The sequence below is a fragment of the Coffea arabica genome, chromosome 2c, assembly GCF_036785885.1.
Source record: "Coffea arabica cultivar ET-39 chromosome 2c, Coffea Arabica ET-39 HiFi, whole genome shotgun sequence".
In the NCBI taxonomy this organism is placed as follows: Eukaryota; Viridiplantae; Streptophyta; class Magnoliopsida; order Gentianales; family Rubiaceae; genus Coffea; species Coffea arabica.
In genome coordinates this window covers 28,881,191-28,942,710 of record NC_092312.1, presented here as the reverse complement: position 1 = coordinate 28,942,710, position 61,520 = coordinate 28,881,191, and the positions used below count along the sequence as shown (strand labels likewise).

The 61,520-nt window shown below is 31.9% G+C and overlaps 1 protein-coding gene and 2 non-coding genes across 3 annotated transcripts; 2 read left to right on the top strand and 1 right to left on the bottom strand.

The window, feature by feature from the left end:
* The first annotated feature begins 4,610 nt into the window (after positions 1-4,610).
* TRNAG-UCC (transfer RNA glycine (anticodon UCC)) lies at positions 4,611-4,682 on the top strand. Its single transcript has one exon. It is a non-coding gene; the product is annotated as a tRNA-Gly (tRNA).
* A 119-nt stretch (positions 4,683-4,801) lies between these two features.
* On the top strand, positions 4,802-4,873 carry TRNAG-UCC (transfer RNA glycine (anticodon UCC)). The gene has a single exon. It is a non-coding gene; the product is annotated as a tRNA-Gly (tRNA).
* A 12,658-nt stretch (positions 4,874-17,531) lies between these two features.
* On the bottom strand, positions 17,532-22,244 carry LOC113727133 (uncharacterized). The gene is made up of 5 exons (XM_027251138.2): positions 21,837-22,244; positions 21,677-21,754; positions 20,318-20,417; positions 18,574-18,716; positions 17,532-17,840 (listed from the first exon to the last, which is right to left on the bottom strand). The coding sequence occupies exons 1-5, from the start codon at positions 22,134-22,136 to the stop codon at positions 17,631-17,633; spliced, it is 831 nt and encodes a 276-aa protein (XP_027106939.1). The 5' UTR covers positions 22,137-22,244; the 3' UTR covers positions 17,532-17,630.
* Positions 22,245-61,520: the final 39,276 nt, after the last annotated feature.

Here is a 61,520-nt window from a genome sequence, read left to right as displayed (position 1 = left end):
TCAAATATTCAACATTATTTTGAATCTCTTCAGGAGTTCCAATCAAATTTAGATCATCAACATATACAGCAATTATCACAAAATTTGATCCATTTTTCTTAATAAAAACATATGGACATATTGGATCATTGGTATAACCTTCTTTTGTCAGACATTCATTGAGACGGTTATACCACATACGTTCAGATTGTTTGAACTCATACAGAGACCTTTGTAATTTAATAGAATAAATAATTTTAGGATTTGATTTGCATGCTTCAGGCATGTTGAATTTTTCAAGGATTCTCATATAAATATCATTTTCAAGATTTTCATATAAATATGCAGTAACGACGTCCATTAGACGCATATCTAATTTTTCATGTACTGCAAAACTCACAAGATATCTAAATGTAATAGCATCCACTACAGGTGAATACGTTTCATCATAATCAAATCCAGACCTTTGTAAAAATTCTTGGGCTACAAGTCTTGCTTTATACCTCATAATTTCTTTTTTCTCACAAATACCCATTTATATTCTACTGGCTTTACACCTTCAGGTGTTTGGACTACAGGTCCAAAAACTTTTCTTGTAGCCAGTGAGTCCAATTCAGATTGAATTGCATCTATCCATTTTTCCAATTATTTCTATACCGACATTCATCAACCGATCTAGATTCATGATCCTCATCAATTTCTATAATATCAAGTGCTACATTTTATTAGGCTCCAATTAAATTTTTTTTATGATTTCATTCTCTTCAGAAGTTGGCTCTTCAGGAGCAACCTCTTCAAGAGGTTGAATTTTGTCATGACATTTAATCTCCGGAGATATTTGAAATCAATTTATACCTTATTTAGGTAGGTCGGCCTTAAATTTATTTGTAGCACTTGTACATGTCCTTCAGGGACATCAATTTTAATCAAGGTATTTCTTGCAGGAATAGTTGATTTAATAACTCTTCTGGAGTCGATAATATATCTGACAACTGTTTTGCAATTTTCTGCAAATGAATAATTTCTTGAACTTCCAGTTCACGTTATTTTGTATGAGGATCGAGGAAATCCAATTTTTTAGGTGATTTCCTTTCGGTTGATTTCTTCCTCCCCCTAATGTCGGGAATCGTAACTCATCAGAATAAATAAATTATTTAATAGATCACTCATCAAATATTTTACGATATTTAATCGTAAAAAGTGATTCATACCCAACATAAATTCTAAATTTCTTTTGGAGCCATATATAATATAAAGGGGGTATGTATAAATACTTGTCGGCTCTCAAATATTCTCACTTTTGTCAAATCATATATCCATTCGGATCAGTAAACTTCTGATTTACTGCAATTGATGATTATAAATCAAAATGAGAATGAAGACAACTATATCGATAACCATTTCTCTCTCGAATGGTTATTATAATATAATTAACCTTTATCTCATTTGATTTCTAAACATAATCTTTATTATTGTTTCATTTAATGTCTCAATTTGATATCCATTTCAACGGATATTCAAATTCAATAAATTCTTCGAGACATGGTAAAAAGTAGTGATTTATTTATCATAAACTTTTCTCCTACGGGGAGAAATATAATAGTGGCTCTTCTGGAGTTTTCAATCACTTAAGCACTAACACTAATTGTGTTTGTCTCTTTTGTTGAAAAATAGTGTATATAGTAACACTTATTAATGAGACACATATCATTATCACCATAATTCTTATGGGACAAATATCATCACTATAATCCTTTGATCCCAAATGTTTAACATTTATTTCTTCTTCGGGAAGAAAAACTAATTAAATCAATCATCATACACCTTCAGGGTGTTTAAAGAAATTGGCCATGTGAAAATGCTATTATAATTTTGATTCGTAAAATGTACTTCGGGACATTTATCTTTAGGACCTTTATTTTCGTGTCCTTATCATTATTATCACATTTCAAGTGGTAACTTTTTCTCTTGTCATGGTAAAATATATATTTACCAAAATCATAATCATGGTAACAACCATAACTAATAAATTGAAATTTAATCGCATTCACTTCTGGGAATGGACTAGAACTAGCATGCAATAAATACAGAATACTTCTCAAATTTCTCTTAATATTGCTACTACAGGAGCATATTCGAGAAACCAATTGTGGAGAATATCATTTTCAATATATCTTATGAGTAAAATTTTCTCGACACAATTTCAACTGAGAAATAATTCTGAAAATTGCAGAATTATGTTCTTGTAGCCATAGGTAAATTTATCATACCAGGTTTTTGAAATAATGACTATTTTCTGGTGGCCAAATATTTTCGTTAAAGAATGACCATCTTCAGGTGATCGAATCTTTTTCTTTAAATATTTCAAAGGACAAGTAGATCCTCAAATATAATTGATTTTCTATAATAGCATCTCCAAAACTCAATGCATCAGAATATAAGTATTTATAACGAATAATTCTAAATGTAAATAAGTAGAATTAAAAGAAAAAATATTACCTCAAAGATGTCAAACAATATATATTTGTGTTTAGTGATTGCTCAGCAATAAGCACTTGTATTTTTTCGATCATTCAAATATTAGTCATAAGAAATTGAAATAAATTTATGTGTCAAAAATTTACCTCAATAAGTAGACAGAAGTTGCCGAAAAAATACGGGCAGAATCTCGTGTTTCACTTTTACTCAAGGTAGAGGCTCTGTTTTCACCTTTTCCTCAAAAGTAGAGACTCGTGCTGATAACGTGTTATAAAACTAATAAAATGAAATACTACAATAGGAATTGAAGAAGGAGTAGAGAAAAGGAGAATGATATCCTTATATTTCAACAAGATACAAAAGTCCTCTCAAAGGGTTTCAATGTACCTCTATATATAGGTACTACAAGATTAAAGGTACATAAATCCTATTAAACATCCACTACTACAATAATATGAAAAAACCTATGAAACGGTTTCTCCACTACATGAATAGATTTATGAATTGTAACTTCTATACATAATGTAATCATAAATCATGGATTAATCCTCTTGGGAATACAAAGGGACATCCATACTTTTAATTGTTTCATAACAATTGTCACGTAGTACTCCAGTTTTAGCCTTATATATTGTGTAGATAATTTTTTTCTTTTTCAGTACATGAGAGGTGTAACATTAATTGTATTTTTGTTGTTGACCAAAAATTAAAACAAAGTGGTCCATATTTCATTTCTGGTTGTTTTGCTTACAGACACACGCATCATATATTTCAAAAACGCATCGATTATTTTAGCCACTTAAATTAAGGTCCATTTTTTTTTTTTATGAAGTACCTCAAATTTTGGAAACTAAGGTCCCTTTTCTCGAAGTCGTCGATCGAGCAATAATTAGAGCATAATGTAAAGTTATAAACAAGTAGCTTAGTTAGGAAAGATTTCACAAACTTTTACTAGATCAAATAATGCAAATTTTGTTATCATTGGTGATTGTACTCTTAGGATGAGCTTTATGAATTGAGAAATTAAATTATCAGGAAAATGGATTAGAATGAAGTTTAGCAAATAAGGAGGGTAAAAAAAAAAGACAAATTATTTTAACCACAAATAATTACCTGATAAAAGAGAGATCGATATAATTTCATAGCCTCTACAACTATTTCGAATTATGGTGACGTTTTGGTCTCCAAGCATAGCCAAAGGCCAAGCGGACAATCACCGCCGCCAACTCGATCACTACGACCATTCCACCGCATTGCAAGCGGCCTAAAGAATGGTTGAAAAGGCCAGATCATGTGGCGGCTGGGTATCGTAAGCTTCTCTAGGAGTCCTTCCTTAGCAGAATTTTCCGACCCAGTGGTTTGCAAACTCAATTTACTAATTATCTAATAAATACAACGATTTCTTTACAAACTCAACTTACAAGTTGAATTTTTTCGTGTTTGAGTAACAATTAAAATTTTTTTTATCAGATCGCAACATCTAACCTAACTTGGGAAGAGACCCAACGGGATCCAGAGAAATCGAAGGAAACTGAATCACTATCGGACTAAATGGGTGCACTACGCATCTGTATAAATTTAGAAGAAATTACATATAGTGACACATTGATGGGAAGCAAATTCAAACCTTGGTGGTGATCAACTGTCCAAAGATTTAAAGTCTTAAAGTTTCTAATGGTGGCAACTACCCCACAAAAACTTAAAGTTTTTGATTGTGTGACCAACTGTCCAAAGGGCCCTTGGTTGAGTAACAGTTAGTTAATTAAGGTAAATTTTGTCACTAGTCTTGTTAATGTCGTGCTTAAAGTTTGCCTATTTATTAGTAATGCTTTTTTGCCTATAATTTTCTTAGAAATAGATTGATTTGTTTACTAAAGAAAGAGTGGAAATGGTTACAAGTTGACAAGTTCAATTTTGTTTTGAATGAGAGTCAATTGATTATGTGTAATTTGTCACTGGTCAACATCGTAGTACTTAATTTTACTTTTTAGCTCGTATTACCATTTCCTCGTTAAAATAATATGACTTCCGGAAGAACAAAATTTTTACGTTTTTGATTGCTCGCAATTGGACTATTGGCTGGATAACTTAGTTGCTTTTTGCTACCAAAATATTAAAAATGTAGAATATTGTGTCACACTAAGCAACAACCAGCGTTTGTAGTCCAACGGTTAGGATAATTGCCTTCCAAGCAATAGACCCGGGTTCGACTCCCGGCAAACGCATTCTACTGTTTTGTGTAAGCAACAACCAGCGTTTGTAGTCCAACGGTTAGGATAATTGCAATAGACCCGGGTTCGACTCCCGGCAAATGCATTCTACTGTTTTGTGTAAGCAACAACCAGCGTTTGTAGTCCAACGGTTAGGATAATTGCCTTCCAAGCAATAGACCCGGGTTCAACTCCCGGCAAACGCATTCTACTGTTTTGTGTAAGTTCCAAAAGGCCAGTCAACTGTGCCCCTACTCTTCTTCTTCTTCTTCTTTTTTTTTTTTTTTTTTTTTTTTTTTTTTATATTGGGTTAAGTAACATAGTATGAACTCTCACTTATATTTACTATGAGGACAAGCTGGTGCAAGTGGAGACACAATGGCACACCAACAAGTGTGTGTTTGTGTTCTGCTGGATACAAATTGGCATATTTCTTTCTTTGTTCTATAATTCTTCCTCTGGACCCCGTTTAGGAATAAGGGGGAGGTAAATAGACAAAATTTGGATCCACAGGTGTGTTGAACTTATACTTTATCTGAGTAGTTTAGTAGCAGCAAATTACTTCAGCGGCTGCTTCCTCATGTAATTTTAGTGGTTATTAATGTAGAGTTGGTGTATTGCCTGTAATACCGCAGGGAAGTCTAAAGAGCCTCTTAGTTTTACTATAGGTTCAGCCAAAGGAATCCTCTACCTGCATACAGAATTGTGCCCTACTTGGTAATAAACTTTTGGTATAATGGGCTTAAAGCACGGAAACAGATATAATGCAGTTAACGATTTAAAGGTTGCGGTGTTAACTAATTATATACATATGAATGTACTATGCAGTGAATATCTAAATACACTTATCTCTAACCATTGTTGCCAAGCACAAGTTGATCTTTTCTTGTGTCTTTGATTTCTTCTTGTCTACTCTAATAAAACAAAATATGTAGAAGAAGGAAAAGTAGAAGGAGAATTTAGAATACGGATCTTCTCATCTATGCCTAACCCAAAAGTGTATAATTAATTGAACACCACAGACTATTTATATGTTAGGCTAGGGACTCTTATTAGCAAATACAAAAATTCTTAAGGTTTCCTTTCATTAAGGAAATCTTGCCAAAATTCATAACTGAAAATAACATTTTCTAACTAATTGATTGATTTGATTGATGAACTGATTAAATAAGATATCAATCAATCATTAACAAATGGGAGATACTAATTAATTATTGATAAAATGTCAATCAATTAATTGGGATATCAATCACCAATCAGTATCTAATGTGAGATGCTACTTAATTATTGACAAAATGTCAATCTATTAATTATGATATCAATCACTTTAGAATCAATCATATGGGTCATAATTGTTTCAAAAGGAGGCAAGTTTTATATTCTTTCACTTGACCCACATGAAATAGTCAAATAATTTATGAGTGGCTAACTACTTAAAAATGGCCATAAACCATGTTTGTCACTCACCAAGTTCAACAGCTATGTAACAGTTGCTTAATTGGAAAATAATAATACACGAATCATAGCGGTTATACTTTCATGGCAAACACTTCCTTTCATGTAATCAACAAGTTGAGTGATTAAAGATATCAATAATTAATCAATGTAATCAAAGATATCATTGTAATTAAAGATATCTTCCATGCAATCAAAGATATCAATCAATCATGAACAAATAAGAGATACTAATTAATTATTAATAAAATGTCAATCAATTAATCAGAATATTAATCATCAATCATTATCTAATGGGAGAAGCTAATTAATTATTGACAAAATGTCAATCAATTAATTATGATATCAATCACTTTAAAATCCGTTACGTTGGTTATAATTGTTTCAAAAAAAGACAAGTCTTACATTTTCCCACTTGACCCACATAAAATAGTCAGATAACTTATGAGTCACTAATTACTTAAAAATGGTCATAAACCTTGTTTGGTACTCACCAAGTTCAATAGCTATGTAACAGTTGCTTAATTAGAAAATAATAATACATGAATCATGGCGGTTATACTTTCATGGAAAACACTTCCTTCTATGTATTACAATGTATTATACTTCCTAATCAATTGGTTTAAAAGAACTTTATGAATAACTTCATATAAGTTGTTTATGGTCCAACTTTATGGATCACATGAGCCTTACTCTATACATGAACAATAATGTGCACAAAATCAAGTAAACATAAGTATCTCAAGTGTCTAGACAATAACAATAGTTTGAAAATAATAGCAAAATAATAAATGAACTATTGAGTTCCATGTGAGTTATTTGATCATTAACAACTCAATCGGCAACTTTTAATTGTTTGGTCAACAATAATAATTTCTTGCTGTATACTTAACAACTACCTTTTACTTTCTAAATAACTATTGAATACCTTGTGTCGACTTGCTTATCTTGACTCCCACTCTTTCATGTATACATATATAGTCAAATTGAATATCTATAGTGGCCAAAACACGATATCGACAAACTTTATGTCAAACAGTATAACTTCATAGCATCCTTGATGAATTTATATTCATTCCAATGCACGATGTGAACATTATGCAATTGTTCACTATTATTACTTAAAAGTAATCAAAGAACTCTTGCATGAAAATCTTAAAATAGATTAACTATCTTTTACATTCTATTTTGTGAATATCAATGATAGAAGGGTTTCACAAATATCATGATTGAGAAAAACTCTCATAGTATTACTCCTACTAACCTTAATGTATATTAATTTATTAGAAAAATTTTTCTAAGATCAAATGAAGAATAAATTAATATACTATTGAGGAGCAACAATTTGATTTAAATTGCATTCTCTACAAATGTATTATGGTGACACATGTGTACACCTAATTATCAAAAGTCGCGTTAAGAACATTTGCTTTCATATTTATCTAATGTAAGTCTAATAGTGAATTACTAGTGCCATAATTATTCTAAATAAAATCTCTCAAAATTTGGTAGAGATTTTGTGATAATTTGAATATGGAGATTTCTCCATTTGTACCTTATGAAAACATTACACAATTCATCCTTAAACTCTTGTAGGTATACAACATAGAAACTAGAGAATTTCAATTCTCTAGAGAGAACATTTTACGTCCCACTATCTCAAAGATAACTCAATCAGTAGGTTCAAAGTGGATTTATTTTTATGTGTTTATTTGACAAGGAGCTTTTCAATTGATTTCTTATCTAAAATAATTAAATAATTATTTTTGGAAAAAGCTATTAATTTCCCATATGCAAAGAAATCAAATATGAATCCTTACCTTTTCAAAACTCCTTCTAGCGTCAAAACACTCCCACTTCATGTTCTTAAGAAATTTAATCTCCAGTTTTAATAATTCTTGAAGAGTAAAAGAATCTAAATTTCTTGGAGTAAGATAACCTTGTTTTCTTTGTACAACTTCTTTATGTGTAGATTGATTACCCTCACAAAATTGCATATAATATTTTAAACTTGATTTCCATCCATACCATAATCAAAAACAACATTGGAGGAAATTGTTTAAGTATATAATTCAGTTTTAAAGGCATTACTCACTAGATATAAAAATTGCCAATATGCTATATCTTCAAGCATCTCATTATTTCCTTAAGGTACACCATTTGGATCATCGTTATTAAACCCGGCCCGGCCCGGCGGTTCGACCGGTCAACCCAGCGAACCAGCCACTAAACCGGGCCGGTTCTTCAATTGGATCGTTTCTGCATATGAACCGTTGACTTTTCAACGGACCGGCGGTTCAACCGGATTAAACTGAAAACCCGGCCGATTTTGTGGACAGACCGGGTTTGAGGAAAAAATGTTTGTCTAAGCCTTTGCTTGGATTCGAACTTCAGACCTTCGGTATTGTTTGTGCGTAACTCACCACCAGGCCACTTTGTCACTTGTTCATTAATGGCCATTCTTATGCTATATGAATGTTTTGTTAATTTCATCTTTATTTTTTTAAACTCTCCAAAACAAATGTATTTGGAATCTTTTAATAAAACTTATGACCCTTATATTCTATAAATTATAAAATAGATTTCAAAAATAACATATTACATAATTTGTTTTAAAGACAAATATTGTTTTTTAAATATTTTTTTGCATTTAAAATTTGTAAATAACCTAGATAATTACAATAAACATCTACACTTGAAGTTTAGTGGATTACTAATTAAATTTATGTTTTGCTGATTCTTATATGAATTAAATATTCTATAGCAAATTAAATTAAATGAATATTTGTTATGACATTATTTATTACAATTTATCTCATATATCCTATATCAAAATTTATAAAATATAATATTTAAATATATGTAGTGACCCACTGGTTCAACCACTCACCCACCGGTTGAACCAGTGACCCGTTGACCCACCTCCTTCGCCGGTCTCCTCTCCGGGCCGAGTTTAATAACTATGATTTGGATGTAACCAATCAAGCATTGCTTTTACTCACTAGCAATGTTTCCTAATTAATGAGTACAAATAGGATAGCCCTCTTTTTTTGTGCCTTCATTTTATTATCTATCTTTCAAATTTCAAATTTCCTTTCTCGTTTGGACACTTGCAAAGGTATCAAATATTAATCCTTTATCAAATAAGAAAGGAACTTTATATTTGATGAATGGTTATCTAATAATGAGATAAATATCTCTCACTTATCAAAAAGATAGAAAATAATTTACAAAATTATAGTGTTATAATGAAACTCTTATGGCGTCCATAATGGTTAAGTAGTCTGCTTTACTTATGCAGTCTACTTGAAATATTATAGTCAATAAATCTAAACTCTTTAAATATTTATGATTTATTAACTCTTTATTTCCTTATAGAGATATATCTCAATCTCTTATACCAAAATTTAAGGAGTTTTTCCAGTGATAACATGCTGCCAATATAATCATTGTGATCAAGTGCAGTATATTGCTCAATTCAAATGATGGCACTGAAAACTTTAGAATTAATAATTTCAATATTTTCAAAATCTACTACTGGATAATGAGATTCATAATCATACCTAATAGTAATTAATTTGAAAAAAGAAATTCTAAAGTAATAAGAAAATAATGTTTTAGAAAAACGAATTTTTTTGAAATGAGCAATAATACATCACTTATCTTTATGTGAACATTTTTTAGTTAATATAAAGAAACTTTTGTTCACTTTTCATATAATCAGAAACTTATTATACTAGCAACGTAAATTGACAGACATTAACCAATTCACTAAATATATCACAATTTATAACACCAAATATAAATTGACAGACTTTTGAGTTACTTTTTCTTAAGGTAAAGTATCAAATATCATTCTCTTACAAACAATATTGGTATTTATTGTTGTTTGACTTAATGAGAACAAAATTACCTTTCTTTGCATTTCTTCTTTCATGAAGGTTAAGTTTCTCTTATTTCTTAACCTCTTTATCCTTTCTTAATACACATGGTTAAAACAAGTAATTAACCATATGTCTTTATATGTATTATAAAAATTGGAATGGTTATGAAATTCTTTATGAAAGAATCAAGAATGAAATGCTGCAGAAATAACTCAATCTCAATTTGATGGGACTTTAATTAATGATATAGCAAAATTCTCAACTCTAAGAAACAAGCTAAAATACAATTCAATATTTAAGTGTCACAAAAGAAAGTCTTCTAATGGTGCTAGTTAAAACTTGCAACAATTTCTTTATGGCTATCATGCAAAATTTAACTATAAATAATTACAGTTTGAATCATAGTTATTAAACTCGGCCCGGAGAGGAGACCGGCGAAGGAGGTGGATCAATGGGTCACTGGTTCAACCGGTAGGTGAGTGGTTGAACCAGTGGGTCACTACATATATTTAAATATTATATTTTATAAATTTTGACATAGGATATATGAGATAAATTGTAATAAATAATGTCATAACAAATATTCATTTAATTTAATTTGCTATAGAATATTTAATTCATATAAGAATCAGCAAAACATAAATTTAATTAGTAATCCACCAAACTTCAAGTGTAGATGTTTATTGTAATTATCTAGGTTATTTACAAATTTTAAATGCAAAAAAATATTTAAAAAACAATATTTGTCTTTAAAATAAATTATGTAATATGTTATTTTTGAAATCTATTTTATAATTTATAGAATATAAGGGTCATAAGTTTTATTAAAAGATTCCAAATACATTTGTTTTGGAGAGTTTAAAAAAATAAAGATGAAATTAACAAAACATTCATATAGCATAAGAATGGCCATTAATGAACAAGTGACAAAGTGGCCTGGTGGTGAGCTACGCACAAACAATACCGAAGGTCTGAAGTTCAAATCCAAGCAAAGGCTTAGACAAACATTTTTTCCTCAAACCCGGTCTGTCCACAAAACCGGCCGGGTTTCCGGTTTAATCCGGTTGAACTACCGGTCCGTTGAAAAATCAACGGTTCATATGCAGAAACGATCCAATTGAAGAACCGGCCCGGTTTAGTGGCTGGTTCGCCGGGTTGACCGGTCGAACCGCCGGGCCGGGCCGGGTTTAATAACTATGGTTTGAATCCTATTTTATATGAATATGAGACAAAATGAGCAAACTATTAAATTGCTCCAAATTCTCATGCTCAACCTTTATATTAGCAAATATATCCATATTAAGAGAATGGTTTATTCATTCTTATGAAGTGCTAATTTAAAGCTTGCACCCAAAACAAAGAAGAATGAATTTAAAAAATCAAGCTAATAAGAACCATAAAATCATTGGAATGAAACACCAAATTAACAATCAAGAATTATATCATAAAAATGTTGTGAAGCGTGTTCCTTGATTTTGAATCAACCTTATGTCAATTCAAATAGTAAATTCAAACCATCCTATGGGCAAAGGTTGGAAAATGCATAGAATTTACTTTCCTTAATCATAAGACTATTAATGTAAAACAATAAATTGAAGAAATAATTCATACCTATGGGTATAGAAATATCTCTTAATTTACTATCTAATTTACCATCTTATGTCAACTAATCTCACCAAAAAAATTATCTCCCTATGGGGCTAGATAACTGATAAGTTGTATTTTGCGTGTTTTAAGCGTGTTTTATTATTTGATTTTGGTGTGTTTTATTTAATTTTATAGCTAATGAACTAAGTTTTTAGTGAAAATATGTATTTTATGATTTAAGTGTCAAAAAATTACATTTCTATGGATTTTAATGGTGAAAACTTTATATTTTTGTAGGTTCAATGATTCAATCATCAATTGGAATGACTTGAGAAGATGTTTGAATGATTGTTAATGAATTGAAGTGATTTAAAAAAGACATGAAGTGCTAAGTGTTCAAAAGAGACAATGAAATCAAGAATAAAAGGAAGAGATTTTTTTAGTTTTGACACCTTGTGATACTTCGGCTATATGTTGAGATACACATATTGAATTGAGATGATTCTTAAACTATTTTGAAATTAAAAGATAGATCTATATTTCTCGTGAGGATCTCAAAGTCCAGTTCAGTTGTTTTCATTGTCAAAATGTCAAAATATAGAAGTGCAATTTTGTTGTCGAAAGCTGAAATATGAGATTGACCAGTCAAGGGTATTTTGGCCATATATCTGTCCACAAAGCTCCAAATTAGATGATTCTAGAGACATTGGATAAGTTAAAGGGATATAACTTCCATATTTCGTACAAGAGTTAGTTCAACTTCCATCATCAAGAAAATATCAGTTGAATTTGGACAAAAAATAGAGCAAAGAGAGGACTTGACCAGACGAGCAAACCTGCAAAAGAGCAAAACATGGGTACAATACGTGACCTTAGGTTGCATTTTCGAGGTGATGTATTCTTAAATTTTGGCTGCAACTTGTGCTCTATTCGCACAAGTTTTTTGACCATTTTTCTACAAGAATTCTAGTTGTATCTAAGCAAGTAAGTATAGAATCTTGTAGAAACAACCTTTGGGAGTTTCAAGAGTTAAAAATGCCAACTAAAAACAACTCTTCTTGATCTTAAATCTCTCTATAAATAGCAACCTTGGAGGACATTTTTCACAACTTTGGAAAGCGCCGTTTGGATTAGTTGTTTTTGGGGGTGTTTTTAAAAAATCTTATTGTAGTAGAGTTTTTATAGTATATTTTGGGATATTTTTAGAAAATATTTTGGAATATTTGAGAGTAGAAGAGTTTTTAGAATATATTTTGGGATATTTTTTAAATATTAAAAAAAATTAGACTACTTTTTATAGTACTTTTTAAAAATTTTAATAGTATTTGAAAAACTCAGCAATCCAAACAGCAATTTTTCTTTCTTGTACTTATAACTAGATTTGGATGAAGATTTGAGAAGCAAAGATGGAGAGTTTGAAACTTGTGTAACAAGGTTGACTTCTCTCCTAGCACTTTCTCTTTTGTATTTGATTTTATGTTTAGTTATAATACAAGTTTGATATTTGTTTTTATATTTTGTTAAAGTTTATGTCTAGAGTTATGAATGAACTTTTCATATCTTGTTAGTAATATTTACTTGGTTATTTGATGATATTATTTTGAACAAATTATTTATCACTTTTGCTTTCCTGATCATGATTAACCAACCATTAATTGTGATAATATTAAGGTGTTAAGTTTGCAAATGAAAATTGGAATTCAACACTAGTTCAAGGAAGTGATAAATCCAGGGAGTATACTCACGAGAGTAGAGGTGCACCTATGTAGATTTAGTGACTTGTTTCATGTAATTTCATAGAAAAAATGAACTTGTAGTTAATTTCATAACTACAAGAGTAGGTATGGTTTAGTTACAAGTATAATTGATTTACTACGAGAGTAGGTTGCACATATATTAGGAAATTACGTCATAATTAGTCAAAATAATAGCATTCACTTAACCGGTAATGTCATTTGTAAGAGTAGTAAGGAATTCCATACCTCTAGGAGTTTTATATTATTATTTGTATTACTTTTATCTCATGTTTATAGTGTAAATTTAATTTCTTACATTTGTGATAGTCTAAATAATAAAGAAATTTGAAAATTATCGGTAATTGACAATCTTTCCTGTAGGTTCAACCTTTAATACCCTATATTTAATCACAACTTGTATACTTGCAAAAAATCATGTGTAGGGTTATTAGGATTTATAATTGTAAAACTTGATTGTAGATGACTTAATTGTTATATATATATCTAACGCTTGTCAATAATTATTTTAATGAATTAATTGTAACTTGATATAGATGGCATTTTTTTTAAATTTCTTTAATCACTCAACAAAATGTGAAAAAGAAATACAAAATTTCTCCAAACACTAATATACTTAAAATGTTGTGGTTACTTCTAAGTATACGGTGTTATAAGAAAAATTGTCAACTAGTTAATATGCTGACTAAAATTCATAATTTCAATCACCAAACTGTATATGATGAAAAGTTTTTCTCATCAAATATTTGGGATGCTGTGACTACTCCTAAATATATAATGTAAAAGTGAAATTCTTAGCATGACATCTTGTTATTTGTCAATAGTCAAAAACTTTATGTTGACTGAATTTCATTGAATTTTCCTTTCCTTTAATAATCACTTAATCTTATGTGATTAATGTTCTTTACACCATATATTTGAGATGTTGTGGCTACTCCCAAATATATGATGCAAGAAAACTTCAAATGAATATTCATAGAAAATAAGTAGCCAACTTGTTGACTAGAAATCCTTGATTTTAATCACTGAACTATATGTGATCAAAATTGTAGTATACCAATGTTTGAGATGCTATGGCTACTCTCAAACATAAAGTGTGTTAGGCTTTATGAAAATACCAAAATTGTCAAAAAAAATTGTGTTTTGACAAAAGAATTTCTTAATTTTCCTTTTTTTATATTCATTTTTAACCACCAATCTTTTTGTGATTAAAATACTTCATGCATCAAATAATTGAGATGCAAGACAAACTTTATAAAGGAAATTCTCTGAAATTCAAATATAATCAACCATACTAATGTTGACATCGTAATATGAGATAAATGAACGTAAGTATAGTGCACAAAAATACAACATAATTCCAAATAATAATAGAAACACAGAGGCAAACTCATATTATATTGAAATCATACCTTTAGATATTTATCTCATAATAAGGTAGCAAAGATTCAATAAGCCAGTAGATCCATTCATATAAAGTCAACCAATTATCTTACATAGATTAATATGATATTAATCTTTTGATTGATGAATATAATAACTCTTTATATGTTTTTCGAATTGTTATATTGTATTGATAACAACAATCAATACATATAACCTTTACAATCACAAATATGAAAGTCCAAGAAACATTCAAATTATTTGTAGTCATACTAGATTATTAGAGAAAATTTGGATGAATTGTATAATCAAATAAGGTATCATATGAATGATACATATCATGGGATTAGTCATTAAATCTCAATTATTGAGAAAATGAAACCATAAATCCCATGACAAATTAAATTTGATTCGTTCAAACTTGATATGAATTTCTAAAACTTTTACCAGATTGTCAAAAGGCCATGAAGTTATAAGCTGAACAACCTGGTTAAATATTCACTCTGATACCACATGTTAACTAATTATATACATATGAATGTACTCTGCAGCGAAAAACTAAATACACTTACCTCTAACCATTGTTGTCAAGCATAAGTTGATCTTTTCTTGTGCCTTTGACTCTTTCTTGTCTATTCTAATAAAACAAAATATGTAAAAGAAGGAAAAGTAGAAGGAGAATTTAGAGTAAGGATGTTCTAACTTATGCCTAACCCAAAAATATACAATTGATGAAATACCATAGACTATTTATAGGTTAGGTTACGGACCCTTACTAGCAAATGCAAAATCCCTAGGGTTTCCTTCCATCAAGGAAATCTTGCCAAAATTCATAATTGAAAATAATATTTTCTAACTAATTGATTGATTTGATTGATCAACTGATTGAATAAAATATCAATCAATCATTAACAAATGAGAGGTACTAATTAATTATTGACAAAATGTTAATCAATTAATCATGATATCAATCACCAATCATTATCTAATGGAAGATGCTAATTAATTATTGATAAAATATCAATCAATTAATTATGATATCAATCACTTTAGAATGAATCACGTGGATTATAATTGCCTCAAAAGGAGGCAAGTCTTGCATGCGGATCAACATCTTTGGATTCACACACACTTCAGGTAACTTTGTGGCACATTCTAGTTGAAAATCGGGAGACAGAGGAACTCTGATTTTAGCAATGGCCAATTAGCCATGAATGGTCAGACTAGTCATGGTTGTTGGCCTTTTTTCTGAAGCCAGTAATATCTAAATGATACCCCTGGATGCAGGATATTGGAATACCGTATTGTCCTTCCACTTTTGGTTATGTTTCTCCATTTCCAGCAGCCAAAAGATTGCCTTCAGGAATAGCATCAACAACACTGTCAGCACCGATCCCCACAATCACATCTTTTGCTATCAACCATCAGAATCCATCATGTTCTTCAGCTCACCAATTTCAGATTTGTTGCCAGGTTCAGAAATAAGTTGTCAATTTCCAAAATGTTCAACCCTGAGCCCATGTCATTTCTATGTCATCCAAATTCTGAACACTCGGACTTCCAGAACATCCAGGATAATCTCACAATCTGTTTCGTTGCTTAGGTCATGTTTCAGAATAATTTGTTCTATAAGTGGTTATGGTAGTTTGTCCAGAATAATGATTCCCCTTTTCCGCCAGAGTTCATTCGTAGCTGCCCATTGATGCAGTTCTTTAAAGCCACGACGTCGGAAAGCTGACAGCAAACAAGTAGCACATCTGCTGCTTTGCCTGCTCCTCCCAGCAGTGAAATGAACTTGCGCTCCGGCTGCAGAAGTCTTCAGTTCCATCGTTCATGCATTTCTTGGAAGGGCAGCTTGAAAGTTTGAGACCCTAGTTCAGGAATTTAGTCTTGGCACCTCAAACCACCCACCAATTAACAACAAATGGATAGATTCGCAGGCTGTAAGTGCAATGGGGAGGTTGTTTGAACTCTGCAGTTTCCCTTTCATTTCTGTGGTAATATTAGATGTTACGTAACCATCTGTTTCTTTTTTTTTTTGGGTTACAGAGGCTACCTAACAGTCAAAATGGGAACACATTAACTTTCTAATCTTGCTTTGACATAAAGTTATCAAACCTAGATGAGAATAAAGAAGCAAGTCATCACATATGTGAGCCACAAAACCTTTAGGCTTGCCTATTTATCAATGCACTCAAGTGTCAGAAACTAGTCATTCACCTGTTCGTTTGCAAACAGAAGTTATTCTTATCCTTTCGACTAGCGCAGAGGTTGTTGGAACTTTATATTTTAACTGACTTTGCTTAATCGGTTAAGCCATCTTGCATATGGGCTTTCTCATCTTCCATTATGTTGGTCCAGTTACTAATACTTCAACTACTTCTTTGTGTTGTTTGGGAGAGGCTGGATTGAGGTAGCGCAATATGGCTAGGAGCAACGCTAGCAAATTGATAAAGATTTTAAAAAATGTGACAACAAAATGAAATATGTACAAGAAGTGATGGACTAGATAGCTGCAGCACCCAAAGACGAAAAGCAAAAATTCTAGGACCTCACACTTATGGGGAAAAAAGGGATTTCTTCAGCTCGATAGATTTATACGAGGAAGCAGAATGGACTCTTCACAAATTGGCTATTACATGTAGAAAATAGCGTGCACTGCTGACCCTATATGACCTCAAGAATCATCAGTAAAGTTAACTTCTTCTAAATGACAAAGAATTCCATCCCCGAAGAAATGTACAGCTGATATGCAAAGCTAAAAATAGAAGTTATCAAGCTTATGAAGAAAGAATGTGGGATGCAGGCAAGTAAATTATGCTCATTTATAAACATATTATACATGGTTTACAAATTACATAGCAGCGTCCATCGGACAAGAAGCTGTTTATCTCCAACTTCTACTCTGATTTGTGCAAATTATGGAGTATATACAACGAAGCTGAAGACAAAAAAATACTTACAGAATAGCTCAATAGATCCATGCCAGTTACTATTGTTACCATCTTGCTTCTTTCAAACATCTTCACTAAAAGAATCATGACAATTACATGTCCTACTTTAGTCTTTAACTCGTCAAGCGAACTAATTTTCATCCATTTTGGTCTCTCCTGGAAACGATGAAACCTGTCTATTAGCAAAGAAACTCTTGATGCATAGACACATCACAATGTGAAAAGCAACTCATGTGTGCAAATATATGATTAAAGTTGATTATTTTGATCAGTTCCACCAAACTCGAACTTCTTTTCCTTTTTAAAATGCAACTGAAAAGAAGAAACAAGTGTCGTTGACTACTAGAATCACATTTCTTGTTGTTCATCTATAATAGAATAGTTGAGAGGCCACTCCATTTAAATAAATCCAATATCAGAAAAACTATTTACTTCTAGATTATAACTCATTAGCAATCATTTTTTTTAAACTAACTTAACCAAACTCCTTCGACATTTATTCTACTTTTGCGTCAGTATCAATTTGCAAGGAAAAGGAAAACTAAATGAAGAAGAATAGTTTAGCGACCAAAGATACCATCTAAAAAACTTCAAACTTTAAAAACCAAATCAAAGTTTGAAAAACAAAAACTCAAAGTTTGCACAAAAGCGTCTTTTGATTTTAATTAATAAAATGTTTAACACTGTACAAAAGGCCAATTTGCCGTCCAAAAAAAAAAAAGAGGTATAAATGTACAGTGTGTGAAAAACTAATCTCTTGGAATATAATTACTGCACGAAAAGAGGAAACTTAACTGGGAAAAAAAAAAAAAAGAAAAGCCAGTGCAAAGAAGACATGGAAGAAGTCATACAAACAGGAGAAGTAAGCAAGTAAACAAAATGATGCTACCTTCAGTGCAAACATCCCAAACAAGGAAGAACCCTTAAGGGCACGATCAGAAGCAGGAGATACATTAGGATCCACATTAGAGATGAACAATCCATACAAGCCCATCCCAAAAATTAACATTACAGTTCCAGCTAGATATACATCTGCAAAAACATGAGTAAACATCACCAAGAGCTGGATGCAGCAAAAATAATGAAAAAATAAGCAAGTTAGGCTTCTTTGAGAAGGAGAGGTGGATGCCGTCAAGAGATGAATTCCTGAACATCTGATGCTGGTTCATTAACAGGAGAAAGCTTTATGTTGATTGCTAATTACTACATTGCAAGTGCATTAGCTACAATTGGACAAAAAGTTACAACTTCTTCACCTAATGTGCCTACTTCCTTGAATGATATGCTTACTGAATGGGGGAAAGGACCTGGCAGCAACTAATGATACATCAGCAGAAAGAAAATTCATTTACACTCAAATTCAAGAGATCTTTCAGAATAATAATGAATCTGGAGCCCAAGAAACAGTGTATGTAGAGGCAAGATCTAAGAACAATGAGAAAAATGCAGATACTTTTCAAACAATGCAATTCTACTTCAATCTCTTTAAGAATATTCCAAAGTCTGGGCTCTGGGTTCTTTTCTGAGCTCTTAGAGAGCAGTAAGCAAGGGTTTACCTCTATCCATGGGAAAATAATGGAAGTGAGGCAGGTATAAAGCTGAGGTAAAATGGTTTTGCCTTCCAGACACTAAAGATTAGTGCTGAGACACAAATCTCCATGACTAGAGATGATAAAGGGGAAAAGTAGTGTAACATTAAGTGGGAAATTGAAATTTCCAATTACTGGACCATCAGGCAAAGTGTTTCCAATGGCGATCCAAAGCATGTCAGTTATGGTATGTGCCTGGTGTTCATTAAGTCAATCTGGCAGAAACACACGAGAAAGCCCCATCTTGCTTTCTCTCTCTCTTTTCTTTTTTTGGGAATAGTAGTTTCTGCTATCATCACCAGTACCAATAAGGATAAATTGGAAGTTATATAGACTAAGAGAAGACAACCACTTGTGCCTCCCAAAAAACTTCACAAGATCTTCAAATAGAAAAAAAAAAAAAAAAGAATCTAAAAGATGATGGGAGACCATTATGAGCAAACAAATAGAATATTACACCTTCCTATCTGCATTTATTATTTTAACGAGTACAATTAGAGGAGAGTAGAAATGTGTAAGAGTTCCAAGGTAAAAGTCAAGCTGTCAATTATGGTCATCTGTTACTTAATTCGGATTCTACAGTATAAAATTACAATGGTGGGGTTAACCATTTTTTGTTGTTGTAAATGGAGAAAAATCTTTTTTTGATCTTTGTCATACAGGGAAGGTTGAAAAGGGGCACAGAGAACATGGGCAGTCAGAATTTTTTTAATCCTTGATCTAAAATGCGGAAAGCAACTTTTGACAATGGGTACAGTGGATCTAACAAACACTTGTTACATAAATTAGATTGTTCATGATATATTATTAAAGAAATTACTATTTACAGACAAGCAAAATGAAAATTAGGATGTTGACTTTGGGATCACAACGTACTTCATCACAATAGTTGTGCAAGGCTTTTCATGAAAATGAGGAAACAACAATTTACGAAGGTATTAAGTCTCATCTAGAGATCCAGGAAAAATGCTGTGGAAAAGTAAAATGCAGAGTCTGTTGTTAACTAAGACTGCAGATTCTGAAGCAAGATACTTTGTAACTTACCAATTGCTTCAACTAGTCGTAGAACCATGTTTCCAGTATGAATTCCTTTGACGCAGCTTGTCCAATAAACTTTGTATGCTTCAAAGATGTAAATGCAACCCTGGAAAGATGTTAAACAGTCAGTGGAATGGACAATCTACAGTCCACAAAGACAAAAAATCCTATTGCATTATGGAGATTTTGTGAAGTCTAATTTATGTCTTATGACATGAGACAGTATTTTGGGTTAAAAACACACCAAATTGTTCAGATTCAACAATCAACTAATATGTTTGCTATTCTGAAAGAGGTTTAAATGTAATATCAGACTAAGTATTGACAGTACATGAGAAATGGAAACCTTTGCATTAGCCAAAAGTATAAACAATATGAAATGTTATTCCTTTGAGTTTGAGACCTGCCTCATATTTTTAGGCAATAATCAAGTTTCCTGTATTAGCTCTTCAGGATAAAAATGAACGTCAAACTTCTTTCTTCCTTGTGTCACTCTGATACAAGAGTCTCAGATATGATCTCATATTCACTAAATGCTTGCATCAAATTTACTTGAAAATTTGAGACTTAAGTGTGGATTACGGAAGTGCCATCTATTATGTTGTTATCGACATTTTTACCCTGACAAATTACGAGCATGCTGCAATGGGAACTCATGTTGAGAAAAAAGACAAGTTCCAATTCTGATGTTAAAAGATAAAGAAGTTCAGAAATCAAGCTTACAAATTCCACCTATGCAGTATAGGCATATGAAGGAAACCCATCCCACAAGAAGATTAGCGATGTTTCAACACAACTTACAGCTTAGAAATGAAAGGGAAAAAAATGGGTCTCCTGATATACTCTACCAATCCTCGAACACATTGATCAGATATGTAAGGAAGCTATTTTTCTATACCATATTAGCTGGTTCATTAGTAAATCATACTCTGCTCTTAAAAACTCACAATTTCTTACCTTCCACTGTCAGACAAATAAAATAAAAGCCAATCAATAATTTACGTTAGAACTGCTAGAAAGACCCAAAACAGTATAAACTCTGCCGTTTTGCCATATATTAAGTCCAAAACTAACCGATCAACATGTTTAGCACAAAACCTCTTGACTTACCACTTTGATCTCCAAAGAGCAGTATCAAGATATGCAATCTCAAAATCACGAGATTATGAAAATGTTGAACAACTTTCATGTTATATTGACATACTACCATGAACTTCAACATTTTCAAAGACAGTAAAATTGTTCAAAACACAACAGAAACTACTACTACAATTCCAGACCAAGTCTCGACTGTAAATACATCATTATACAATTATACCAAACTTGAAATGAGAAAAACGACAAAGTATATGTTGGGGAAATTACATTAAGAAAGCAGAGCATAGAACCTGCTAGAGAACCTCCAACAGCTAAAAGTGCCAAAAAGCGAAAGTCGAATATTGCCTGCATAGAAAGCAGCAGTTATTCTCAAAAATTAAAGAGAAAGGGTATTATGAACTGAAAAATGTTTTCTTTTTTATGTTACCCTTTCAATGTTTGATTCAGTGGACTCAAAAAATCTCACAACCGGGCCTCCGTTTGTGTTTGCCAAAGCATAGTCAAACCCCTTTTCTGAACTGGTTGCCTTTGCAGACTCCACTTTAATCTGGGCTGCTGCTGCGGCTGATGATGATGATGATGATTCATGATGAGAAGAAGATGAGCTTTGCAAAGAAGCAAGTGGAGAAAAGGGGAGGCGTTTTCTGTAAATTCTTGGACATTGAAGGGTTGTTCTGCAGAGGGAAAGAGAAGAAGAAGTTACTGGGATTGCAGTCAAGAGAGCCATAGTTGCAGAGGGAGGGAGGAATGATGTCAGTTTGGAGGGACTGAGCTGAGAAGGGAGATGTGAAAGTAGAGAGCGTTCCTCGAAAAACGATTTTTGGTGCTTTTGGACCCGCCTATTTTGTCCATTATAACACGAAGGTGAACCTGGTGCGGCCCCACTTACAGACTTATGGCCTACTTCTCCCAAGTTGGATACGGGGCACCTCCCAACTGGATTGGTCTACATGTCACTCCGCACTTGAGATTCTCGGTGACATATTTTGAGTGCCAATCTAATGCCACCTTTAATATTGCGTCAAGTGTCCTGTTATTATTTGCACTGTTTCAGATGACCAAGAATTACTATGACACTTGGCGTAATATTAGATGTGACATTGAATTGGCACTCAAAATATGTCACCGAGGATCCCAAGTGCTCACTCCGAACCAATGATTTAAAACACACAGCGATGAGATAAGGGTTGCAAATGAATCGAATCGAGTCAAGTTTTGATCTAATTGATTCGAGTTTTGACATAATTTTATCAAACTCAAACTCAAATTCGAATTCGACGAGCTGACAATTTTGAAACTTGAACTCGAGCTTGATTCGATTTGAGCCGAGCTAGAAAAATAAAAATAATTATTTTATTTTTTAAAAAATAAATAAAATAATATTTTTTTATTAATAAAAATGATATATATGTAATTTTACTATTAAAATAAAAAATAATATATATATATATACACACACACACTCAAACTCACGAGTTGAACTTAATATTTTGAACTCGAGCTCAACTCGGCCAGCTCGAGCTCGACTCGAACTCGATCAATATCGAGTACGAGTCGAGCTTAACTCAAGCCACTCACGAGCCGCTCGCGAGTGATTTGATTCGTTTGTAACCTTACTGGTGACTGACTCGGCTGAGCCATCGGTTCCGATTCAACAGGGCGGTTCACCGGTTTACTTTTTTTTATTATTTTAAAAATTAAAAAATCTAAAAATCCTTCCCCCCATTGTTAGTGATGACTTCTCTTACTTCACCATTATCGCCTAAATAAAGGATTCAAAAACATGTTTGTACACATAAATTTAAAAGTATTCTTTTCCCAAAAATCAAGAGACTCTTCAATCCCCTAAAAATATTTTCTTGCTAGCATGACAAAATAGAAAAAATATTTGATAGACTGAATTTTTTCAAACAAAAAAAGAGAGGAAAAAATCAAACAAACAAACAAAAATTTGCAAGCCAAGAAAGAAGCTTTCCTGATTGTAAACAACCATTAAAAAAGAGGTAATTCAAATATTTGGAAGCATTTATAGAAGTTTGTGCTTAATATTTGGAAGCAACCATTACCAACTGCTGGTAGCGAAAAACTTTTTATTCTTCATGATGCAAACGGTTGATTCACCAATAGCATATTGTTAACAGTGGAAAGAAAAATTCAAAAGAAATGAGAAAAAAAAAAAGAAATTCAACATATAGCCACAAGACAGAAAAGAAAAAGTTCAAAAGATTGAACTAAAAATGGTGGATGAAAACACCAACATATTAAATTAAAGAGTGGAACTAAGAAGAGGGTGACAAAGGAAAAAAAAAGGAGAGAGTGGAGATTGAAGATTAGAAAGAAGAGAAAGTGGAGTAAAGATGAAATTTGTAACAGAGAGACCATGAAAATCATGATATGATTATGTGAAAATTGGAATTGAGAAGAGAAATTAGGAAAGATTGAAGTGGCGGCTAATTTTTAGCATTAATATTTGTAGGATTATTCAGTAATAACATCTGAAGAAAATTTTTGGCATGATAAATTGTCAACCAAATCTGGGTGCATTGGATAGTTGTTGAACATTCATGGCAAAGGTCCCAGGTTTGCACAGTCCCAAAATGGCTGGTTCATGGTTCGTGCGGTTTTTAGCGGTTCACACAATTGGAATAGTTTATATCACTTTTGAAGTACTATCCGGCTTTTGTGCTAAGACCAGACTGGTGACATAGTGCGTTTGTGGTTCAATCAGTCGAGCTGGTCAGTTCAATCCGGTTCTGGAAACATTTCTCCCAACTAGGTTAATAGATCCCTGAGACAAGAAATGATCTTCAACTTTTCTCCATATCTATCGTTTCTCTTCGTTCTTCAAAATCCTTAGCTTTATTTTCAAAATTCAAACGTTTTGTGGGAGGGAGTTGAAGGGGGTTCAGGCAAGATAAATTGCATAAATATGATATTTTCTTGAAACTTTGCTTAATTTTTGGAGAATACCAATTAGAAAGAGTAACAGAGATTGAAACTTTTGAAAGGTGATGAAGAAACAATGAGGATGTAGATCAAGATCTTTCTAGTGAATATTCGCATAGACCATGCATTGATTACTAATCTAACTTTTGCTTGTGCCTTTTTAGCACTAATAATTGGAAGATCATGATAGAAGGTGCATGGAAGGGACGGATTTTTTGTGAAGAGTCGATGATCGAAGAGCTGAAAAAACTTTTGTTTTGACCTCCATGGAGTTCTATATTTGGATGATTTTTATTGGATTTGACTTTGCTAATCTGTTGGATTGTTGGTGGTTGAGATTCTTTCAAGTGAAATGTAATATTTAGTTTTATTTCTTGTGGATAATTAGAACGAATCTGAAGAATGAAACTTCTTTCTTGCTTCAACATCTGTTTTTGCATTTTCTATTTTGGGAGAGCAAGGGCTATTAACACTATTATTCTCTAACCCTTTTTAGAGAGTTGACAAAGCAAGTCCTCGTTAACAAAGCAAAAAAAAAAAAAAAAGAGAAGCTTACCATTTTCCAAAAGCAAAAAAAAAATGACATGGATATTTAAGAACCACACGGTTCACAAGTGGGGCCATGAACCAGTTTTACCCAAGTTTTTGCCCATAAAATTGGTGGTAGCTATTGAAATTAGGTAATTTCAAACTAGGGTTACCTAAACCTAGAGGTGGCAAATCAACCCACTTAACTAGATTTACCCATACCCGCCCATGAATAGATGGGTATGGATATCTTAAATTTTTGTATATGAGTATAAATGGATTACCCAATAATACCCATTTATTAAATGGGTATTATTGGGTAACCCATCAAACCCAATTAACCCATTTAAAATTCTCTTCCCCCCAAGTCTCTTCTTTTCCCCTACCTTTTTTTTTTCAAATTTTTCATTTTGTCATGATGTTAACATTATTATTTGTTGGTTTTATCTTATTATTTTATTTTTTCTTAGTTTGTTAACTTGCTCATTTTTTAGCATTACCAATTTATGATAAATTTTAGCCTATTTTCTTATCTTTATAAAATGAAATTTTAAATTTATATATGAAAAAAAGTTAGGGGTTCAAAATTTTTGGATTAAGTTTTATATTAATTTTTATAGTACTTAATTCAAATTTTTATATTCGTATTATTCAATTATTAAATAATAGGTAATTTTGTGACATAGACTATAAATGAAAAAAATTGGTAATTAAGTTTATTGAACATTATAAGTAAATATTTAAAACTAATGATGGGTACAAAGAGTGGTATAAATTGATAACTTAGTTTGCAAAAATGAATTTAAATGAGTTTGCAAAAAATTAAAATAAATGAGTTATAAATGGGTAATTGGGTTACCCAATTCATTTTTTGACTTACCCATTTATACCCATCTAATTAAATGGGTATAAATGAGTTGACTCACTTATACTCATTACCCATTTTACCCAACCCAAACCCGCCCAAGTCACCCATTTTGACACCTCTACCTAAACCTTTCTTAATACATACTTGTTGACACATGGTCAATGCTGATAGGAGATAACAAATAATGTAACTTAGATTGGAAATGGTGAAGTTAGGGCATGTCAAATCTTTTATATAACTTCATATAGATTTTGTAGCTTTTTTTTAGAACAACTACAACTAGTTTTTGATAAGAGTTTTTTTCACAACAATGAGATCATGTGTCAAATTTTGATCAATTTTTTTGAATTACTTATTTATAATTAGATTTTATAAAATTTGAAGCAACCAAAAGAAAATCGTAATATAGTAATAAGATTTCCGTTTGAGGCCAAAAAAAAGATTGAGGGTATACAATTCCAGTGGTTATTCTAAGATATGATTAATGATAGGAATCCATTTATTTAAACCTAGGTGGATAAAATTAATTATGACACTTAATTTTCAACAAGTGTCATAATTTGTTTGTTGTGCTCTTGCATATTGCAGTCTTTATTCCTATATTTCTTATTTTTTGTCTCTATGTGAATACATATATTTTTAACATGCAATTGAGACCAGTGATTATGAAAATCTTAGATTCTTAAAAATAGTCTACCCTGCAAAGGTCTTTGATTTTGATATTGTGTATAGTTAACTCATAGGAATCATTTTTTTCTTCCATAATTACACCTGGCGCATAATTTCCAATCAAGCAAATTGATAATTTTTCCCACAAAAAATCAACAATTTATAAAAAAAAAATACTATAGATAAATTACTATACAATCAAGTGTAGTCGGCACAAAATTTTGCTTTGTTTTTTTTTTTTTTTTTACCTTCTTTCCTTTTTTCCCTAAATTTGGCGATAGTTAACATGAATAGGGCAACCCATTAAGGGGTTATTCAGGGAAGGAAAGAGTGGAGAGGTAGAGGTAGGAAAGAAGAGAATATTAAGTGGTACAGAAAAAAGAGAGAGGGTTGTAGAAAGGGGTAGTGGGAAAAGAGAGGAGATTGGAAGGGAGATGGGAGGAGGGAATGGAAGAAGGAGGGCAATGTGGGAGAAAGGGATAAAGGAATAAAGAAATTCAGAGGATGAAAATTTTATTACAAAAAAATTGCAAGTCTCTCTATATTTCCTTACATTTTTTACCTTTAATTTGTTTGAATTTTTAATAATATCTTTAATTAAGTCCAGGAAATTAAAAAGGACAAACATATCTTCTCGTGCATGCCACGTGTGCTTCCTTCCATAAGTTCAAACCATTGAAAATAATGGAAGTCTTTAAACTTTATATATTATTTTGTTGCCAACTTATTTGAGATGAATTATAATGGAGGTGATAAAATTTTAGGTTGGCTGTATTTGTATCCTTTCAACATGCAAAGACTTTAGATAATGTGATGATTTAATGCATGCTTTCACTTTTTGGTGTTTACATCTATATTATGTGACTTACTAGTGTGACATTTGAGTATTTATAGTGATATCTATGTCGCTATACGGCTAATTTTGTTGTTTGATCCTATATTTTTGTTCCACGTGGATAGTTTTGAATGAAATCCATGTCCTTTTTTTATCATAAATATTTTACTATAACTAAATGATATTTAGTTGTGGTTCTTAGGATCGTCATCTAAATAGTTCTAGATTTATTTATTTGATTGAAACATGTGTTTTATATCATATCTTTTTTCTCTCAATAAACAAATTGTAGTGATAAACTATTCACCTTTTTTTTATCTAGATTTTTGAATGTCTTAAATAAAACATAAGGTGCAAGTCTTTTATACTAAAAGTTAGGTGTAATCAAACATTTATGAGCTAAGATGATACATCAAGATTCAAATTTAGAGCTTCACAGTATAAAACTAAATGCAAAAAAAAAAAAAATTAGAGTATTGCATAAACTCTTGCAAAATCAAAATTATGTGTAATGTTAGCACATTTAAGTGATCCAATCTATGTACAATGGATGATAATTTCAAAATAGGATGCTACTTTATTTACAAGAAGTTAATAACAATATAGGCCAACTACATATCGAATTTGTGAGGTTGTTTCTCTTTTGGTGTTTTTGAGCTAATATTTTGGCTTGTGATTTGTTTGTTATTATTATTTTTCTATGGATGCCGTGAAAATATTGAAAAGGGTCAGGTTTAGTATCTAGTAAAATGATATGTCCCTCTTTTCCTCTTCTCTCTCACCAAATGTCACTCAGACATACTCACCTCGCACACCATATGCACACATTTATCAATATTACATAGTTTTGTTTACATCTAATGAATTTTAGAAGGAAAACATTAAATTTTCATGATTTAAGTATTTGGAAGCATATATAGAAGTTTGTGCTTAATGTTTGGAAGCAACCATTACCAATTGCTGGTAGCCCAAAACTTCCTACTCTTCATGATGCAAACAGTTGATTCACCAATAGCATATTGGAAATAGTGGAAAGAAAAATTCAAAAGAAAAGACAAAAAAAAAAGAAATTTAACAAATAAACACAAGTTAGAAAAGAAAGAGTTCAAAAGATTAAACTAAAAAATGGAGGAAGAAATCACCAATACATTAAATTAAAGAGGGTGACAAAGGTTAAAAAAGTAAAGGAGAAAGTGGAGATTGAAGATTAGAAAGAAGGGAGAGTGGATAAAGATGAAAGTTTGTAATGGAGAGGCCATGAAAATTGAGATATGATGAAGTGAAAATTGGAGTTGAGAAGAAAAGTAAGAAAGATGGAAGTGGCGACTAATGTTTAGGGTTAATATTTGTAGGATTATTTAGTAATAATGTCCAAAGAAAATTTTTGGCAAGATAAGTTGTCAACCAAAGTTTGGTTTGTTGGCCAGTTGTTGAACATTCATAACAACGGTCCCAAATTTAATTCTTGGCACTTTGGAACTTCCAAAAAAGAATTTTCTTTTTCACTTACTCTATTGTATAGAGACTTAAAAAACCGCCGGTTCATGGGTTGTGCGGCTTTTAACAATTTGCTTCACATGACTAGAATGGTATATGGCGGTTTTGAAGTACTATCTAGCTTTTGTGCTCGATCAAATTAGTGACATAATTGGTTCGCAGTTCAACCGGTCAAATCGGACAATTTGATCTAGTTTTGAAAACATTGCTTCCAACTAGGTTAACAAATCCCAGACACAAGAAATGATCTCCAACTTTTCTCCAAATCTAACATTTCTCTTCCTTCTTCATAATCCTTAACTTTATTTTCCAAATTCAAACTTCATAATCCTTAGTTTCACAATCCTTAATTTTGTGGCTTTTTTTTTTTTGGATAACAACCACAACTAGTTTTCGATAAGGGGGGTTTTTTCACAACAATAAGATCACATGTCAAATTTTGATCAATTTTTTTAGAATTACTTATTTGTAATCATATTTTATAAAATTTGAAACAACCAAAAGAAGACCGTAATATTCTAGTAAGATTTCCATTGGAGGCACAAAAAAAAAAGATTGGGGGTCTACAATTACAATGATTATTCTAAGATATGATTAACGATAGGAATTCATTTATTTAAACTTAGGTGGATAAAATTTATTGTGAGACATAATTTTGAACAAGGGTCATAATTTGTTTGTTGTGTTCTTGCATGTTGTAGTCTTTATTGCTACATTTCTTATTTTTGTCTCTACGCATGGACATAAAATTTTATCGTGCAATTGAGACGAGTGATTTTGGAAATCTTGGATTCTTAAAAATTGTCTACCCTGCAAAGACCTTGATTTTGATATTGTACACAGTTAACTCACTGGAATCATTTTTTCTTCCATAATCATACCTTGCTCATAATTTCCAATCAAGAAAATTGATAGTTTTCTCACACAAAATGAACAATTTATAAAAAAATAAACTATAGATAAATTACCATACAATCTAGTGCAGCCAACCCAAAATTTTGATATGTACCAGAATCTTGAATGAAGATATCCAACTTTATATTTGCAAACAGACAAATGTCCTGGGTGTACCTAATATTACATCATGATTTATATTGTTTACAATTATGAAATTATGTTTAATACAATATTCATTATTACATATTGAACCTTTTGTAAATTTATATTTTACTTCTAAATCTTGTCCATTTGCTGCCATTAGTTTTTCTTTTGTTCTTTCACAATATTTAGTGGGAATTATTCCTTCCTTAATACAACTTGTATCAGCTCCACTATCTATAAGAGCTACAAATGTTTCTTTGAAATCTTCTACTGTAATAGTTACTAATGCAAACCATTTTTGAAAAGTCATTCTTTCTATAATATTTATATATTGGTCTTCTTTTACTGGGTTTTCTGCAATTGATATTTCGTCTGTTTTGGTATTAGAGGTTGAAGGTTGATTATTATTTATTAATGTTAATTTTGATTCTATTTCTAAATCTTTTAATTTTAATTCTATTATTTCTTGTTGTAATTGTTTTACTTGAATTTTAAGATTATTAATTTCTGATTGAAGATCTTTAGTAGTTTCTTTCTTCATTACATTTATATTTGGATATTTATCTATTAATTTTGAAATGCTAAAAGGTTCTATTATCTTTGGCATTTTATCTTCTTGAATAATTAAACTTTTTAATCTTTCCAAATATTCTTTTTTAGCTATTGGATCGTCAATTTTTTCTATTATATCTAGTAAAAATTCTTTATCTTCTTTTTTAGTTATTACATTGATATATTTTGGAGTACAATTACAATCTTCTTCACTGTCTGAACTGGAAATATCATCTAAATAATCATCTTCTATATTTTGTTCTTTTTCATTTATTAATAAATTTATTAATTTATTTTTTATCTCTTCTTTGTTTACACAAATTTCATTTATTTTTTCTTTTAGTTTACATTTATTTGCTTTATGTCCTATTCTTCCACATTTATAACAAACAATTTTCTTTTTAATAAATTTCTTTGTTTTAGTTGGTTCATTTTCCTTAGGCTTTTTATATTTCATTTTCTTAGAATATTTTTTAATTTTCTTCTTATAGGCTGATGGTGATTTAATTCTTTTGATTCCAAAGGCATCACAAAATGATCCTACTTCTTTGGTTTTAGATCCATATTTTATTTGTAATCTTAATTCTGAACATAATATTAATCCTTCTTTTTTCACAAAAGCAAATAGTTGTCCAAAAGTAATATTTTCGAATGAAATGACATCTGTTCCCATTTCTTTTTGTAAATTATCCATTATTCTTTGTGAAAATAAGCTTGGTAATCCAGTTATGAATCTTTCTTTCCAGAATGAAGCATTACAATCTGGTCTTCTTAATACATTTGTTAAAAACATATCTTTATACCATCTAAAATCTGATAAGGTTGGACATCTTAAATTTGTTAAGAATGTTTTATTTGAATTTAATTCCTCTTTTGGATTTCCTATAAAATACATGACTATTGTTACTATTAGAAATTCTGCAGCATCTGATTGTATTTGAATATTTCCTTGATCATCTTCTATTTCTTGAGTATGATCTAGTATTGATAATTTATCTTGTAATGTTAAGGCATTATCCCACCAATTTTTTAATTGTCCAGTAAATCCTGAGACTAATAATGTTGCAATATTTCTTTCTTGAATGTTTTTAATTTTGTAGGCTAATCTAGCCATTCCCATTTCTTGCAAATTATTTAATACTTCATATTCAGCTTTGCCATCTATATTCCATTCATATATTGAATCTCCATCATATTTAGTAGTTCTAAATTTTGATCTTTTTTCATATTGAATATCTGGAGGGCTTGGTCTAGGATAATAATTTTTTGAACTTACCATTTTCCAATTATCTTTGTTATTATAATTCTTTCTTTTTATTCGATTTATTTGATTATTTTCTTCTTCAAATTGATTTTCTATTGGTGAAAGTATATTTTCTTCTAGATCTGAAGCTATTGATTCTTCTGATAAATCTTCTGATTCTTCAGTAGAATTTTCTTCTATTATTTGGTCTAATGTGTTTATTTTTGGAGTTGAAGGTTTAGAATCTGTAGTTAGATTTTGTAATGCATTAGATATTTTATTTAGTAAATTATCTGTAGTATTTATTTTTTGACTATTAATATTTTGTATTAAATCTTGCTCTTTTTCTCTTGTCAAACTTCTAGGTTGAAAATGAGGTGCTGATATATCATTTGGGAATTTTAAATCTGGTTTCTTTAGAGTATCAATTTTTGTATTTAATACTTCCATATGTTGAGATATTGTATGTAGAATTTGATTTGTATAATTATTTTGTTGATAGACTTTTTTAAGATCTTCTAGATTTATTGAATTATTTGTACTTGATTCAGCTTCTCTTCCTTTCTTAAAAGGTGAGGCTATAATATCTCCTTGTTCTAAATTAATTTTTACTTCTTGTAATGGAGGGTGTATTGAAGTTATAACTTGTTCATCTTTTAATTTCCATTTTTTATATAAATTAGTTTGGACGTTTATTTGAGGTGTATTATATATATCATTTATTCCTAATTTTGACATATAAAATGATAACCATGTAAAGAAAGGAAAATCAAACTTTTGTTTATCTATTTCATTTTTCCATTCTATAATTAATTTTTCTTTATAATCTGATTCTAATTGAAAAAACCAAATTCTTTTTTCAGTAACTCATATGAGACAATAAAACTATCAATTAAATAAACGTCCAAACTAATTTATATAAAAAATGGAAATTAAAAGATGAACAAGTTATAACTTCAATACACCCTCCATTACAAGAAGTAAAAATTAATTTAGGACAAGAAGATATTATAGCCTCACCTTTTAAGAAAGGAAGAGAAGCTGAATCAAGTACAAATAATTCAATAAATCTAGAAGATCTTAAAAAAGTCTATCAACAAAATAATTATACAAATCAAATTCTACATACAATATCTCAACATATGGAAGTATTAAATACAAAAATTGATACTCTAAAGAAACCAGATTTAAAATTCCCAAATGATATATCAGCACCTCATTTTCAACCTAGAAGTTTGACAAGAGAAAAAGAGCAAGATTTAATACAAAATATTAATAGTCAAAAAATAAATACTACAGATAATTTACTAAATAAAATTGGTCTTCTTGTAAATATTTATGATTTATTTTATATGGTCTATCTATTACATTTATTTCTCCTTGCATTTGTGAATGTGTTGGAGAATAGTTTGATTGATTTTGATTTATTACTTCTGGTATGGGTGTTTTATACCTAAAATTTGAAGTACTTTCCATTGGAAATTTAATTTCAGTTGACTCATAATTTGAACGTCTAGCTGGTAACCATGAATAAGAGGATTCTAGTCTTTCTCTTAATGAGATGAATCTTATGAGTGTACTTCCATCTGCTTTTTCTATAATATCTTCTGCAGTGGTTTGTTCTATGTTTCTTGCTATTTGTGGATTTTTAATTTCAAATTCACTTGGTATAGTTATTTCGTTCCATTTTAATCTTTTTGGTGTATATGTTGTAGGTTTATCTGCATCTACTTGTAATAAAGTTGTTTCATCTTTAAGAGTTGGAGTCATTATAAATTTTGGATTTAAATGTGAAGATAAAGGTCTGTAATATATTCTATATATTATTGCAAAATTCTTTGTATGTTTTTCGAATTCATTTCCTTGTAGATGAATGTCTAATATTAAAGAATTTAAAATATGAGGGTCTGTTAGATCTATTGAAAAATTTGGAGCACAGTTAAAATATATTGGTCCATTACATACATTTGTTTGAATCATAGATAGTAAAGAAGTTTTATATCTTTTGAGTCTAGTATCTCTTAAGGCTAGATATATAGGAGCATCTACTCCTAGATGGAATAAAGGTTTTACAGCAATCTGTATTAAACCTATATGAATGTATCGATATTCTTTACTTAAATATTTTTGAATTGTATTATGATTTAATAATTGTATGGTTTGATATTCTTCTTGAATAGATATTGTTTCTTCATGAGTTTTAACTGATAAAGCAGTTTTGAAATCTAAAGGGCCAATTCTATAAATGTGTTCAATTTTTTCCTCTGGGATTGTCCAATCTGAATTGTTTATAGGCATATGATATTCATGACTTTGTACTACATTATCTTTCCTTGAATTAGATCCTATTTTTAATTGTCTAAGAAATGCAGCCATGTTTAATATTTAATTAAATTTTTACTTAGACGGGAACAACCGAGCCTATGCCTGGAACATCCTTATCCTGGACTTACCAACGGTCTGACAAAGCATCAAGTCTTACCAACGTTTTCAGTAAAAGTTTAATAAAATATGCAAACATAAATGCATGAAATAGCCAAGTCAAAATAGAAGCGTAATGGGACATCAAAGTCCAATTCTCACACTTTCATAGTCAAAAATTTAAAATATTGAAGTATAGTTTTGCTACAATGCTCGTCTAACCAATTCTCAGTATGTTGGGCATATCTCAATGTCTAGACCTCCAAATGATATCATTATTACTATAGCATTGGAAAGCTAATTTAAAGGGCTACAGCTTTTGTGTTTTGTGCAAGAGCTAATTCGGTCTCTTTGATTGAGTTTTTTTGGTTTCAAATAGTGATTTGCTTGCGGATCTGTTATAACCGGCGCCGGTGTTCATTTTGGTCTTCTCACTGATGTTCCTCTAGTCTTGGCCACTTTTGAACTTTGACACAACTCCAGTGTTGGAGTTAATACCAAAGTTTATGTCACAGTTCATTAGAAAGTTGCGTGAAATCATTATTTTTCAGCTTCAATAAGCCTAATCCTACTTTGTTTGGGATACTACTTCAAGAAACTATAAATAGGGGCTATCTAAGACATTTTTAGAGGTTAGAAAATATTAGACTAGCACTAATTTATCCTTTTTACATCTTCTTTTCTTGAAAGATAGAGGAAGTATGGAAGAATCAAAGAGGAAGATCAAGATGGAGATCGAAGCAAGGGAAATTGAGAAGTTTTCTTTACTTTTTATCTTCTTTTTTTATCCAAACTTTGAATTCTTGGTTTTAATTATATGTCGACCAAAATTATTTCTAGGGTTAGGGTTTTTTGAAGGAGATTTGATTATTTAACTTAGTTAATATCTTAACTTTTGCCTTGATTTACTTATCTTGGCTTAATTACATATTTGTAATTTGCTACCATAGATATGCTTTTAGGGTTTGTATTGAATTAAGAAAAGATATATAGTTGTGCACTAGATAAATAAATACACTTAGCCTAATCACGAGAGTAAGTGAGGGCTTGTATAACGTAATTATATCACCTAAAATTTTAAAGGATTTGATTAAATACTTATGATCTCAAGAGAGACGCAAGATTTAACGAGGCATAACTTAGATGTGTTGAGAAATAATTTAAGATGATTGTGTGTGATACATTATTGGAATGTTAATAAATCAATTGGATAATTAATTCAAATGTTGGATCAAAATTTGAAACCCTAGACTCGTGTCAACTATTTTCTTAACTCTTTTTAATTTGCCTTGACTATTTGTTCATTTTTTTAGTTATAGATTACAATCCCTTTGAATTTGAATTTTATTAGTTGTCTAGAATAATTAAAGTAGAAAAATTAACTTATTCCTGTAATATATTCCAAGTAATTCACTACTACAATCGACTTACTGCACTTGCAGGAATTTGTCGATCACCTTGTCAACCCGTCAATTGAAAAATTCTGTTGCTTCTCGTTCGACAAATTTTTTAGTGAGGAGAAAACAACTTACAAGTTTGCATTATGAATTACTTCAAGGTATGTGTCAGCAATTGATATAGTATTTTGGAAGATGTCCCTATAAGGCATTTTAGTAACATATTAGGGGCGTTCTTTTCGTTTGAAATTGCATAAAATATTTACATTTTTAATATCTTTACTAATATATTACAAAGATCATTGTTGTACATGTTAGCCACTACCTATACACTAATAGATTTACTCTGTGTTGATGATTTTGTGATCCAAAGAAAAAGAAAATAATGGAGAATTTACCTGGTACATCAAGAATAGGTTGGGTTTAGTTCCCATTTGATAAGGAGCCCTAGTTTGCTAGCCTTTTGGTAACACTTAAGAGGGCTTGTAAACTATGCACGAGGAATCTTAAGACTCAGAAATTATGAAGACGTTTGAAGAAAAATACAACCAGTTTGATATCTCACAAATATAAGCAAAGTATTATGCCTTGTGGCACTTAACACTCGAATACAAATAGTACGCGACTGAGGAAAATTGGTGCTGGTTGGAATCCTTACCTCTATACATTTACAACATCTAAGGAGAAATGGGCAGTTGTGATTAAGGTTTAGTATTCCCTTGATTGATAGGTTTTTTTAGTTTAGTTTAAGTTACATTTGGTGCCACATGCATATCATAAATTAACTCTTTTATTGTCTCATTTATTGTTTTGAATTACACCAAAGGAGACTTTTCTAATTTTGATATTTATAACTTTGTCTATTAATATACAATAGTAGAATTTTAATGTAGTACAATAAATATTTAAAACAAATATTTCAAGACCAATTTAGTACACAAGACCAATTTTATTTCACATGGAATTCAAAGTACCATGGATATTCTGTTGGAGTTTCAAAATTCATCAAGAACTAGAAAAGCCTCTTCCAATGTCCTTGGTAAGAGAATTCAAAATAAAATGGTGGACCGGATTCAATCAAGAGTTCGGTGATCAGACAAATGTGATAAGATTCTTGACTACTGGAGATAAATTAAAGTGGACAGCTACTACCACTACTCAAAAGAAGACAAGACAGCCAATAATCATTCCAACCACTACACCAACTCCACCCACTCCAAAGAAAGACAAAGAAAAAGTGACAGAAATGGCATCCGAAGAAATAGCCAGTAACTTTTTGATAAAGCAAATGATGCAGAATCCCGAGATGCTTAACGAATATTTGAACTACTTACAAAAGCCAGCCAAAAAGGAAGAAACAGACAAAATTGAGGAGTCAGCAGGATCATCAGATTCAACTTTTGATCCTTTTGAAGATCCCATCGGTGGACAAAATCCAAACGACTTTTGAAAAGATGTCGGCCACCACAAATGAAAGCAAAATTGAAATTCAAATGCAGATGAAATTCAGATCCGAGCCTCTATAAATAGATTCAAGATTCAGAAGACAGGCATCGGCAAGTATCGACGAATTACTACCAGAGAAATATTAGAAAATTTCCTTGTATCTCTTTCATACTCACTCTGTGACAGCCCCACCTTCCCCTAAGGCGAACCAAAGGGGTTAGCGGACTGCCTGCCCAACTCTCGCCAGGACTAACGGTACGGTTTACGTCAATCTAAAACGTTCCGGAACATAACATCGCGCGCAAACAAGTCAAAACACAAAATAAAATAAAATAAAATAAAACGAAAACCGAAGCCGAAATTTATCTAAACCATAGCCAAGCATATATGTACAACGGAAATCAACATTTACAACCATAATGGCATGCCAAAACCATTCATTAAGGAGTACACATTCGATTTGCCTATCAAAAGGAAATGAACCCGTTATACATTAGGGTTTCACTTCAAGAGCTATACAAAAGACATTTACAAGCTCAGTATGGCAATTGACTATCCAGTCCATTTTCAAAAGCAATTATATCCCTGTAAGGAAAACAAATAACACGGAATGAGCCAAAGCCCAGTGGTATACCACCCAATAAGCAATCAAAGTCATATAAGAATGAACCTTCATTTAAAGTGCACAAATAAGCAATGAAGCAAAACGGTAAAAGGATACGGTCGGCTCTCAAGAGCCCATTTCCACGCTTGCAATCTTGAACCAACCTCATTGACTCTCCGTCAATGTTAAAATACCAAACCGTAGACAACTCTTTACTTCCATTCCTTCCACCCAACATACCCCAACCGGGCCCGCACTCCATTCAGTAATATTTTTGGTAATACTCGAGTTTACCGGAACCAAGGGTCTCATTACCACAAGGTTCCCCAGTACAGTCCCCGTGGCATGATAATTTTCACGACCAAGCCCTCGCCGGCTCGATCCAATTAACTACCATACGGGGTTGAGATCATAAATGCAGTAAAGCCATTGGATACTCGTCCAACGACACCAAATCAGTTTCCATGAAATGGAATTCACCAACCAATATATCAAGTTCAGTAATGCAATAAAACGGTAGCCATTCAGTGACAATATCAAAAGAGGTGAGGGCGGTCAAGTACACCCTCACCTTAATCAATTTCAATATTCGAATAAGCCATCAAGGCATCACATAACATTTAACAAAGCCACATAGTAACAATTTAGTGAGTGGTATACTCACCAAGCAAGTAAGTGGTATTTCATGTACCACGATCACCAAGCCGTCGTGCACTACCTTCACGCCCTAGAATCATGCAACACATACAATAAGACTCCATGCCGAGCCATAAACAACACCAATTCACAACCCTAATAGGGTTTCATATGCATAAATGAGCATAATAGCAAACCAGAAATTAGAAAATGGCCTTAGTCTTGGCCCCAAATAGAAAACTGTTTTACACTCATTATGCGGTAATGGTACAACTCTCACTACAAATATCGGTTGGGGGTGTAAGACCCACCGTTTCGAAGCTATGGAACAGGGATACAATAATGTAGAAGACCACTCAATCCAGTTCCTAGCTTAACTAGGTCGAAAATGCCAAATACTAACCCAGAATTCCTAAAACAGGTTCGCAAAACACAAAAAACTGTAATCAGTATATCTCAGTCCTTACAAGTCCAAATGCCGAAATTCCAAAGGCATATGTTAGCTAAGACACTCAGATACATTTCATCAGAAGACACCAACTCCAAAATCCAAACCAATTCCAGTCAAAATAGCCAACTACTATCGCAGTTTTCGCATTCTGCTCAAAGCAGAACAGCTACAGTAATTTCGTCATAACTCATTCTACATTAATCCAAATGACCTGAAATTTTGCAGGCACATCAACCTCATCAATACCTACAACTTTCATGTTTTGAGCAAAGTCAAATTCGGCCTCTAACACAGTGATCTAAAACCGGACAGAATTGGGGCTTCAAGAACCCTAACTTTCCAATTTTCCATCCAAATCCAAAATTAGTTGCATTTAACCACATTTGACATCCACTAGAGCCATTTCCAACCATTACAATTCATCATACAAGCCCCCAACATCAAGATCATATTAAACCAGAAAAATTCCCAATAAAATAAAAACTTCACCATAACAAGCCAAATCAAGAAATAAATCACATTTTCACACACTCATGCCACTTCTAAGCATCATATGACCATTATTAGAGGTAGTAGGGTGTTCAAGCAACACTTACCAAGAAATCAAGAGAAAGAGGGATATTGGACACCTTTGATCTTCAAACAAAGTTCACCAATACACTTACTAACACTAGAAGCAAAGTTTTTATGGAGTAGAAACAACTCTAGGCTTTGGTTTGTGGTAGATTGGACCAAGTAGAAGCTTGCAATTTGATGAACTTTCTTCCTTGTGGAGCTTGGGATGGCCGGCTATGGTGGAGAGAAAATGAAGGGATTTTAATGAATTTTTGAAGATATTTACTAATTGGGTCAAAAGTCAAAAATTTGTCAAAAGGTGAATAGTGTTTCTTAAGTCATGCCCAATGAGAAAGTGACATGTGGCATCTCATTAAATGCCTTCCTATCTTTCTTTTCTCTCTCACATCAATCACTTCACACACACTACTTATCTCTTAACACCCGATAAATTTATAACAGTATCCGAAACTTAACCTTATTGGCCGAATTTTTCCGAACTTTTCGCACTAGTGGGTCCCACGTCCATTATTTATCCTTAATTTTCTAAAAACTCGCCAATGCTAGAAAAATCATCTTAAAACTATAATTGCTCATAAAATCCTCTCAGAAAATATTTCTAAGCCAGAAAATGCAAAATTATGCAATTAAAGGGGAATAAACCCTAGGAAAATAATTAGGGTTTTACGGGCTCTCACACACTCCTATTCACTTTCATAGTTAGTCAAAATCCTTGTACCAGAAATTCAAAGCCTTCATATCATTTTGTCAAAGTTTGGCAAGTTTCCACTGCAATCAATTCAAGCTTCCGTTGTTTTGCAAACTCAAATTCTTGTAAGTCTCAATAATTTACTTTACAAGTCCCTATAATATTTGCAAACTGCTAACTCATATGTCAAGTTGCAAAGTCCTGGGTAGAAGTGGTATCAGAGCCACACCCTTGTTTAATTTGCATACGCATATTTAAACTTTGCATTTACATTTACTTTATTTGAATTACGCTTCTATTTTGACTTGGCTATTTCATGCATTTATGTTTGCATATTTTATTAAACTTTTACTGAAAACGTTGGTAAGACTTGATGCTTTGTCAGACCGTTGGTAAGTCCAGGATAAGGATGTTCCAGGCATAGGTTCGGTTGTTCCCGTCTAAGTAAAAATTTAATTAAATATTAAACATGGCTGCATTTCTTAGACAATTAAAAATAGGATCTAATTCAAGGAAAGATAATGTAGTACAAAGTCATGAATATCATATGCCTATAAACAATTCAGATTGGACAATCCCAGAGGAAAAAATTGAACACATTTATAGAATTGGCCCTTTAGATTTCAAAACTGCTTTATCAGTTAAAACTCATGAAGAAACAATATCTATTCAAGAAGAATATCAAACCATACAATTATTAAATCATAATACAATTCAAAAATATTTAAGTAAAGAATATCGATACATTCATATAGGTTTAATACAGATTGCTGTAAAACCTTTATTCCATCTAGGAGTAGATGCTCCTATATATCTAGCCTTAAGAGATACTAGACTCAAAAGATATAAAACTTCTTTACTATCTATGATTCAAACAAATGTATGTAATGGACCAATATATTTTAACTGTGCTCCAAATTTTTCAATAGATCTAACAGACCCTCATATTTTAAATTCTTTAATATTAGACATTCATCTACAAGGAAATGAATTCGAAAAACATACAAAGAATTTTGCAATAATATATAGAATATATTACAGACCTTTATCTTCACATTTAAATCCAAAATTTATAATGACTCCAACTCTTAAAGATGAAACAACTTTATTACAAGTAGATGCAGATAAACCTACAACATATACACCAAAAAGATTAAAATGGAACGAAATAACTATACCAAGTGAATTTGAAATTAAAAATCCACAAATAGCAAGAAACATAGAACAAACCACTGTAGAAGATATTATAGAAAAAGCAGATGGAAGTACACTCATAAGATTCACCTCATTAAGAGAAAGACAATTTATTCAACATTATCAAGAACAGAACAAAGAATTATCTAACCAACTCAAGGATGTTGTTTATTAATTTTGCAGAAATATGGATTCAAAAGCAGGAAGTTCCAGGCCAAAAACTCCTCAGGATTATGAGATGAGTCTAACACCTGTTACTCAAAATAGATTTCAACTTTTATCAGATTTTCCAGCATTGACTTATAGTCAAGCTGCTACTCCAATTACTTCTCAAATTAGACCCATTTAACAACTACCAAAATCCCCAGAAAAATCCTCAGCAAATGCTTATTTCACTAAACCATTCAATCAACATATTACTCTAACCAGATTCCAAGAAATACCGATATACTCTACTCTTCATCAAGTTACTCAAAGGATCTTTCCTCCAAAATGCTATTGGCAACCAGATGACCCTTCAAAAAATCTAGATTATTATGAATTAATCCTTACGGATACTCAATCTGTAGAAATTTACCCCATTCCAGATAAAAAGAATCCAAACATTATTAGTCATTCCAAGTGTATTATAAAGAAAGTTTGTTCTCCTAATGAATGGACTTCTCTTTATTCCAAAAAATCCTTTTCAGTAAATTTTATTCCAGATGGATTTACATATCAAGATTACAAAATGGCATGGTATCGTGCTTTCCTTTTTAGACCATTCAATCATTCCTGGTTCTTCACTTTCAAAGAAAATTGCAATCGAGAATTTCCAATTTGGTTCAATCACTGGTGGAAATGGTTTGGACCACAATCAGAAATACTCCCTCCAAATGTGCTTATGGGATTTCAAACCTATCTAAAAAGAGCAAAGGGGGAGGAATATATAAGACCAATTTTATTTCATATGGAGTTCAAAGTTCCGTGGATATTTTGCTGGAGTTTCAAAATTCATCAAGAATTAGAAAAGCCACTTCCAATGTCCCTTGTCAGAGAATTCAAAATTAAATGGTGGACAGGATTCAATCAGGAATTCGGAGATCAAGCAAATGTGATAAGATTTCTAACAACTGGAGAAAAACTCAAATGGACAAAAGATTCAACCACCACTTCAACAACTTTGTCGCCCACTCCAACGACAATGCCACCCAAGCCAACTACTATTCTACCTAATCCAACCATTCCGAAGAAAAAAGATAAAGAAAAAGTAACAAGTATGGCATCCGAGGCATTTTCAAATGACTTTCTGATGAAAAAGATGATGCAGAATCCCGAGATGCTTAAAGAATATTTGGACTATCTACAAAAGCAAGATAAGGATGACAAAAGCGACAAAATAGAGGAGTCAGCAGGCTCATCAGATTCAACTTTTGATCCGTTTGAAGGACAAGACCCAATAGGCGGACAAGACCCCGAAGACTTTTAGAAAAAGATGTCGGCCATTCAACAGAAAAAGAAGATGAAATTCAAATGAAGATGAACGTCTAGCTGGTAACCATGAATAAGACAACCTTATTCACTAATAAAATGAGATTTTGGGTTAGATTTAGATGGTATAAACAACAAGATAAATTGTGCAATATTCACTGTGCAAAGTCTACAATAGCTTGTCTTATTCATCAAAATTAAACTGAGATGTCCCAACATAATATTTATCTTATATCACTTTGCAAAGTTTTATCCAACTTTATCTGACAAGATGAAAAATCCCAACATCCCAGGTTTGCACAGTCCCAAAATGGCTGGTTCATGGTTCATGCGGTTTTTAGCGGTTCACACAATTGGAATAGTTTATATCACTTTTGAAGTACTATCCGGCTTTTGTGCTAAGACCAGACTGGTGACATAGTGCGTTTGTGGTTCAATCAGTCGAGCTGGTCAGTCCAATCCGGTTCTGGAAACATTTCTCCCAACTAGGTTAATAGATCCCTGAGACAAGAAATGATCTTCAACTTTTCTCCATATCTATCGTTTCTCTTCGTTCTTCAAAATCCTTAGCTTTATTTTCAAAATTCAAACGTTTTGTGGGAGGGAGTTGAAGGGGGTTCAGGCAAGATAAATTGCATAAATATGATATTTTCTTGAAACTTTGCTTAATTTTTGGAGAATACCAATTAGAAAGAGTAACAGAGATTGAAACTTTTGAAAGGTGATGAAGAAACAATGAGGATGTAGATCAAGATCTTTCTAGTGAATATTCGCATAGACCATGCATTGATTACTAATCTAACTTTTGCTTGTGCCTTTTTAGCACTAATAATTGGAAGATCATGATAGAAGGTGCATGGAAGGGACGGATTTTTTGTGAAGAGTCGATGATCGAAGAGCTGAAAAAACTTTTGTTTTGACCTCCATGGAGTTCTATATTTGGATGATTTTTATTGGATTTGACTTTGCTAATCTGTTGGATTGTTGGTGGTTGAGATTCTTTCAAGTGAAATGTAATATTTAGTTTTATTTCTTGTGGATAATTAGAACGAATCTGAAGAATGAAACTTCTTTCTTGCTTCAACATCTGTTTTTGCATTTTCTATTTTGGGAGAGCAAGGGCTATTAACACTATTATTCTCTAACCCTTTTTAGAGAGTTGACAAAGCAAGTCCTCGTTAACAAAGCAAAAAAAAAAAAAAAAGAGAAGCTTACCATTTTCCAAAAGCAAAAAAAAAATGACATGGATATTTAAGAACCACACGGTTCACAAGTGGGGCCATGAACCAGTTTTACCCAAGTTTTTGCCCATAAAATTGGTGGTAGCTATTGAAATTAGGTAATTTCAAACTAGGGTTACCTAAACCTAGAGGTGGCAAATCAACCCACTTAACTAGATTTACCCATACCCGCCCATGAATAGATGGGTATGGATATCTTAAATTTTTGTATATGAGTATAAATGGATTACCCAATAATACCCATTTATTAAATGGGTATTATTGGGTAACCCATCAAACCCAATTAACCCATTTAAAATTCTCTTCCCCCCAAGTCTCTTCTTTTCCCCTACCTTTTTTTTTTCAAATTTTTCATTTTGTCATGATGTTAACATTATTATTTGTTGGTTTTATCTTATTATTTTATTTTTTCTTAGTTTGTTAACTTGCTCATTTTTTAGCATTACCAATTTATGATAAATTTTAGCCTATTTTCTTATCTTTATAAAATGAAATTTTAAATTTATATATGAAAAAAAGTTAGGGGTTCAAAATTTTTGGATTAAGTTTTATATTAATTTTTATAGTACTTAATTCAAATTTTTATATTCGTATTATTCAATTATTAAATAATAGGTAATTTTGTGACATAGACTATAAATGAAAAAAATTGGTAATTAAGTTTATTGAACATTATAAGTAAATATTTAAAACTAATGATGGGTACAAAGAGTGGTATAAATTGATAACTTAGTTTGCAAAAATGAATTTAAATGAGTTTGCAAAAAATTAAAATAAATGAGTTATAAATGGGTAATTGGGTTACCCAATTCATTTTTTGACTTACCCATTTATACCCATCTAATTAAATGGGTATAAATGAGTTGACTCACTTATACTCATTACCCATTTTACCCAACCCAAACCCGCCCAAGTCACCCATTTTGACACCTCTACCTAAACCTTTCTTAATACATACTTGTTGACACATGGTCAATGCTGATAGGAGATAACAAATAATGTAACTTAGATTGGAAATGGTGAAGTTAGGGCATGTCAAATCTTTTATATAACTTCATATAGATTTTGTAGTTTTTTTTAGAACAACTACAACTAGTTTTTGATAAGAGTTTTTTTCACAACAATGAGATCATGTGTCAAATTTTGATCAATTTTTTTGAATTACTTATTTATAATTAGATTTTATAAAATTTGAAGCAACCAAAAGAAAATCGTAATATAGTAATAAGATTTCCGTTTGAGGCCAAAAAAAAGATTGAGGGTATACAATTCCAGTGGTTATTCTAAGATATGATTAATGATAGGAATCCATTTATTTAAACCTAGGTGGATAAAATTAATTATGACACTTAATTTTCAACAAGTGTCATAATTTGTTTGTTGTGCTCTTGCATATTGCAGTCTTTATTCCTATATTTCTTATTTTTTGTCTCTATGTGAATACATATATTTTTAACATGCAATTGAGACCAGTGATTATGAAAATCTTAGATTCTTAAAAATAGTCTACCCTGCAAAGGTCTTTGATTTTGATATTGTGTATAGTTAACTCATAGGAATCATTTTTTTCTTCCATAATTACACCTGGCGCATAATTTCCAATCAAGCAAATTGATAATTTTTCCCACAAAAAATCAACAATTTATAAAAAAAAAATACTATAGATAAATTACTATACAATCAAGTGTAGTCGGCACAAAATTTTGCTTTGTTTTTTTTTTTTTTTTTACCTTCTTTCCTTTTTTCCCTAAATTTGGCGATAGTTAACATGAATAGGGCAACCCATTAAGGGGTTATTCAGGGAAGGAAAGAGTGGAGAGGTAAAGGTAGGAAAGAAGAGAATATTAAGTGGTACAGAAAAAAGAGAGAGGGTTGTAGAAAGGGGTAGTGGGAAAAGAGAGGAGATTGGAAGGGAGATGGGAGGAGGGAATGGAAGAAGGAGGGCAATGTGGGAGAAAGGGATAAAGGAATAAAGAAATTCAGAGGATGAAAATTTTATTACAAAAAAATTGCAAGTCTCTCTATATTTCCTTACATTTTTTACCTTTAATTTGTTTGAATTTTTAATAATATCTTTAATTAAGTCCAGGAAATTAAAAAGGACAAACATATCTTCTCGTGCATGCCACGTGTGCTTCCTTCCATAAGTTCAAACCATTGAAAATAATGGAAGTCTTTAAACTTTATATATTATTTTGTTGCCAACTTATTTGAGATGAATTATAATGGAGGTGATAAAATTTTAGGTTGGCTGTATTTGTATCCTTTCAACATGCAAAGACTTTAGATAATGTGATGATTTAATGCATGCTTTCACTTTTTGGTGTTTACATCTATATTATGTGACTTACTAGTGTGACATTTGAGTATTTATAGTGATATCTATGTCGCTATACGGCTAATTTTGTTGTTTGATCCTATATTTTTGTTCCACGTGGATAGTTTTGAATGAAATCCATGTCCTTTTTTTATCATAAATATTTTACTATAACTAAATGATATTTAGTTGTGGTTCTTAGGATCGTCATCTAAATAGTTCTAGATTTATTTATTTGATTGAAACATGTGTTTTATATCATATCTTTTTTCTCTCAATAAACAAATTGTAGTGATAAACTATTCACCTTTTTTTTATCTAGATTTTTGAATGTCTTAAATAAAACATAAGGTGCAAGTCTTTTATACTAAAAGTTAGGTGTAATCAAACATTTATGAGCTAAGATGATACATCAAGATTCAAATTTAGAGCTTCACAGTATAAAACTAAATGCAAAAAAAAAAAAAATTAGAGTATTGCATAAACTCTTGCAAAATCAAAATTATGTGTAATGTTAGCACATTTAAGTGATCCAATCTATGTACAATGGATGATAATTTCAAAATAGGATGCTACTTTATTTACAAGAAGTTAATAACAATATAGGCCAACTACATATCGAATTTGTGAGGTTGTTTCTCTTTTGGTGTTTTTGAGCTAATATTTTGGCTTGTGATTTGTTTGTTATTATTATTTTTCTATGGATGCCGTGAAAATATTGAAAAGGGTCAGGTTTAGTATCTAGTAAAATGATATGTCCCTCTTTTCCTCTTCTCTCTCACCAAATGTCACTCAGACATACTCACCTCGCACACCATATGCACACATTTATCAATATTACATAGTTTTGTTTACATCTAATGAATTTTAGAAGGAAAACATTAAATTTTCATGATTTAAGTATTTGGAAGCATATATAGAAGTTTGTGCTTAATGTTTGGAAGCAACCATTACCAATTGCTGGTAGCCCAAAACTTCCTACTCTTCATGATGCAAACAGTTGATTCACCAATAGCATATTGGAAATAGTGGAAAGAAAAATTCAAAAGAAAAGACAAAAAAAAAAGAAATTTAACAAATAAACACAAGTTAGAAAAGAAAGAGTTCAAAAGATTAAACTAAAAAATGGAGGAAGAAATCACCAATACATTAAATTAAAGAGGGTGACAAAGGTTAAAAAAGTAAAGGAGAAAGTGGAGATTGAAGATTAGAAAGAAGGGAGAGTGGATAAAGATGAAAGTTTGTAATGGAGAGGCCATGAAAATTGAGATATGATGAAGTGAAAATTGGAGTTGAGAAGAAAAGTAAGAAAGATGGAAGTGGCGACTAATGTTTAGGGTTAATATTTGTAGGATTATTTAGTAATAATGTCCAAAGAAAATTTTTGGCAAGATAAGTTGTCAACCAAAGTTTGGTTTGTTGGCCAGTTGTTGAACATTCATAACAACGGTCCCAAATTTAATTCTTGGCACTTTGGAACTTCCAAAAAAGAATTTTCTTTTTCACTTACTCTATTGTATAGAGACTTAAAAAACCGCCGGTTCATGGGTTGTGCGGCTTTTAACAATTTGCTTCACATGACTAGAATGGTATATGGCGGTTTTGAAGTACTATCTAGCTTTTGTGCTCGATCAAATTAGTGACATAATTGGTTCGCAGTTCAACCGGTCAAATCGGACAATTTGATCTAGTTTTGAAAACATTGCTTCCAACTAGGTTAACAAATCCCAGACACAAGAAATGATCTCCAACTTTTCTCCAAATCTAACATTTCTCTTCCTTCTTCATAATCCTTAACTTTATTTTCCAAATTCAAACTTCATAATCCTTAGTTTCACAATCCTTAATTTTGTGGCTTTTTTTTTTTTGGATAACAACCACAACTAGTTTTCGATAAGGGGGGTTTTTTCACAACAATAAGATCACATGTCAAATTTTGATCAATTTTTTTAGAATTACTTATTTGTAATCATATTTTATAAAATTTGAAACAACCAAAAGAAGACCGTAATATTCTAGTAAGATTTCCATTGGAGGCACACAAAAAAAAGATTGGGGGTCTACAATTACAATGATTATTCTAAGATATGATTAACGATAGGAATTCATTTATTTAAACTTAGGTGGATAAAATTTATTGTGAGACATAATTTTGAACAAGGGTCATAATTTGTTTGTTGTGTTCTTGCATGTTGTAGTCTTTATTGCTACATTTCTTATTTTTGTCTCTACGCATGGACATAAAATTTTATCGTGCAATTGAGACGAGTGATTTTGGAAATCTTGGATTCTTAAAAATTGTCTACCCTGCAAAGACCTTGATTTTGATATTGTACACAGTTAACTCACTGGAATCATTTTTTCTTCCATAATCATACCTTGCTCATAATTTCCAATCAAGAAAATTGATAGTTTTCTCACACAAAATGAACAATTTATAAAAAAATAAACTATAGATAAATTACCATACAATCTAGTGCAGCCAACCCAAAATTTTGATATGTTCTTTTTTTTAACCATCTTTCTTTTTTCCCTAAATATGGCGATGGTTAACATAAACAGGGTTATCTATTAAGGGGCTATTCAAGGGAAGGAAAGAGTGAAAAAGTAGAGGCAGGGAAGAAGAGAATACTAAGAGGTACAGGAAAAAAGGAGAAGGTTGTAGGGAGAGGCGATGGAAAGAAAGAAAAGATCAAAGGAAAGGCAGGAGGGGGAGAATGGAAGAAGGAGGGCAGCGTGCGGAAAAGGGATGAAGGAATAAAGAAATACAAAGGAAGAAAATTTTATTTCAAAAAATTTCAAGTATCTCTATATTTCCTTACATTGTCTTTTGACCTTTAATTTGTTTGAGAATTTTTAATTGGCACTAAATTTTGTAACAATATCTTCAATTCAGTTCAGGAAATTAAAAAGGGACAAACATACCTGTTGGCAAACTAAATCAAGTCTAGAAGTATTTATTTATTTATTTATTAGTTTTATTGCAGTTAGGTTTTTAGTAGTTGTATGATTTAGGAGTTTGTGTTTTATTTGGTAATTTCTTATACAAGTAGTTTCTTTTCAAACGTGTGAGAACCCGTAAATTTTTCTTATTTTATATTATATTATTTTATTTTCTCTCATGCATTTTCTTCACTATACCCTATTATATTGATTTTTTCCAGATATTTTATAAGTGAGTAGAGTTTTAAATCCTTTTTCCTAGTTTAAGTTTGTTCATATTAAGTTTGAAGCATATTATGGATGTGGGACCCGCTAGTACGCCAAGTGTGAAAAATTTTTTATGATTAGTCGATTCACAAAGCAAAAAAAGAAAAAAGATACTTACCATTTCCAAGAAGCCCAAAAAAAAATGACTTGAGTGTTTAAGTACCACATAGTTCACAGGCAGAGCTATGGACTAGTTTCACCCAAGTTTTTGCCTATAGAATTTGAGGGGTAGCTATGCAATTTCAAGTTAAGGTTACCCAAATCTTTTCCTATTACATACTTGTTGACACATGGTCAAAGTTAATAAAAGATAAAAAATAATATAACTTATATTGGAAATGGTGAAGTTAGGGCATTTCAAATCTTTTATGTAGCTCTATATAGATTTTGTTGCTTTTTTCGTCGACAACAACTATAACTAGTTTTTGATAAGGGCTTTTTTATTTCACAACAATGAGATCACGTGTCAAATTTTGATCAAATTTTTTAATCATATTTTATAAAATCTGAAACAACTAAAAGAAGACCGTAACATAGTAGTAAGATTTCCATTGGAGGCCTAAAAAAAAGGATTGGGGGTCTACAATTACAGTGGTTATTATAAGATATGATTAACGATAGGAATCCATTTTATTTAAACTTAGGTGGATAAAATTTAGTGTGACACATAATTTTCAACAAGGGTCATAATTTGTTTGTTGTGTTCTTGCATGCTGTAGTCTTTATTCCTATATTTCTTATTTTTGTCTCTATGTAAGTGCATAAAGTTTTATCGTGCAATTAAGACAGGTGATTGTGGAAATCTTGAATTCTTAAAAAATAGTCTACCCAGCAAAGACCTTTGATTTTGATATTGTGCATAGTTAATTCACCAGAATCATTTTTCCTTCCATAATTACACCTTGCTCATAATTTCCAATCAAGAAAATTTATAGTTTTCTCAAACAAAAAGCACAATTTATAAAAATACTATAGATAAATTACCGCGCAGTCTAGTGCAGCCAACCCAAAATTTTGCTTTGTTCTTTTTTTAACCTTCTTTCTTTTTTCCCTAAATATGGCGATGGTTAACATAAATAGGATCATCTATTAAGGGTTTATTCAAGGGAAGATGAGAGTGAAATGGTAGAGGTAGGAAAGAAGACAATATTAAGAGGTACAGAAAAAGGGAAAAGGTTATAGGGAGAAGCGATAGAAAGAAAGAAAAGATCAAAAGAAAGGTGGGAGGGGGAGAATGGAAGAAAGAGGGTAGTGAGAGGGAATGGAATGAAGGAATAAAGAAATACAGAGGAAGAAAATTTTATTTCAAAAAATTTCAAGTCTCTCTATATTTCCTTGCATTGTATTTTGAACTTATATTGTATTTTGGCAGTTAATTTTTTAATAATATCTTTAATTAAGTTTAGGAAATTAAAAGGGGATAAACATACCTTCTCATGCATATCACATGCGCTTCCTTCCATAAGTTCAAATGGTTGAAAATGATGGAAATCTTTAAACTTTATGCATTATTTTGTTGCCAACTTATTTGAGGGCGGCTGTATTTGTATCCTTTCAACATGCACTGTGACTGCCCCACCTTCCCCTAAGGCGAATCAAAGGGTTCGGCGGAGCGCCTGCCCAGCTCTCGTCGGGGCTCACTACAGTTCTCAAATAAATTACATCATTCATTTCCAAACAAAGGGTACAATCCTCAATAATAAACGAAATAACATTTCCTAAGTTCAGAATGTATACTTACATACATTTTTATCTCAAAAGTAGTACAAACACAAATGTACAAAGGTTCTCAATTCTTCGTACATCCAACCTTTGACAAGCGCTAGGGCAAAAACTATTACAAAAATTCAAAAGAACTAAACTAGACTAGTCTGTACAGATCTCTCATCCTTGCTCGCATCCCCTGTTAAGGAAAACAAAACTAATGGAATGAGATAAAAGTTCAATGAGATTCCAAACACATAATCAATTTAAACAAGGACATTAGTCATGTAATAACAAGTAATCCAGGAAACATTTACAATATAAAACAATGATAACACATTCATTAAAAGGATACATGCTCACGTGGAGCCTTTCGTTCTTTCCTTCTCCTTTCATTTCCTTATTCGTCCAATATTTAAAGTTTCATTTGTAATTGCAAACCTCTTTTCGTTCATTCATTTCATTTCTCCCCCTTTTGGACACTGGCCAGACTCCACCCGATAACGTGGTAATACTCGAGTACACCAAACTTTCACTCAGGGTCACCAAATCATCCGACCGAGTCCGCTTTTGACTCGAGTTGACCAGCAACGAAGGGCAAGGGCCCAATTTAGCCAAAAGGCTTACATTCATGCACAACTAACATTTAATCACTTAAACATTGAAAATTTCACATTTCATTTAGATCGAGTGCGATAAAGTACACACTCTCCTAGCAAAATTCGTTTTTAACAAACATTTATCATTTAATCAAATATCCATAACAACTCATATAGTTAATGGAAACATAACAAACAAAGAACACTCACTTATTTAAACAAAAGAACGTCCAAAGTATTCTTCCGGATAACAGCCTCAGTCACTAAGGAATCCTAAGAGTAACCAAGAGAACACATCATGCTTCAACCATCAAAGATTTAGGTGATTCAAAGAACATCCGAATACTTACTAGTACAAAGTATAAGTATAGTTTTGGAAGTGAAAAGAGTACATTTAAACCAAAAGACATGAGTAAAATATTTGTAAAACTTATGCTCACTCGTAAAACTTTGAAATCTCCATTTGAGTCTAAGAAATGAAGAAAACATATTTCTATTAGCCGTAAATTTAATTTTTTCAAGGGTACAAGTTTCGGCCAGATTCTAACTTATATACCTCTAATAAAGAAGACTTGAATACCTTAGATGATTCAAGCCATAGTTTCATCATCAACCCTTACTCAAGTCGCGAGTACATCTATCTAACTCTCAAGTGCAAATTTGGGTAGCATGTCCTTTGTATTTACCTATTTTCCAGCCATTTATAGCTTCATTATTTTCCTCAATCAGTCCCCAAAATCACACACAAATAATCTCATTACAATAGCTGTTCAATAGGCTAAAAGTCATTCATTACAAAACCAAACTAGAAAAGTGACTGGAAATAAGGTTTAAGACAAAGAACAAAATGACAGGTTTGACGTCTCTAAGCGTATTAGTCACCACCGAAGCTACACTTATTGGATTGGGGTAAAATTTATACCATTTCGAAGCTAAGACAAAGGGCTACAACTTTGATGAAGACAACTCAACCCAATTCATAGTGTATCTAGGTTGAATCTACAAATTACAGAACCAGAATTTCACCATCAGGCTGGTTAACAGAACTGGATTCAAATGACAATAACTCAGGCTACACAAGTCCGATTGAGACACTTTCAGATACGTTGGAAAGCTAAAACATAAAACTACAACTTTTGTGTTTTGACCAACTGCTGATTTAATATAGATCAAGGTGAAAAACGAAGCCAGAATGATGAAATGTCAAAACTGTCCACAAAACTCTACCTATGACAGTCAAGGGTATTTTTGTCATTTCACATGCTACAGTACTCTGATTGAGTTGAAATTTTACAGGAAACTATAAAACATCATTTCCTACAACTTTCATGTTTTAAGTTAAGTCCAATTTAGACTCCATCATGGCCGAATGAAACTAGTCAGAACAGGATAGATTACTACCAAATGAAAACCCTAAGCTGGAATTTATGCAAACCAACCAGAAATTTCTTTAAGCAAAGTAAACTAGCACCTAAACACAAGATTTTCCATAAATCAAAGCTACTAAATCATGACCAACCATTACACTTCACATGTGAGCAGAAATTACACCATAAAACTGAAAATTTTCATACCACTACCTCAACTCATGAAATATTGCATAAAACTAGCAAAATCTCAACCATAAGCTACTAGTTTGCACATATTGAAAGTAGGGAAAAGTTGCTATGCAAAAATATCTTGTAACCTCAAGAAAAATGATAGCTTAGTCTTTCCCCCTCCAAAATAACTCCACCAAAGCCTTTAAGCTTCCCCAGTGAACACTTGTATGGAGTAGTTTCAAATTTGGTTGGCTAAAACGCAAGATTTGAGCAAGTTTAGAAGCTAGAAATTGAAGTGGTCTCTTTTGTTTTTCTCCTCAAAGTGGCCGGCCAAGATGGATGAAAAATGGAAAGAAAATGGTCAAAATTTGGTTTTAGTAAAGTTAAGAAGGTCTTGGTCAAATCCAACATCCAATGGGTTTGCGACACTTGGCACCTTGCTTGTTTAAAGCTTATCTTCTCTCTCCCAATGGTTAATCTATCTAGTTAACATCTAATCATCTCCTAGCACCGTATAAAATAATAACATTTAGCACAAAAATCACTTAGTCACCAAAATTTTATCGCACTAGCGGGTCCCACATCTATAATGCACTTCAAATTTAACGTACACTAACTTATATTAGGAAAATGATTTAAAATTGTACTTACTTATAAAAATGCATAAAAACTTTAATATTTTAAAGGACAGTATAAAAATGTAGTCAAAAATAAAATAATGCCTAGAAAATGTGAAAATTTTCAGGTTCTCACATGCACAGACTCTAGATAATGCAATGATTTCACGCGCATTTTCACTTTTTGGTGCTTACATCTAGATTATGTGACTTACTAGTGTGATATTTGGGTGTTCATGATGACAAGTATGTCGCTATACAGCAAGTAATGTTGTTTGATCCAATATTTTTGTTTCACTTGGATAGTTTAGAATGAGATCCGTGTCCTTCCTTTCTTTTATCATAATATTTTACTATTACTAAATGATATTTAGTTATGATTTTTAGGATTGCCATCTAAATAGTTCTAGAGTTGTTTATTTGATTGAAACTTGCATTTTATATCATATCATTTTCTTTCACTAGACAAATTATAGTGATAAAATTATTCATCTTTTGTTCTTGTTCTTTGAATGTTTTCAATTACAAATAAGGTGCAAGTCTTTTATACTAAAAGGTTGGTGTAATCAAACATTTATGAGCTAAGATAATATATCAAAATTTGGATTTTGAGCTTCACAATATTAGACTAAATGCAAAAATATATAAATTAGAGTATTACATAAACTCTTACAAAATCAAAATTATGTATATTGTTAGCACATTTAAGTGATCCAATCTATATAATGGATGACAATTTCAAAATTGGAAACAAGTTTATTTACAAGAAGTTAATGACAATATAGGTCAACTAAATATCAAATTTGTTAGGTTGTTTCTTCTCTCTCATCAAATTTTACTCAAACATATTCGCACGCTATACGCACAAATTTATCAACATTGCATACTTTTGTTCCATCTAATGAATTTTTGAAGGAAAACATTAAATTTTCAAGATTTAAATATTTGGAACCATTTTTATAGAACTTTGTGCTTGATATTTGGAGGCAACCATTACCAATTACTGGTAGCCCAAAACTTCCTACTCTTCATGTTGCAAACAGTTGATACACCAGTAGCATATTGGAAATAGTGGAAAGAAAAATTCAAAAGAAAAGAGAGAAAAAGAAATTCAACATATATGCACAAGATAGAAAAGAAAAAGTTCAAAGGATTAATCTAAAAATTGTGGAAGAAAACACCAATACGTTAAATTAAAGAGTGGGACTAAGAAAGGGGTGACAATGGTAAAAAAAAAGTAATGGAGAAATTGTAGATTGAATATTAGAAAGAAGAGAGAGTGGAGTAAAGTGGAAAGTTTGTAATGGAGAGGCCATGAAAATTTTGATATGATGAAGTGAAAATTGGAGTTGAGAAGAGAAAGTAAGAAAGATTGAAGTGGTGGCTACTGCTTAGGGTTAATATTTGTAGGATTATTTAGTAATAACATCCAAAGAAAATTTTTGGCATGGTAAGTTGTCAGCAAAAGTTTGGTGTGTTGGGCAGTTGTTGAACATTCATAACGAAGGTCCCAAGTTTTATTCTTGGCGCTTTGCCACTTCCAAAAAAGAATTTCTTTTTCAATTACTCTATTGTGGAGAGACTTAAAAAAACCGTCGTTTCACGATTCATGTGGCTTTGAATGATTTGCTTCACACGGTTGAAATGATTTAATCATTGCGATTTTGAAGTACTGTGCTAGATCAAGCTGGTAAGATAGTTGGTTCACTGTTCAATCAATCGAATCGGACGGTCCGATCTAGTTTTGAAAACATTACTCCCAACTAGGTTAACGGATCCCAGACACAAGAAAAGATTTTCAGCTTTTCTCCATATCTATCATTTCTCTTCCTTTTTCATAATCCTTAACTTTATTTTCAAAATTCAAACTTTTTGTGGGAGGGAGTTGAAGGGGGTTTAGGCAAGATATATTGCATAAACATGATATTTTCTCGAAACTTTGCTTAACTTATGGAGAATATCAATTAGGGAGAGGAACAGAGGTTGAAAATTTTAAAAGGTGATGAAGAAACAATAAGGATGTTGATCAAAGATCTTTACTGGTGAATATTTGCAAAGACCAGACATTAATTACTGATATAAATTTTGCTTGTGCTTTTTTTGGCATTAATAATTGGAAGATCATGAAAGAATGTGTAGGGAAAGGTGGAATTTTTTGTGAAGAATCAATGATGGAAGAATTAACACTTCCATGGAGTTTGACATTTGGTTGATTTTTATTGGATTTGACTTTGCTAATCTGTTGGATTGTTGGGATTTGAGATTCTTTCAAATAAAATGTAATAATTTGGTTTTATTTCTCATGGATAATTAGAAGAAATCTAGGGAATGAAACTTCTTTCTTACTTCAACATATTTTCTTGCGTTTTCTATTTTGGAAGAATAGGGGCTATTAACACTATTGTTCTCTAACCCTTTTTAGAGAGTTGACAAAGCAAAATGCGTTTGTCCTTGTTCACAAATAATAAAAAAAAAAAAGAAACTTACCATTTCCCAGAAGCCCAAAAAAAATAAAATGACTTGGGTGTTTAAGAACCACATAGTTCATAGGCAGGGCAATGGACTAGTTTCACCCAAGTTTTTGCCCATAGAATTTGAAAGGGTAGCTATTGAAATTTGGTAATTCCAAGTTAAGGTTACCCAAATCTTTTCCTATTACATACTTGTTGATGCATGGTCAATGCTAATAAAAGATAACAAATAATATAACTTAGATTGGAAATGGTGACTTCAGGGCATTTCAAATCTTTTATGTAGCTCTATATAGATGTTGTTGTTTTTTTCTTCGAGAACAACTACCACTAGTTTTTGATAAGGGTTTTTTCATAACAATAAGATCACATGTCAAATTTTGATCAAATTTTTTAGAATTACTTATTTATAATCATATTTTATAAAATTTGAAGCAACCAAAAGAAGACCATAATATAGTAGTAAGATTTCCATTGGAAGCCCGAAAAAAAAGACTGGGGGTCTACAATTACAATGGTTATTATAAGATATGATTAATGATAGGAATCCATTTATTTAAACTTAGATGGATAAAATTTATTGTGAGACATAATTTTCAACAAGGGTCATAATTTGTTTGTTGTGTTCTTGCATGTTATAGTCTTTATTTCTATATTTCTTATTTTTGCCTCTACTTCAGTACATAAATTTTTATCATTCAAGTGAGATGGGTGATTGTGGAAATTTTGGATTCTTAAAAATAGTCTACCTTGCAAAGACCTTTGATTTTGATATTGTGCATAGTGAACTTGCTGGAATCATTTTTTTTCCATAATTACACCTTGCTCATCATTTGCAATAAAAAAGTTGACAGTTTTATCACACAAAATGAACAATTTATAAAAAATTGTAGATAAATTACCATACAAACTAGTGCAGCCAACCCAAAATTTTGCTTTGTTCTTTTTTTCTAACCTTCTTTCTTTTTTCCCTAAATGTGGTGATGGTTGACATAAACAGGGCCCTCTATTAAGTGATTCTTCAAGGGAAGGAGAGAGTGAAAAGGTAGAGGGAAGAAAGAAGACAATATTAAGAGGTACAGAAAAAAGGGAGAAAGTTGTAGGAAGAGACGATGGAAAGAAAGAGAAAATCAAAAGAGAGGTGAGAGGGGAAGAATGGAAGAAGGAGAGCAATGTGGGGGAAAGGGATGAAGGATTAAAGAAATACAGAGGAAGAAAATTTATTTCAAAAAATTTCAAGTCTCTCTATATTTTCTTACATTGTATTTTGACCCTTAATTTGTTTGAGAATTTTTAATTGGCACTAAATTTTTTAATAACATCTTCAATTAAGTCCAAGAAATTAAAAAAGGGACAAACATACCTTCTCGTGCATGTCACATGCACTTCCTTCCATAAGTTCAAATGGTTGAAAATGATGGAAATTCTTAAACTTTACACATTATTTTGTTGCCAACTTATTTGAGTGTGGCAGTGAATGTTTTTTTTTTACTATCTGTGACAGCCCCACCTCCCCCTAAGGCGAACCAAAGGGTTCGGCAGACCACCTGCCCAACTCTCGCCGGGATTCAGTCGTTCACTTCAATCAAATCCGGAATACAACCATAGGAATAACATAACAACAATCCAAAACTTAAGTGAAACTTATATACATTGCTATCTCAAAAGGAAATACAAACGTCGAATATACAAAGATTCTCAATTCACCATACAGCCAGCCCGTGCCAAACACTAGGGTTTCTAACCATTACAAAATCAAAGATCTAGCCTAAGCTAGTCTATACAAAACTCCCGTCCTTGCTTGCCTTCCCCTGTTAAAGAAAACAAAACTAAAGGGATGAGCTAAAAGTTCAGTGAGGTTCTGAACACATAATCGAACAATTAATCCAATACATCACACATAGAGTATCAATAATTCAAGAAACATTTATAATAGAAAGCGATAATAACACATACATTAAAAGGATAAGGGCTCACAGGGAGCCATTTATTCGTTCGTTCGTTCGTTCTCCTGTCATTCCCCTTATTCCTCCAATCGTTTGAAAAATGCATTTTTATAAATAAAACCCTCGTTCGTTCTTTCGTTTCATTCACCCCCTCTTAGACGTTGGTTAGGTTCCACTAGAATTCAAGGTAATACTCGAGTATACCAAATTCACCCAGGGTCACCATATCGCCCGACCGAGCGCTTCTGGCTCAAGTCGATCGGTAACGAAGGGCAGGGCCCAGTTCAGCCAAAAGGCTTACATCAAGCGCAACTAACGTTTCAATCATTAAATCATTGAAATTTTCATATTCATTTAGGTCGAGTGCGATAAAGTACACACTCGCCTAGAAAACTCGTTTTGAAAATCATTGAAAGCACTTAACACGTTATCAAATAATAACACAAGTCATGAAATCAAGAAAACATAGCAAACAAGGAACACTCACCTATTTATGCAAAACAACGTGTAATTATCCTTCCGGATATTACCTCAATCACCGAGAAAACCTAAGAGTAAACGAGAAAGAATATTACAGTTCATCTAGCAAAACAATTGAAGGAAATCGAAGAAACCCGACTAATTACGAGTAAAACGTATAAAGACGGCTCTCTAGTGGGAAAAGGGTATTGGATCGAAGGATGGAAATAACTAGGGTTTCATAAACCAGACACAGAACTAAACTCATAAGGGTTATAAAAGTTCCAACGGAAAACACTTGGACCAAAGACAAGTTGGAATCCCACTAGATAAGCTAAAGAAATATTTTTTCCTCAATCGTTTATGTGACCCAAAATCACTATGTATTCAAGTAGATCTTATATGACAAATGTCCTGATAAAAATCAAGTGAAAAGGGGGACATTTAAACCTTACTTGAAAGTAGTTCACGTGTGGCCGGGAAAACCCTAACTCATACCTTTATATTTTGGTACGGAGTAAGTAAACATTTAAAATTTCAAACGGAAGAGATATCGTGTTTGAAAATGATAAAACGATCATAATATTTATCATGCGGAAATATAGGGGTTCAAATAGAAAATAGCTTCTCGAATACCCTTCGGGAGAACCGACGTAGTTTTCAATGGAGTACATCCAACTTGACCCAAAACATATTTTCAAAAATCATTTTAACTCATTCACATTACAAGAAAATAAACGGACGGCGTTTCCCCTAATTTTCTTCACTTTCGCCCTACAATTAAAAACCCATTCTCATACCATTAATTATAATCACGCATATGGTCCATAGGTAATAAAACATGTCCAATTAGGGCACAAAACTCTTCAATCAAAGCCACTCAGAGACTCCAAAGTCAACTATAAGAAAACTCCCAAATCAAAACCCTAGAACCGGAAATTATCCCCACAAGTGTAAATTTTCCGCAAACAAACGAAATTAACGCACAAAGGTTCCATTTAACCCCATTTCAATCCATCAATCCAAGACCAATCCATGACTTTCAAATAAAATCAGAAAAATACCCAATAAATCAGAAATTGAACCAACTTGACTTAAAACCATGAAATCATCCACAATATAGCACCTCTAGCCTTTACAAGTCACTAATTAACCAATATTAGAACCAAAAAGGGAATTTCTCAACAACTCACCTTATGAGCTCAACAAAGGTAGAAACTTAGGGCTTCTCTTCCAAAACTAACTCCACCAAAACCTCTAGTCCACCCTAGTAAACCTTTGTATGGAGTGGTTTGAAAATCCGACGGTGAAAACTCAAGATTCAAGAAAAAATTGAAACTAGAAGTTGAAGAGTTTTCTTTCTTTCTCTCAAGGCTCACGGCTGATCAGGGGAGAAATGAAGGTATTTTTGGCCAAAAAACAGTATAAGAAAGAAGAAAAATAGCCGGTCAAAATTGATGGCCGACATGCCACGTCACAATCCGGCAGAAATCTGGCCGGATTTCCGGCTGGATTCTTGGCCGGATTCAAGGCAGTAGCAAAGTCAATTTTTTTTCAAAAACCCTCAACAATCCGGCCAGTTCTTGGCCGGATTTGGCCCTTTCAAAATTTCAGAAAATGTTTTCTTTCCAAGCGCGAACGTGACACTCATCCGTTCTTCCAACAAGGATATATACATAGATACACAACTACACGTAATACACATAATCACACGTTCATATATATGCAATGAAACCCTCCTTAGAAATGGATAGTGAATGGTTTTTGTTTCAATTAAAAGGAAAATGAGAATGAACAATAGGCTAAGAAAATATGAAAATTCTAGGGTTCTCACACTATCACATTGGATAACACATCTTACAATGATGGTATAGTGAATCTGTTGAAGCAGCATTTGAGGCTGAGAAATACGCTATTTTGTGAGGGTGAAAATTTTCATGTAAGATACGGTGCACATGTCCTAAATTTGATTGTCCAAGGTGGTGTGAAAGTTATTTCCAAACCAGTCTCAAAGATCCGAGAGTGTGTGAAATATATCAGAGCTAGTGAATCGAGAAAGTTGAAGTTTGCAGATTGTATTGTTCAAGTTTCTTTGCCATGCAATAAGAGGGTCCATCAAGATGTTCCGACTAGATGGAACTCTACATTTGTGATGCTAGATAGTGCACTTGAATATAAGCTTGCCTTTTATCAGTTGCACATAGTTGATCACAGCTTCAGCAGATTTTACCCAACTGAAGAAGAATGGCTTAAAGTGCAGAAATTTGCGACACTGCTAAGGCCTTTTTATGACCTGACCCCCCTTTTTTCGGGACTAACTATCCGATTGCAAATGTGTATTATCATGGTGTCTAGAAAATTCAAAAAGTTATCATGGAAGAGGTCAATAATTTAGACATTAAAGTGGGTGAAATGGCCAAGCAAATGAAACTGAAATTTGAGAAGTATTGGGAATGCTATAGCTTGGTTTTGAGTTTTGCTATCATTTTGGATCCATGATTCAAAATGGATTATGTGGTGTATACTTTTAAGAAGCTGTATCCTTTTAATTATGAAGAACGTGCTAAGGAAGTTCAAGATAAATTTTATTTACTATTTGAGGAGTATGAAAATACTTTTGATGGTGATTTACTAGATGGATCAATAGCAGGCTGCTCTGGTGGTGATTTGGGCAATAACAATAATGATTTTACTAAATTTGAGGGTCAACAACATGCAAGCAAGAGGAATAAGTCACTAGTAGACTCTTATTTGGATGATACTCAAACTCCTTTCAACTCAAGAATTGGATGTTCTCAATTTTTGGAAAGAAAACAAAAATTGGTACCCCATTCTTTCTTTGATGGCGCGGGATATTTTAAGCATTCCTATCACTACAGTGGCCTCGGAATCAGCTTTCAATATTGGTGGTAGAATTGAGGGTAAATTTCGTACTTCGCTCCAA

What these genes read in the sequence shown, in the direction of transcription:
- LOC113727133 (XM_027251138.2), bottom strand. Translation starts at nt 22,136, where the DNA reads ATGGCTCTCTTGACTGCAATCCCAGTAACTTCTTCTTCTCTTTCCCTC. An exon ending in CTGAATCAAACATTGAAAGG is followed by an intron (nt 21,755 to 21,836) that starts GTAACATAAAAA and finishes CTTTCTATGCAG; the next exon opens with GCAATATTCGACTTTCGCTT. An exon ending in ACGACTAGTTGAAGCAATTG is followed by an intron (nt 18,717 to 20,317) that starts GTAAGTTACAAA and finishes ATGTTTTTGCAG; the next exon opens with ATGTATATCTAGCTGGAACT.